Below are 61,158 nucleotides of genomic sequence, written 5' to 3'. Positions count from 1 at the left end.
CTAAAAGTCCGTAATTCTACATTTACTTGAGTGAAAGTATACAAAAGTATTGGGATCAGATTCAGAATGTAGTTAAAGTAAAGTAATACAGAATGGGCCACAAGTTTTTCAAATGTATATTTATTTATTTATTTATTCATGTATTGCGACCGTCAGGAGGCAATTTAGGCTACTATAAAAACGTGCAGCAGTTGTCCGTCACACTAGTAATAGGGCAATAAGTGTAATAGCACTTATTACTTACCTATAGCATCCTTTAAAATTGCCCTGAAAAACCACATACTACTGTAGGCTATACGGCAGGGGTCTTCAACAGGGGGTCCGCGAGCCCTCCGCGGAGGTACTGCAGGTGGTCCGCGAAATTATTGCTTAAAAAAAAAAGGGGGAAAAAAAGATTTCAAAAAATGTTTTTTTTTTGTGTTTTTTTTGTGCCATTTTTCACATTTATGTTAACAAATAAATCATGATTCTATCCATTTTGAATAGCTTGAATACATGATTACTGCAATTGACAGATTGTTGATATTATTGACATTGGTTCTCAGTTAATAAGTAGTATGTTTAGAAATGGTAGTGGTACGGCCCACCCTGCTCGCTCGCTGTAACTTGTACATGTTTAAAATTTTAAAAGAAATGTCGTAGCCCCGACCCCCCCCCCCCCCCCCCACACACACACACACACACACCATACAAGGTGGTAGGGGGTCCCTGCTCCATCTCCCCATCAGTTTGGGGGTCCCCGGCCTGAAAACGTTGAAGACCCCTGCTATACGGTATGTGCGTTGGCTCTCGCCAACGTGCCTGGCACTTTGGATGACTGGTCAGCGCGCATACCTGGCAAATCGGGGTCCCGGGTTCGCCACCCGGCCGTGACGCTACATTGGTGGCAGCGGTGGGATAGGAAGAATTAATCCTCGGCGTTGTACAGTAGACCTGGCCGGCTAGTAGTCGACGACTGTCCCCCCCTGAGTTGCGTTTGAACCCCCTGGTTTCAAAGTCGATCTTAGATCCTGGCCGGCGCGCGTGGTCGCGCTTCCAGGTAGAGGGGACGACTGTAGGCTATAAGGTATATGTGCGTCGGCTCTCGCCAACGTGCCTGGCACTTTGGCTGACTGGTCAGGCTGGTCAGCGCTGCGCACATACCTGGCAAATCGGGTCCCGGGTTCGCCTCCCGGCAGTGACGCTACACTTACAGGCGGCAGCCACTCGAAACTGATAATAATAAACCTAGCCTAAACTCCCCCTGAACCTTCTATTGTAAATACTTGTTTCCTTTTTTTACTGAAGATATCTACTGCATTGTACTGTGTTCAATCCGTCTGTCATTCAATGTTATATGAGTTAAAGAGATCTCAACGGAAAGCTTTGGCTTACCTGAGTTTCTTTCCTTTTAGTTGACCTTGTATCAGTGAACTGAATTGTCATGGAAGTTGGAACTGTACCTTTTCCTAAGCAAAACTAACTAATACATACCTCAATCAATCAATCAATCAATCAATCAATCAATCAATCAATCAATAGTGTAATGTAATAAGTGTCATAGTGTAATTGGGCTATAAGTGTAATAGTATAATAAGTGTAAACTTGTAATAGGGCAATAAGTGTAATAGTGTAATAAGTGTAATAGTATAATAAGTGTAAACTTGTAATAGGCCAATAAGTGTAATAGTGTAATAAGTGTAATAGTGAACTTGTAATAGGGCAATAAGTATAATAGTGTAATAAGTGTAATAGTGTAATAAGTGTAAACTTGTAATAGGCCAATAAGTGTAACAGTGTAATAAGTGTAATAGTGTAATAAGTGTAAACTTATAATAGTGTAATAAGTGTAATAAGTGTAATAGTGTAATAAGTGTAATAGTGTAATAAGTGTAAATTTGTAATAGTGTAATAAGTGTAATAAGTGTAATAGGGCAATTAGAGTAATAGTGTAATAAGTGTAAACTTGTAATAGTGTAATAAGTGTAATAGGGCATTAAGTGTAATAGTGTAATAAGTGTAAACTACTAATAGTGTAATAAGTGTAATAAGTGTAATAGGGCAATTAGAGTAATAGTGTAATAAGTGTAAACTTGTAATAGTGTAATAAGTGTAATAAGTGTAATAGGGCAATTAGAGTAATAGTGTAATAAGTGTAAACTTGTAATAGTGTAATAAGTGTAATAAGTGTAATAGTGTAATAAGTGTAATAGTGTAATAGTGTAATAAGTGTAAACTTGTAATAGTGTAATAAGTGTAATAAGTGTAATAGGGCAATTAGAGTAATAGTGTAATAAGTGTAATAAGTGTAATAGTGTAATAAGTGTAATAGTGTAATAAGTGTAAACTTGTAATAGGGCAATTAGAGTAATGGTGTAATAAGTGTAAACTTGTAATAGTGTAATAAGTGTAATAAGTGTAATAGGGCAATAAGTGTTATAGTGTAATAAGTGTAAACTTGTAATAGGGCAATAAGTGTAATATTGTATTAGTGAAGGCCTAATAAGTGTGTGTGTGTGTGTGTGTGTGTGTGTGTGTGTGTGTGTGTGTGTGTGTGTGTGTGTGTGTGTGCGTGCGTGCGCGTGCGCGCGGCGCGCATGCGTGTCTACGTGTTCGTGACGCCACCAACAGGCGACGACCCTCCAGCACTCTGGCCTGCTGTGTTTGACGCAACATCTTCTGCACTCGCAACGTTTTTATTTCTCTCCTCCCAACAGCACGAAATGTTTTCATAACTAAACTATCATTCACACTGGGTCCGTTTCAACGCTCCTCCCAACAAACACAGCAAGTCGTTGTTGTTCTTTTACAGTTTTCTTTTTAAGGATAACGCGTCGGACATTTTGTTTATTTGTGTTGTTTTGTGTGTGTGGGGGGGGAGTGTTAGTAGTTGTTATTATTTGGAAGTGTGTGCGTGTGGCTAACGTTAGCATCGTTAGCAAGTGTCGTTGTTACCAAAGGAGGATGGAGCTGAGCAGTAACAACGTCAACAGCGTGAATGTGGGCTCTGGTGGTGGCAGCAGCAACGTGCCAGCCTTCCTCACCAAGCTGTGGACCCTGGTGGAGGACCCCCACACGGACCAGCTCATCTGCTGGAGCCCCGTGAGTCACACTACTTACTACTACACCCACATGCTAACCAAACTGTCTACTACAACAACTATAGGAATGCTAGCATGCTAACGATTAACTGTACGACAACACACTGATACTACAACAACTAAAATAACACACTGATGCTTGCGTGCTTGTTGTCAAATGACTGGAGTCCTGTGAGTGTAATAACAGACATGCTACTATGCTAGGACTTATTATAACTGGAGTTCTGTAAGACAATTGTTCTTTCTACGTGGCAAGGACCCCCAAATTGATGTTTATTGGCCCGCGGACCCCCATAAGAGAAGTGATTCTATCCCATTTTGATTTCAAGGACCCCCCAGTTTGACATGCATTAGGCTAAGGGAACCCCCATTTAATGGCATTTCTATCTTAGGTTAATTTAATTGTGAGAGTCAGTGGCTTGTTTGTACACTCTCTGAGTTATATATACATAATAAGGGTCCATTTGGTTCCTATCATTTAGCTGGGGGCCCCCTGGAACTCCCTCAAGGACCCCTGGGGGTCCCCAGACCCCACTTTGAGAACCAATGCTGTAAGTAAAACCTTACACATGCTAATCATGCTAACCCATATTATACCGTGAGTATTAATAACACACACATGCTAATATTTATAACTGGGGTCCTGTAAGTTAAACAACACACATGCTAGCATGCTCTTGTTTATAACTGGAGTCCTGTGACTGCCTGTGACTCTGCCCTAACATAAATTAAAATCATCTAAGTGTATGGCCTGATGCTTTGCAGAAATAGAAATGCCAGCTTCCATTACTGGGATTTCGGGAGGTGTAGTTCCAGGCTCTATATAGCATTTGGAGATAGTGGAATAGTTGTCTGGCTGGGGCTACAGTTTACAGTTTAGGCATTTAGCAGACACTTTTAATCCATGCTTACACTAAGCAGGTAATACACTATAATAAGCAAGATAATATGTCAGTACATTAACAACAATATAACAAATGCATAGGAATATCAATCTAGAAAAAACAATAATATAGGTTGACCACGCACCTAATCAGTAAAATACGTCTAAAACCTAAAAATGCAATCTAGCTTCATGTATGATCATCATTGAGGGAAGGGGAGTGTTACAGTACTGCTATGGGTTTAGGTGGAGTCTGAAGAGGTGGGGGAGTAGGGTCTGTAGTTCTAAGTGCGACAGGGAGTTTATTCCACAGTTTGGGGGCCAGAAGGGCAACAAACAAACAAACAAAAAATAAGCTAACACTCATACTGTACTACACCATACTGTACTGGTGCTAACATTTCTACTGAGAGAGTCTTGTGTGTCAAACACACTGATGCTAAAGTCCTAACTGCACTACGCACGCACACACACACACACACACACACACACACACACACACACACACACACACACACACACACTGATCCATGCTAGCGAGGAAAACGAGACAGTACTAACATGTTAGCATTTATACTCTACTCTGTAGTCCAAGACACTGATGCTGCCGTGTATACGACATGCTAACATTCATTATACTCGAGCACAGCACATGTTGCTAACATCTATGCTGTGAAATACTGCTGCTGCTGGCCAGAAAACAACGGATCTACAAGACATCGACGTGTCACCACGCGAAGCCCTGACGTCTTGTAGATCCGTCGCTTTAATTGGGCTTGACATTGTTTAGACGGGGACAGAGACAGACAGCTGCTGCTGCTAATGGAGCTGACAACAGAATGAATAGACCAGGTGTCGGCCTGCATTTAGTGTTCAGCTGGCCAAATGGTTCATTTTTATTTAGACCTAGAAATTATTGAATGCTTTAACCAGTGAAAAATAGCAGATATACAAGCTCACAGCGCGGCACCGAGTGCCGCGCTGCGAGCTTGTAGATCTGCTATTTTTGAAAAAGTCATGAAAATGTGTGCAAATCTTTGAATATATGTACTTTCAAAGCGAACGTTTGTAACTCAAATTTTGCTTCTGGGGGGTCCCTGGAACTAAATATTTTGAGATGGGGGTCCGTGGTCAAATACATATCATTTTGGGGGTCCTTCACAAGAAAAGGTTTGAGAACCACTGACATAGTAGTCTCTCAAGAACAGACTAACTGAGCTCCAGTTAAGTGAAAAGGACCTTTTCTTTGACGATGGCTGGCTAGATTGCTGACATAGAAACATAGTTTTTTTTTCAAAAATCTTAGAAGGATTCAAAAGACACTTATAGAATCGGGTCAAAATTCTAATTTTCACGATTTTTCAAAAATAGCAGATCTACAAGCTCGCAGCGCGGCACTCGGTGCCGCGCTGTGAGCTTGTATATCTGCTATTTTTTTTATATTTAAAGCATAAAATATTGCGTCATAATGTGTTCAGGCCTAAATGGGTTAAACATCCATGCTGTTCATCTGGTCACATGGTTGTGTTATCTGCTATGAATTATCATCTGCTATGACATTTTACATGACGATTAATTGTCACTCAAATAATTGCGATTATTGATTTACATTTCTGATTGGCTTGTAGGCTTTGAAGTTGCACGTGGCATATATGACACATAACCTAAATATACAAAGAAATGACTGACATGTTTGACAACTTTATACTTAAAAAAGAACATTGATAGTGGAAATAGCCGATCGACAAGCTCACAACGTGTCGCGTTGCGACGCGTTGTGATCTATGCGACACGTTGTGAGCTTGTAGATCGGCTATTTACTCTATTTTTGAAAATGTATGAAAATGTATGAACAATGAACATTATTCAACACGGAAAAGATTATGAAAAATAATTGTTGTCATCATGTGATAATTGTGACAGACCTACAAAGTAGGTCGGGAGTGGCTTATTGTCAGTATCAGCCGGTAACACGCGGGAGTCTGTCCCCGTTACAATGCGCTAGACCCCTGGGAGATGGTTTTTGCTGAGGTGGAGGGTCACACCTACCATCAGCTCCCAGTGCTTGCCGCACGACTTGCCAAGCCGTGCTACTCATACGCTGAGTTGGCGGTGCCCAGAATCAAACCCATGACCTTGTGGTCCAAAGGCGAGAGCTCTACCGACTGAGCTACCCGGGCACACACTGCTGTTGGATACTTTTGAGTAACCTGCTGTAGTATGATGAAGTAGGACTTTCATTTTAATACGCAAAACATAAACAATGAAAATAGGGAGATTAGAGACAATATATTGGCTAGATCCAGGAACAGTGGGCAGACTGGGCAGGAGAGTAGGAAAGAAACAACACAGTACTAGAAACTCTTAAACTTGTGCACATAAATTAGATCATAGACAATCAATACACATTCATGTTATGGGTTAACACAGACAGACAGACCTGTTTTGAAAAGTGTTTTTTCTTATCATATAAGGGTTTGAGGTGGTGGTGGTGGGGGTTTACAATGAGTTCTATATAAGGTGTATAACATGTACGTATGATATGTTGTGTGTATTTTCAGAATGGAACCAGTTTCCACGTCTTTGACCAGGGTCAGTTCTCCAAAGAAGTTCTGCCAAAGTTCTTCAAACACAACAACATGGCCAGCTTCGTACGACAACTCAACATGTGTAAGATGCACTGTGTGTGTGTGTGTGTGTGTGTGTGTGTGTGTGTGTGTGTGTGTGTGTGTGTGTGTGTGTGTGTGTGTGTGTGTGTGTGTGTGTGTGTGTGTGTGTGTGTGTGTGTGTGTGTGTGTGTGTGTGTGTGTGTGTGTGTGTGTGTGTGTGTGTGCGCGCGTTTGCGTGTGCGCACAGCGTTAGGGCATTAACGACTCAAGTTTTATTTCAAGTCAACTCGACTTACAGTAAAGCTGAAGTTGAATCGATCCATCATCATATTGACTGGGGGGGGGGGGGACCCCACTGACACACTGCTGTTCAAATTGAGCAACTTTTATTAAAGATCTGTGTCTTACTCTTGACAACCGACATTCAATATAAATTATTATATTATAAAACATGGTAGGCCTGCAGCCAGGCTATTTGAAAATAGACGATCTACAAGCTCGCAGCGTGTCGCGCTGCAACGCATCTATGATCACAGCAGCTGCAGCCCATGATCGAGCCTAATTAATTTATTCTCCGTCCCGCGGCGGTGTTGAGTGCAGAGAATAGCAGACCTCCAAGCTCTCATAACGGGCACATCTGCGACGCAATGTGACTGACTTGTACTGTATGACTCATGAGTGAAGCAGTGAAGCTTGTAGCCTTCAGTCAGCTGTTCTCAGCACAATGCCGTCCGTCGCAGCGGCCGGGTGAAGTCAAATGTCTCACTAGGAGCGTACCACACTTCCCACCAGTAACCAGGCAACAGGCAACAGAGAAGATGTACGAATGAACTGAAACATGCGCTGAGACTGAGCAGTCCCCAAAATAACACATTTGGGGAATTGATTACATGAAACAGGCACGTGGGCATACAGTCTAAAATGTCTTTTTCCTCTTTTTTTCCCTTCAACTTTCGACTTTCCCTGATGAGAGTCGATTTGACAATGTTTTGGTTAATGCCTGTGTGTTCGTGTGAGTGATGGCTGGACAATTCATTCAAATATGATAAAAATGCAACATGAACTACTGCAGTTTCCAAATCACAGAGGCTGACCCATGGCCAGGCCGTCCTGACTTATGGGCACACCTATTGGTTCCCAACTTCCCAAGACTACTTAGTCCTAGAAGTAATATACTTTGAGATTTAGTTATTTTACATATGGTTAGAGGAGCACTCCTGTGTGTAATGTTTTAAGCTTTATAAATCACTTTAAAGACTCTCCAGTAGCTTCGAATGGCTTCGATTCATTTGCACAGCAATTGAATGGTTTGTGCTGGCAGTCGCAGTCACTGCTTTCTTCTAGGAATTATTGCTGTTGTGAAATTGTTATTAAAAAAGGGGAACAATGGGATGTGATTTTGTTGCCATATGTGTAACTGTTTTAGAAAGGCAAGAAGGTTTGTGGTTTACCTTGATTTTACAACAGTGAAGTGGATTGGTGTCCATGGGGGGTCCCCAGTCTCTCAACAGTAAACAAATCATCATAGAGCTAGAGCTCTTTCCCAGCTCAACGTCTGCCCTGAGACTGGGAGGTCAGGGTTCGATTTGGTCATCCCAAAGACTCTGAAAAATGGGACTCAGTGCCTCCATGCTTGGCATTTAGCATCAAGGTTTGGATTGAGGGCAAGACCCGCGTTGTGAGCTTGTAGATCTGTTCTTTTCTCTAGTTTGGGTCCCAGGCAGTGGCTCAGGGGTAGAGTTGCCCTCTTAGAACACGGAAAGTTCCCGAAGGGTTCCCAGTTTGATCCTGGGCTCCCCCCAGAGTTGCGGTCGAAGAGTCCTTGAGCAAGACTCTGAACCCCTAGTTGCTCCCACTTCTCTATTGGCTTTTTGCTTTAACTCATTTACCCCCATTTTAAGACCCCTTCTGAGGGTCCACACCGCCAGGATTTTGCCTACCTTTAACGTGGGCGCGTGCGCGAATCCATTGCGCGATGGTTCACCGATTCCATTCACAATACGATCCAGTCACGGTAAGCTACAAAACCCAACAGCCTGCCATTTCCCAAAGCGAAACCGATTGAGCCCAGCGTGGGTGTTGCATAACATTATACCGGATGGGATTTCGGCAGACAGGATACAGGCGTCGTTGTCCCGCCCCCCCATTTCCGTTTTGGAAGATCTGGATCCGGTTTTTGTGAATAGGGCCCTTCCATAGAGCGCTATGGACGGCGAATCGGCGATCATACTTTTTTGTTTTATAGTTATTAAAGCTAATTGATAACTCGTCATACTAGTCATAGGCAGAGTGGACCCATTTATATAACTCGTCAAACTAGTCATAGGCAGTAAATGAGTTTTTAATATGCACTGTGTGTGTGTGTGTGTGTGTGCGTGTGCGTGTGCGTGTGCAGATGGGTTCCGTAAGGTGGTTCACATTGAACAGGGAGGCTTGGTGAAACCAGAAAAAGACGACACAGAATTCCAACATCCTTATTTCATCCGAGGACAAGAACACCTGCTGGAGAATATCAAACGCAAAGTCACCAACGTAAGTTATTATAAAGTTACTAATCTGCACAATATTAAAAGTCAACTCACTAATTTGTTGTGTAGACAGACAGACAGACAAACCTTTATTGATCGTGAGGGAAAGTATGTATGATAACTGGTGGCAGGCAGACAGACAGACTCTCACAGTGATAACCCGTGGCAGACAGACAGTCTCTCACAGTGATAACCGGAGACGTTCTTGAACATCATCTGAAGATGAGAGACTGCCGTCTCGCTGTGTGCTCCTTGAGCAAGGCATTGAGGGTTGTCATGGCCCTGGCAGGTGTCCAGTGTGAAGCAGGAGGAGCTGAGGATGACCACAGACGACGTGAGCAAGATCCTGTCCGACGTCCAGCAGATGAAAGGGAAGCAGGAGAACATCGACGCCAAGATCATGACCATGAAACAGTAAGACCAAATATATATGTTACAGTCAGTTTGGGTAACTCAGCGTGTCAGCTGTGTTTAGCCATTAGCTTACTATGCCTAACCCTAACCCTAAGCTTAACCTCAGTAAAACTATGCCTAACCCTAACCTCCGTGGGGTGAGGCGCTATCATTCCTGCCGACGTTGTGTTATCGTTGTCGTTGTTGTGGATCAAAGCGACCGCTTGTTCTGCCCCGCCCGCACTGCACAACGTTCTCAATTTCACTGAAACTCAAAAAAACTGTGACGTATATATATATATATATATATATATATATATATATATATATATATATATATATATGAATACATTTTCTTAAAAAAATAGTGAAAATAGCTGATCTGCAAGCTCACAATGCGGCACGAACCATGAAGCCATGTGTTGTGATTGTGAACTTGTAGATATGCTATTTTCACTAGTTTGGGTCCCGGGGAAACGTCTAATTTCTCTTTTGGGTCTTGAGCTAAAAGGTTTGGGAGCCACTGGTCTGAATGTCTTCAAGGAGTTGTTCACCCCGAAAATGACTTCTTTTCTACCTATTACACACCCCTTGAATTAATGTTTTTGATAACCGTGTGGCTGCTCAGTAGAAGATTCAAACTGAAACTCTTAGTCGTGTTGAGTCTCCTACCTCAAACTCTTTGAGTCTCCTACCGGAGACTTCGTCTTATTTGCCAAATTATTCTATTATTATTCGAAAAAAATCTTCTCTTCTGGGGGTACCTGGAATATCTTTTCAAATGGGGACGGGCTAATAAGTCTCAATTTGGGGGTCCTTGACATGGAGAAGTTTGAGAACCACTGATCTATCTGACTGTCAGCAGACTGTTTTGCGTGTGTGCTTGCGTGCGTCTGTGTGCGTTTTATTTATTTTATTTTGTCTCCCCCAGTGAGAACGAGGCCTTGTGGAGAGAAGTGGCCAGTCTCCGACAGAAACACGCTCAGCAACAGAAAGTCGTCAGCAAGGTACTACCGTCCGTCCCATAATGTAATAACACTAGACCGTACCCGTCTGGGGATATTGAGCACCCAAAGTACATGCAGAGTTTGAGTTATGCTCTGTGCTCTATGCTCCTGTATAGGATGGATTAAATAGTAACTGTACTTGGTAACTGCAACAGTTCCCATCGCCACAGGGAACACATGTATTCGATGTCCACCAAGATTCAACAGTTCGAAGATGAATGTTTAGGCCAATGGGTGCACAAAAGGAAGATCGCTATCTACCAGTAGATCGCAAAGGCTGTGCAGACATGCCCTTAAAACATATATAATTTAAATTAAAAGAAATGTATATATGTATTTTTTGACATCTGCCCCTTGAATTAAGGTGACATCAAAAAGGGCCGGTTAACCCACAATGGTGTTGAGCCCAAACAACATTAGTAGCATTACAAAGTTATGTACCAAAAGAAAAATCGAACCTCTGTTCGAAGTGGAGCTGTGTGTGTGTGTGTGTGTGTGTGTGTGTGTGTGTGTGTGTGTGTAGCACCTCTCTGGTCACCCAGGATCATGTGTACAGATTTTTGTGACATCTATACTATAATTTTGCGAATGTCTGTCTGAGTGAGTGTCTGTCTGTATGAAACAGCGTTTCTCCTCGGTGGCTGGAGCAAAAATCTGAAATCGCATCACCATCAGCATATGAACACACCTGACATAACTGTGAAGCCCGTTTGTCACTTTCACAAATCGTATGCTGTATAATAGCATTTTTATGGTGTATCTATATCTATTTAGCCTACAGTACCTTTTGTGACCACACATGTTAAGGGAGGGGCGCTGTTGTTCAGGCCATGCACAATCACACACAAACCCACACACACACACACACACACACACACACACGGGGGGGGGGGGGGGGAGTGTGTGTGTGTGTGTGCAGGCGGGCGGGCGGGGGGGGGGGGTTAGCCATTAAACGAAACGGCCATTTCTTACATTGATGCTCCTACATATTATCATGCAAGCACCAGTTAAAGTTACTTTCCATCCCTCATATACTGTATGCACAGTGCACATCCCATAACCCACACACTGCACATCATTTTGGAGCTCATATCTTTGAACGGGTAAGGGCTAGTTTGAAGAAAATATGCAGGAAAAGGAGCAAAAAGTGTGTTTTGGAGAAAATTCAAGATGGCGGAAAATCTATCCTGGCGCAAATGGGCGTGGCCTATATCGGGAGATGCGTCTTGACCCAAGGAATCCAGGGAAAAAATAATTTTAATTTTCCGACCTACGGTTCAACAGTTACAGGCCAAAACGTAAACTGGGCTGTTATAGCGCCACCATGAGGCCAAATGACACTATTATTTTTTATTTAATCCTTGAAATCATTATGAACCTCCTCTCCAAGTCTTGAAACTGTAGCCCCTATGGTTTGCGAGAGAAAAATAATTGAATGTGAGTTTTTGCGATTCCCATTATAAGTCAATGGGGAAAATTAATTCACTAATAAATTAATATCAATTAAACTATAGAACCTTTCTCTTAGCAAGTTACTAGCACACGATTCCCGAGTAAGCCGGTCGATTTGACATATGGCGCGAGTGTGTGGTGCAAAAACTGTGGGAGGAGTAGCGTGCCAAACTTTGAGGCTACATACAGACAGACACGGACGGACGGACGGCCACACACACGGCCACGTATAGGGAGCTTGTGTTCCACACAGCTCCAAAAAGAAATCCCCTAGCCTGGAGCCAGCCTGTTCGCTCCGTTCCACATTTTGTATTTGTCTCTGTGATGCGTAGAGACAATACAAAATGTGTAACGGAGCGAACAGGCTGGCTCCAGGCTAGAAATCCCCTAGCAATTCCCCCCCCCCCCCCCCCCCCCTTTCAGAGACAAAAAAATAAACAAGCAAACAAAAACATCAACGCTGATTACAGTCCTGTCAAACAAGTATATGAAGCTATCTATGAAAGGTTTGATCTGCAACTCGATTTTATACAAAGTGTTGTGTTGGTCCCTGCTTCATGTCTCTCTCTCTCAGACAAGTGGTCCTTGGCCTGAAACACCTTGAAGACCCCTGATCTATGATAGATATAGTATTGTGTCATTAAATCCAGTGTTCTGTCTGTGTGTCCTCCAGTTGATCCAGTTCCTGGTGTCGCTGGTTCAGTCCAACAGAGTTATTGGAATGAAGAGGAAGATGTATGTCTACGCTCAGTCTATTACTACTACTATAGCTAATGCTACTAGCACTGTTACCAGTCATACTGCGACTACTAATGCTATAGCACTACTACTAGCATTGTTATTACGACTACTGCTACAACAACCACTTCTACTTCTGCTACTACTAGGGTTGTCATATTAATATTACGTTGAATGAATTGTCATGCAAATAATTTAATTGAATTATGTTACACTTGGCAGAGATGACAATAACTTCGATATAAAAATACACGACTAATATATTGAATAATTTCATAGTACTGATTCATGTTTTAATGTTTACAAAAGGATACATATGTATTATTATTATTAGTTTAATGTGGAAACAATTATGACGATTCAGCAAAATATTTGATGTTTTCTCAAATAATTGCCATTATGTTGATTACGTAATAATTGTGTGAGGCCTTACTACTGCCACTAGTACGATTACGACTACTTGAGTTACGACTACAACAAACTGCTACACAAAAGTCTGATGTCATTTGCTCATCCTAATTTGTTTACAGGCCTCTGATGCTGAGTGATTCCAGCTCCACCCATTCCTTGCCCAAATATAGTCGTCAGTTCTCCTTGGAGCACGTGCAGTCGTCTCCGGCCTTCAACGTAAGTTCCTTCATCATTCAACCTTTATTTAACCCATTTAGAACGGGTACACATTATTGTGTATCGTTATTTTATGCTTTAACTATTGAAAAATAGCGGATATACAAGCTGGCACCGAGTGCCGCGCTGCGAGCTTGTAGATCTGCTATTTTTGAAAAATCCATGTTACTATGTCAGCAATCTGGCCAGCCATCGTCAAAGAAAAGGTCCTTTTCACTCAACTGGAGCTCAGTTAGTCTGTTCTTGAGAGACTACTATGTCAGTCTTTCTCAAACCTTTTCAAGGACCCCCAAAATGATATGTATTTGGCCACGGACCCCCATCTCAAAATATCTAGTTCCAGGGACCCCCCAGAAGCAACATTTGAGTTACAAACGTTCGCTTTGAAAATACATATATTCAAAGATTTGCACACATTTTCACAACTTTTTCAAAAATAGCAGATCTACAAGCTCGCAGCGCGGCACTCGAGCTTGTAGATCTGCTATTTTTCACTGGTTAAAGCATTCAATAATGCTAGGCCTAAAATGAGGGAGACCCTCGTTTACGATGGTGCAGAATTACAGGCATATAAAAAGACATAAAATATTACATAAGAACAGCAAAGTAAAATAATGTTGACAGCAATCAGATACAACCGTTGCATGTCCACAGCAATCAGTTAAAACAGTTGCACACAGGTAATTCTTTGCCATTCGTTCAATATGTATAAAACCCACGCTCACTTAACCACTTTCACTCCCAAAATGTTTCAGAAACGTTGGAAATAGCAGATCTACAAGCTTGTAGGTTTTCAGTACGTTTGTGCACAAAGCAAGGCATTCATTTAAGAAAAAGAAAAGCTTAAAATGCTGAAATATTGAAATACAAGGTTTTCAGGATAATATAACATTTAAAACAAATGATATTGTATAGGGATGTAACGATACATGTTAACTGTGATATAATATGATAACGCATCACAAAAAACGGTTGACGATAAGATACATGGACGATATTGTTAATTTATAGCGATACAATACAATCCAAAATGTTCTAGCGCTGGCTATGTGCAGTGCACCACCACTTCATCTGTAATCTGATTATGTGTGTGTGCGTGTGCGTGTGTGTGTGTGTGTGTGTGCGTGTGTGTGTGTAGACTTCCAGTTTACTTCCTGCCGACAGTCCTCTGAAGTCCGGCCCCATCATCTCTGACATCACAGACCTGGCCCCGCCCTCTCCCTCGCCCATACCCTCCGATTGGACAGAAGCAGGGTGGGTAATCGGCCAATCAGATTTGTCACGGTGATGTCGTTAGGTTTACCATTGGCTCGTTCTAACTGTACCACTTCCTGCTTTCCGTTTCAGAGGCAGCCCATTGGTCCATGTGAAGGAGGAAGTAGAAGAGGATGCAGCTGCCACTCCTGCAGACTCCTCCCTCTCTCCCACCACCTTCATTAACTCCATCCTACAGGATGACTCCGCCCCCAACCTCCTTACAGCCAATCCTGTGCCAGGTAGGAGTCACACCGCACACACAATCTCCATAGCGAAGCGAGAAGAGTCTGCGGTTGAACAGTTTAGTGTTTTTGTTTTGAATGTTTCTTCTTGCTGTTTTTATTTCTGTTGCATGTAAAGCGCATGTGAGTTCTCTCTGTGAAAAGTGCAATACACAAAGACTGTCCTTACTTACTAGGATGTGAGTGTTGTCCAGGATGTTTTAGGGAAGGGATAAGAGTCTAGGACGCGTGGAGCGTTATCCAGGGTGTTTTAGGGAAGGGAGAAGAGTCTAGGACGTCCAGGGTGTTTTAGGGAAGGGAGAAGAGTCTGGGATGTGTGGAGCATTGTCCGGGGTGTTTTAGAGAAGGGAGAAGAGTCTGGGATGTGTGGAGCATTGTCCGGGGTGTTTTAGCGAAGGGAGAGAAGTCTAGAATGTGTGGAGCGATGTCCAGGGTGTTTTATGGAAGAGAGAAGAGTCTAGGATGTGTGGAGCGTTGTCCAGGGTGTTTTATGGAAGAGAGAAGAGTCTAGGATGTGTGGAGCGTTGTCCAGGGTGTTTTATGGAAGGGAGAAGAGTCTAGGACGTGTGGAGCGTTGTCCAGGGTGTTTCAGGGAAGGGAGAAGAGTCTAGGACGTGTGGAGCGTTGTCCAGGGTGTTTTAGGGAAGGGAGAAGAGTCTAGGACGTGTGGAGCGTTGTCCAGGGTGTTTTAGGGAAGGGAGAAGAGTCTAGGACGTGTGGAGCATTGTCCAGGGTGTTTTAGGGAAGGGAGAAGAGGCTAGGACGTGTGGAGCATTGTCCAGGGTGTTTTAGGGAAGGGAGAAGAGGCTAGTGTGGAGTTTTATCAGTGTTTTGCAGTTGGTACAGGCAGCAAGTGGGAGACAAAGGAGGGAGCGGAAAAGTGGGCAGACGAGAACATTTTGACTGGTTGGCCAGGCGCACTGAGGCTCATTTACATTTACATAACGACTGTCTCATTTAAATAACGACTGTCTCATTTACATAACCACTGTCTCATCTTGCAGATCCCGGCACAGCTACCAGCTCCCTCGTCACATCTGACTGCGCCCCCAGCCCCGCCCCTAGCCCCGCCCCCAGCCCTGCCAAGCGAAATCAGAAATGCCTTAGTGTTTCCTGCATTGATAAGTATGTATTACTTTTACTATTTACTATATTACTACCACTAACTACACTACTACTAACCTAATGTTCTGGCGTAAACTGAGAACTCACCTCTTCAGACTCATAGCACTTAGCACTTGACCTAATTATGACGACCACGCAGACTTAAAGTGGTCATTTTGTTCTTGTTCTTTTGTTACTTGGGCTTGCTTTTTTCTTGCTGGGATACTAGTTTACTGAGGCACTGCACTGTCTTTCTGCATGTGATGTGCTGTATGTGTTTTACCTTGCTTATGGTAAGTCTCTATGTTAAGAGCATCTGCTAAATGCCTAGATTGTACTAGTAATAATATAACATAATTATCTGACTGTATTGATTACCATGACTGGCCTCAAGCCCGGTAAGTATTTCTATAACTAGTAGTTGCTCTATGCACAGCAGCCATATTGGAAAGAATCGGGCCTCTTCCTTACTTCCTTCAAAGGTTACCAATGATACTGATGAAGCTCTGATTTAATTAGTGAAGCACAGACGTTCTCAGACATTCTTGAAGCGGTGAAAGCCGCTTCCAAGGAGTGGCTTTGTGTGTCCCGTACATGTCCATATATGGTCATTCCAGTCCAGAATGAACAGGTTTTATCTGTCCCGTACATCCAGAATATGTGTGTCCCGTGCATCCAGGATTGAGGATTGGTCAAGCTTCACATGACAATTTGGCCTTCCAGATAAAATCCTTAATTCATTCAGAATTCATACAAATATAGAACTGAAGCACATAGAAAGTATAGATCTAGGACACAGGATGTATAGATCTAGTACACAGATTTCATAGCTCTAGAACACATAGAATAAAAATTCACCGCTTCACTTCGAACCAAGGTTTGATTTTTAATTTCAAGGACCTCCATGACTCTGAAAGGTCCAAATGGACCCAAAGGGGTCTATTTGGGTGGTTCCACTTGTACACTCTCAGAGTTACACACTCATGAGGGGCCTTTGGGAACCATGAGGGTCCCTGGACCCCGCTTTGAGACCCTCTGGTATAGCAGAATGTTTCCAGTGAGCAGACACGCACAATGTTAACACTGTGGACTCTCTCTCTCACTCTTTTGCCTGTGTTTTGCCCCTGTGGGCATGGTTATGAGGCTAAGTTTAGGCATAGTTCCCAGGAGGTTAGGTAGGTTTAGGCAAAGTTTTTGTGAGGTTATTATCTGTGCTAAACGGGGCGAAATCCAGAAGTTTAACCGATGAGAAATTAAATTGCACATAAGCACTAACGGTTAATGGTGACTGAAAAAAGAAAAGCAACCCATGGCCATGTGTCACACCAAAAGCCCCGTACACCAATGTCTATGCAACATCAAGTCATCAACCATGCAACTATACGTGCTGCGGACACACATTTCTGGAAACCAATGTCTGTGTATCATCCATGCATGCATGCAACTGCGAGTCTACAACGCTTGATTTGGAATCGTACACGCACGCTGACTTGTTCATCAGGAAACAAATGCTCCGATTGGATTTTCCAAAACAGACTGTCACATTGAAAAACGGGTGTATTTTATATAGCGCATTTTTGAACACATTTCCTTAACGGTTAACGGTTAATTACCGGTAACCGATAAGGCCTTATGGTTATCGGTTGAGAAAAAATCTCCATTTTGCCATTCCTATCAGCACCTTGACTCTGTTTGACCAGAATGGAACAGAGCCTTCATTAGTATTATTGGTAAGACCTGTGAAGCAAGAAAGGAAGGGGCCCGATTTCTTTTGGATGTGGCTGTGGTCAGTGCTGTGCATAGAGACTTACCATCTCCACCATGGGTAACACTATAACTACAGTAAATGTGTTTCCTGTATGGATAAGTATTACTAATACTAACTATACTAACAACACTACTTAGAATAATAATAGTACTAGTAACAACGACACTGCTAGTGATACTATTGTTATGAATGCTACTAATGTTGTTACTGCTGAATGTACTCAATTTGATTTTAGTGTTTTAGCTCATCGGAAGTCCAGCCCAGCTGGACATATCCAGTCTAAACCAATGTGAGTGGAATGCCACTCATGCACACACACACACACACACACTGATGGTACACACTTTACATCGTCAAATTAACACTTAAGTTGCAATGATTTTTTTCTCTTCAATGTCCCGCGATGCCATGGTCTCCATAGACTTCCATGTAATTTATAGTGCACGGATCGTGCACGCCCATGCCTAGATGATGCACACTGTTCACAGCTTTCAAACAAAAAAATCCGCTTGGAAATCCGTTCAGGCATTCATGATTTAGGAGCCATTATGTTTTTTATGTTTTCTTCAAAAACGGCCCAAACTCTGGAAACTCGGGGTTGGCACCAGATGTGTTAACATGCACAGTACGCCACAGAGTGTGCGCACACACACACACACACACACACACACACAAACACACACACACACACACACACACACACACACACACACACACACACACACACACACACAGAGTAGTTGTCAAATATTGTCAAAAAATGTAGGTGTGAATTATATATACAGTATGTATATATTACTCAACGATATTATTAAAAACCATGGCATTATATTGTTTTTAATGTTTTTCTGCTTTAGGTCCACTGCCTGCCTAACTCAGTTAATGAATAGCATATCCATGCATGTATTGTACACTGCACAGTACACATAAAGACATTAAAATGCTTTATTTCCATTTTCCAACAATGGTTTTATTGAAATAACCACATCTGGTTACAGATGGACTGCTTTTTTGCATGTGCCACGTGCATGCATAGTGTGTCTGTTAAGACACATACGTACACCAATACCTAATTTCAAGCCGCCTTCGTCGATATGTAGGTCTATACCTTGCATGTTTGTTGATACCTCAATATCGATGAATTTGCGATGTATTGTCCAGCCTTAATACTGTCACGCTCATAACATTTAAGTTGATAATGTACTGTGCGGTTAATGATTTCATAGACACACAGAAGGTGCCATGAACATTTCCAGTTCCAGGTCAGTTAGGCCCCGTACACACAAAGACTATCACTGAGTCGTTTACAAAACGTTGTTCACTGTACAGACGGAATCGTCTCAAGAAATGCAAATGTCTACAACATGAAACCACTGAGAACGCAACAAAACCACTGAAAAGAGGTTGTGCTGCAAAGTCATAGCTTCAGGAATTATGCGTATTCGGCTGTCCACACGTCGGAGACGCGCCGGCGCCGTCTTCAGATCGATTGATGGCCAGGCTACACCAAGGCTGTCTGTGCGTGTGCGAAAAGCCCCTGGCTACACTAAAGAGATCTGTGAGGTGTAGCCGATATTATTGATATATATTGGATCTTTCCAAAACACGTGCATGCCCTGCGTACGCACTGACGCCTGTGAAAAGGCTTGGTGTAGCCCGGCCGTCACTCTGGGAGCCGGTTTCAAAGATGTGGGTCTTCGGGCACCCAAGACGCAAAGTCTCCGTGTGGCAGAAAGGTCTTAGCCTGGATCCAGCCTGTTTGCTCCGTTCCACATTTTGTATTGTCTCTACGCAGAGACAATACAATACGCAGAGACAATACAAAATGTGGAACGGAGCAAACAGGCTGGATCCAGGCTAGAAAGGTCTAAACGTTCCTTATGGACGGGTACACATTTGTTTGGATTACCCCCTCAGGCCGGGAACACATTTCTGTATGTACAGTATCTAGTACAGTCATTTTTCTAAAAATATTTTAACATTTTCAGATTTTCTTCTATGAAACCAAAGGTGTAAGCTATCAAGTAGTTTGGGAATTGTGTTTCTAGCTGCTACAGAGGCAGAGTAATACGTTTTCCAGAAGAACAGTGGGTAATTTTCAAATCGGACTTAAATTATTTTTTCAAATCAGACTTAAGTCTTTAAGGCTTTTGTCAAATCGGACTTAAGGCTGCGGAAATCACCCAAATTCATTCTGGTCTGGACACCGCCTTAGTCATGAGTGGCAAACACGACGTTTGAATGTCGTGTGTTTCCAGGTTTCAGAGCTGCTGTCGAGCAATAAGAAACTGACCCTGAACAGGAAATGTCATGTATCTGCCAAACATATTCTCCTAATGTTGTGTAAATCTCATTTTTTTTCTGTCTGTGTGTCTGTGTGCGTGCATGTGTGTGTGTGTGCGTGTGCCTGCGTGTGCCTGCGTGCACAGATCAGAGTTAAACGAGCATCTGGAGAACATCGATGGCAGTCTGGACAACCTGCAGACCATTCTGAACTCTCAAAACATCAGCTTCGACTCCACACCTCTGTTTGATGTACGTACCTTCAGTGAGTGAGTGTGTGTGTGTGTGTGTGTGTGTGTGTGTGTGTGTGTGTGTGTGTGTGTGTGTGTGTGTGTGTGTGTGTGTGTGTGTGTGTGTGTGTGTGTGTGTGTGTGTGTGTGTGTGTGTGTGTGTGTGTGTGTGTGTGTGTGTGTGTGTGCGTGTGTGATCGGGTCCCTTTAGCTTTGTAATGTTTTTTCTTTAATTTGTATTTCTGTTTTTACAACAGTTTTTCAGTTCATCAGACTTTGACTTGGACAGCCTGGAGAGTGTAAGACACACACACACACACACACACACACACACACACACACACACACACACACACACACACACACACACACACACTCTCTCTCTTCATAATATTGTAAAGATGTGATCCATCGTATTCCAAACGTCAGATTTTTATATATATTTATATAATGTATTGAATGTAAAAGTGTTCATGAACAGATTATTAAATGTGATGATGTGACTTTCTCCTCCTAGCTGCTGTCCCCGTTAACTCCAAGAGCAGAGGATAGAACAGGTAACACACACACACACACACACGCACACACACACACACACACACACACTAGGGCATTCACGAATAGTGATTTTTAGTATTTGAATTATTCGAATATTCGACTGGACTGGCCAAACTGTCAAATATTAAGTAAGCAAGAGGCGAACATGCTCACAACAATAGCCGATCTACATGCTCACAACGCCTCGCGTTGCGAGGCGTTGTGAGCATGTAGATCAGCTATTTTCCCAATATTTATCTGCGGAACCAAGTCACATTAAATGTAATACCTACAATTCCAAGTGCTTGTCAGAGTGGGGGTCCCCAGTTCAAATATGTTTATTTTGGGGGTCACGGCCTAAAAAGGTACCATTGACAACTCATTCTTATGACTTCCTTTCTAGCCAATCTTTATAAACTATATATTTTTTTTTTAAAAAGCGAATATTCGACTTAGGTGAACAACGTCGAATAGTGACTTTGATATTCGAATATTTGGTGAATGCCCTAACACGCACCTCCGCTCACTTCAAACTTGGGTTGATTTTTTTTCTCCTGTTGGTGTGTTGTGATTGGCCAGGCAAACAGCTGGTGCAGTACATGCAGCCCCTGGTAACGACGGAGCCAATGGGCAGCGAGGAGGCGGACCTGCCCTCGCTGCTGGAGCTGGAGGGGGAGGAGGAGTCCTACTTCAGCCCTGACCCCACCCTCTCCCTGCTGGCCACGCCCATATTCAGCCAGGAGGCCAATGAACAGGAAGAAGCACAAGCAGACTGACCACGCCCCTAGGAAGAGAGAGAGTTCTGACACTTAACGTCGACTCCCATTGTAAGCGTGGAAAAAGCGGACGTGACGTCACTATTTAGCGTTATGGAGGTGATATTCCTGTGATATAACAGTATGCTGCTCTTCAGCCCTGTCCACCTCCATTGTAACCGAGGCATTTTCACTCGCTGGTAAGTAGACTAAATCGCGTATTTTTTCCCACTTTTAACACATTCACGGGCCTCTCCAAGTTAATTTAAGTCAATATTCTTACGAGAAACATTAACGAGAGACGATTACGTGGAATAATAATGTCGCCTAACTTGGAGAGTCCCGTGAAATGCGTTAAAAGGGGGAAAAAAGACGTGATTTAGTCTACTTACCTGTGAGTGAAAACGCCTCGGTTCCAATGGAGGTGGACGGGGCTGAAGAGCAGCAGACTGTTGTCAAGAATGTCACGGCGAGATCAAAGCGTGACGCTACGCTCCTCTTGTACTACTCTGAGACTGACTCCACGGCGCTTCGGTCACAGCCACTCCCTCTTAACCCATTTAGAACGGGTACACATTTATTATTTTATGCTTTAACTATTGAAAAATAGCAGATATACAAGCTCACAGCGCGGCACCGAGTGCCGCGCTGCGAGCTTGTAGATCTGCTATTTTTGAAAAAAACATGAAAATTTGAATTTTGACCTGATTCTATAAGTGTCTTTTGAATCCTTCTAAGGTTTTTGGAAAAACCCAATGTTTCTGTGTCAGCAATCTGGCCGGCCATCGTCAAAGAAAAGGTCCTTTTCACTTAAATGGAGCTCAGTCAGTCTGTTCTTGAGAGACTACCATGTCAGTGGTTCTCACACTTTTTCATGTGAAGGACCCCCAAAATGATACGTACGGTATTTGGCCACGGAACCCGCAACTCAAAATATTCAGTTCCAGGGACCACCCAGGAGCTAAATTTGAGTTACAAACATTCGCTTTGAAAATACATATAGTCAAAGATTTGCACACATTTTCACGACTTTTTTTCAAAAATAGCAGATCTACAAGCTCGCAGCGCGGCACTCGGTGCCGCGCTGCGAGCTTGTATATCTGCTATTTTTCACTGGTTAAAGCATTCAGCAAGCGTTAAAGCACTTCACCCTGAAACCTGACCCGCATATAACTGGTCCTCACTAAGGCTCGCTATACCATGGCACCGTTTCTGTCCGCTCACTCTGTGTCTCGTTGGTGGGGCTGTGGACGGTTCAGAAACCTGCCTACCAGTGACGTCATCGATGGGTGTTCCCAAGCCAATAGAAACTGCAGCCTTTCTCTTCCCGGAAAGTTGGCATGCTGAAATACCGTAGAAGCTCTTCTCGCTTTAATAAAAACAGATAACAAAATCTTGAAATGACCAAAGCCACCCTATCTACGGAGTGTCATTTCTGAACTGTCCACAGCCCTCCTCTGAGACACTAGCCTGCTCTAATGCTGCGTTCAGATGGGCTCAGGCAAGCGGTAGACGGCAAACCGGAAGTAATTTTAGTGGACGGGAGTAGAACGGCAAACGGTACGGTAGTCCGGCAGTCGAAACCGGTGACGGTAAACGGCAGATGGCATGCCGTTCAAAGTTAAATTATGTTATCTTTTTACCGTGGTACAGGACGGAATCTGGAACCGGATGTTACGTAGCTCCATCTCGCGGGACAAATTCGAGCAGAGCGCCAACACACTACACACACAGAACACACATCAGCCAGCAGTAGCAGAGAGAGCAGCATGGAGCCACCTCAACCACCGCAGCGCGCGTTTTCATTTTGCACGAGCGCTTTAAATCATTAATTTATGTTGCCGTACCGTTCCGTTGGGCATATTTTGTTCTACCTTGCCGTACCGTCCAGCAGGTGGTGCCGTTTGCCGTCTACCGCTTGCCTGAGCCCATGTGAACCCCACATAACACAGGCTGAATTTGGTCTAGAGCAGTGGTTCTCAACCATTACAGGCCAAAATAATCATATTTCAACTTAATTATAATTAAAGTAAAAATAGTCAAATAACAAGGACAAATTGTTCTGCCCACAGCCTTATCAAAACAAAATGCCTAAACTACTGTAAATATAGGTCTATTATAAATATGATAATGGTCCCAATTATTAAGTAGAATACTTGACCTTATAAATATAGAATGTTTATAATGTGTTATTTCTTGTGTTATGTTATGAAACATCGCACGTAGGCCTATTATAATATTACCTATAACCTATACACGAGTGAGCTCTCGGCACCTCCGCGCAGTCCAGGCGAACACAACGGAGCGCTCCCTACCTCCGGTTCGGCCAATCACAAGCTTCCACTGCTGGAAGCGGGATGTTGTTTTGATACACGCCTTCCACTCTGGTTGGTTGGGGAACTGGATGGTTGACTCCCACCTCCTATGACAGATATGTCAGCAGGTTAGACCAGGCTTTTTTTCTTTTGGGGCCATTTAGGCCTGAACACATTATGACGCAATATTTTATGCTTTAAATATAAAAAAATAGCAGATATACAAGCTCACAGCGCGGCACCGAGTGCCGCGCTGCGAGCTTGTAGATCTGCTATTTTTGAAAAATCGTGAAAATTAGAATTTTGACCCGATTCTATAAGCGTCTTTTGAATCTTTCTAAGATGTTTGGAAAAAACCTGTGTTTCTATGTCAGCAATCTGGCCAGCCATCGTCAAAGAAAAGGTCCTTTTCACTTAACTGGAGCTCAGTTAGTCTGTTCTTGAGAGACTACTATGTCAGTGGTTCTCAAACCTTTTCATGTGAAGGACCCCCAAACTGATATGTATTTGGCCACGGAACCCCATCTCAAAATATCTAGTTCCAGGGACCACCCAGAAGCAACATTTTAGTTACAAACGTTCGCTTTGAAAATACATATATTCAAAGATTTTGCACACATTTTCACAACTTTTTCAAAAATAGCAGATCTACAAGCTCGCAGCGCGCTGTGAGCTTGTATATCTGCTATTTTTCACTGGTTAAAGCATTCAACAATTCTAGGCCTGAATGGGTTAAAATAAAAGCCTGGGTATACCGAGGCTACCGAGACACAAGACTGAACGGACAGAAAAGGTGTCATCATCTTCTAATGAGCATTGGTGAGGACCGGTTATGCGAAAGACAAGGTTTTGAAAATGGGCGAAGTGTTCCTTTAACCTCCACTCACTCCACCAACGACAAGCGAACTTCCATCTGTAGCAACAACCGGCTAGCATCAACCGCACCAACACAAAACTGGCTTCATTTGGCGTTAACACAATTAGAGGATGTTTCTCGTTAGACGAGTAGGAATCGATCCAGTGAGTTTCGTTTTGTATTTAACGACTTTTTCAACCGGCTTTACGAACTGAAGATGAATGATTGTTAGCGTGGACGCAACCGTGTGGAGTCTAATCGTGGCTGTCAGGGAGGAACCTTGTATCTCCATTATGCAACTTTTTTTTCCCTTCTCTTTTTTAAAATGTATTTTCCGTAAATGAATGCCCTACTTCAGGGTTCCCCAATAGGCGGCCCGCTGGGGGCTACTGTCCGGCCCCCAACCCCAGTAATAATGGTGGTATAAAGCAGCAACAACACTAGTATATCGCTGTTGTCGGGTGGAAACCTCGTATCTCCAAATGTGTACGTTCTTTCGCAAAGTAAAGCCCTGCTTCGTCATACAAGGCCGTCGCACAAAGGTAGTGAAAACGGCAGATCTACAAGCACACAGATCGGCTGTAGATCGGCTGTTTTCACTAGTTTAAATCATTTATGCAAAACGAACGGTTTTGGACATGCAAGATTTTCACCCGACAACGACGATATCTGAACTGTCGCTGGAGTAGCGGGAACGCCACCGTCGCCCCCTGCACTGTTGTGGCCCTCGGCTTGGTACCCTAGATATAAATTCGGCCCTTGGGGAAAACTAATTGGGGAACCCTGCCCTACTTCATCGTTTGACAGTGTCACGAAAAAGTAGTAAAAGATTGCCGAACATAAGAGCTTAAAGATCGGCTATTTCTACTACTTTTAACACGTTAAGGCCTGAGGCTGCTTTTATAAAAAAACGAAAAGTATCAAGAGCTTGTGATTAATTAATCTTTTTTTACCTGAAAAGTAACAGTTTTGGACAAGGTTTCCACCCAACAGTGACAATGGGACTCTGCGCCTGCATGCATCTGACACATGCACGATGCTAATCCTAATGATTCTAGAGCACACTCCGGTGCATGTGCCGACACCTCAGGATGACTGGATATGTGTAGTTCAATATGATACAATGTAAGGTATTACGTATATTCTCGTCATCCAGGAGTTTAGTGGAAATAGCAGATCTACAAGCTCACAACGCGTCGCATCGCGACAGGTTGTGAGCTTGTAGATCGGCTATTTCCACTAAACTCCAAGGTCGGTGCTACGTCCCGTGAAGTTCAGGAACGCATCCACCAATCAGTGTTTTGATTTGAGTTCTGTTTAGGCATGGGTTTAATTATTTAAATGTAGTTGAGGCAAGGCATTGTTTTAATTAATTACATTCAAGGCACTGGGTTAATGTCTAGACACTATGCCTGCGTGCGTTTGGGGTAGTTGAGGTGTGGCGTTGTGTTCCTACACTTTCAGGGATTTTGCACTGAATTTGATATAATGAATAAAATGTGGCTGACGTCATGAGAAGAAAAGTCATCTTCGCTGACTCTAATTGTACTGAAGCTGGTGGCACAGTACTTTGTTCTACAAACACTAGAATACATGGAGCTAAATGCTGGAAAAAACATTGTTATTCTAAAGTTATTTAGAGTATGCAATTATTTGTTTTTTGGTGCCCCTTTTATCCGCTCAATTTAGTCGTTCGTTATGCCAATCATTTCCTGCGTAGCCTACTGGCTCAGCTGCCAGTGAGGAGCCCCCACCGGGAGGATGTACTGTTGTAGCCTACAACAGTAGTCTCTACACACAGCAGCCATTTTGGAGTGGGTTTCTTCTCACTTCCTTCACAGGTGATACCAATGATACTAATGAAGCCTCTGTTCCATTCTGGTCAAACAGAGTCAGGGTGCTGATATTGTGCAATGATGGCTCACTGGAAACACTCTGCTACACCAGTGGGTCTCAAAGTGTGGTCCAGGGAGGGACCCTCGTGGATCCTTGAGGGGGTTCCAAATGACTCCTTAAAAGGTGTGTAACTCTGAGAGTGTACAAATGGAACAATTTGTATAAACTCAGAGTTATGGGGGTCCTTGAAGTAAAAGGTTTGAGAACCACTGTGCTATGGAATGGAACAGAGCCTTCATTAGTATCATTGGTAACACCCTTGAAGGAAGCGAGAAGAAAACCAACTTCTCTCCAATATGGCTGCTTTGTTAAAGCTTATGTGTGTTTATTTGCCAGATGCACCGCAGAGGAATCAAACCCTTGTACTCTGTGGTGGTGGGCAGGTATTTTATCCCTGCGCCACACCGCCACCTGCTGAGCGCAAAGAACTGAAAAAAAAGAACAAAAGTAAATTGTTCAGGATTTCAAATATTCATGGCCAACTGCACTATTAAAACACTATTGTAACACGATCAAAAACTATAATTATACAATGCAATACTGTCTGTTTTGTGATAATATCATCACTTTAGAATCCTGCCGGGACTAAACGGGCAAGACCACTTTGGTAGAGCTTAGGGTTGTTTACCTTGCCTGCCATGATGCAACAACAAAGGTGGGCAAGAAAACACAATTAATTTCTCCATTGACTAGAAAGTGATAATATAAAATATGCTCCTTACATTGGAGGCTCCTGGAGAATGTCACCAAACCTCCAAAGTGGTCTTGCCCTTTAAAGTACCAGCAGATCCCACTGGATGATTGCATCTGCAGTATAGCTCTGGAGAAAAGTCATGTTTGTTGGTCTGACGTTGCTTCACTTGAAGCCAGCATTTTAAAAAGGGACTGACTTCAATGTCACAGATGAGGTCAAACACGTTGGGTTACTGACATACGGTATGGAGTAGCTACGTAGATGCCATGAATAAACACTGGACACTGGGGCTGGAAACGACAACTTAACGTGTCGAGTCAGGAAAGTGCACAGAAACAGCAGCAAATACAAGTGGAACGTTCAATTAAATTAAAACTATATTTTTATTACAGAGGTTCTTGTAAACAGGCTGTTTGTAAAAGAGAGATTATATATAGATATATATATAGCTGTGGTTCCATATCTATTCCAAGTGTTCACGAGCAAGACATGGATAACACACCATCTCAAAGCAACCAATGATTTAGTGGAATCTTATAGTTTGTCTTCTCGTTGGTTTGAAACTTTGGTTATTATTATCATTTTGGATCTGTCTGCTGGTAATGTGGTTTATTTCTTACAGTAATACATAGGCTATTGTATGTTTGGGCTAGGCGATATGATGTCAAATCAATATCACCATTAATTAAAACTTGCCTTGAGCACGATTATTTTAGCAGTTTTTTGTACACCGCCATTGTGCAATGAAGTATAATGCAGGGTTAATCAGACATATGGCAAGTGCGACATACTCTTTCCGACATCGGAAAATCATCCAGTTCGGAAGGCTTCCCGAACACACATAGTTTGACGAGTCATGAAATCTGGAGGTTCACAGGTTCTGAGCTCGGGATTATGTTGAAGAAAGGTTCGGAGGCTCGGAAGGAGTATAGACCGCACTTTAATCGATGTAGTCGATTATTAAAAAAATACATTTGTTACAATTTAGGTTGTGTCGAATCTCATAATGGTTCAAAATCTAGATTGAATTCACAGAAAAACAAATGTCGCTTGTGCCCTGCAAAGAAATCCGAGCGAGTGATTTTATTTTATGTATGTACACAATTCACTATCAACGGAGCCGAGGATTCTCCCGTCCATCTGATGGAGTACATGACACTTTAACTTGACAGTGTTACACAAAAAGAAAAAAGTGAATTCTCACAAGTCAAGTAAATAATCAAATCACTTGCTCAACCCATGAAGCCTTGAATTCCTGGAGGTGTAACTTTCCTCTTCTGCCTCGGATTTGAACCCGGTTAGCTGACATGTTTGCCATTTAGCAAAATCCTGACCATCAGGTCAACATTTGTGTCAGATCCTGTGCCTACGAGAGACATGACACGATCTAAATGTCTCCATAGGAGAGAATGGGGACAAAATACAAACACTACGATTGTATAAGTTATATTGTAAAACTCTTATCATACGGATTGTAAGATATATAGTCAAATATTGGGTTTTGGGCTCAGCAATGTGACAAGAAAAAAAAAAACAATCCATGAATTCAAGGCTTTATGGAGTAGAATTCAACTAGACATTTTGTTTGGGTGAATTATTCCTTTAAAGTTAGCTAATGTTCCAGTGTTCACTTCAGATAGAGTGGACAGGCTGGTACAACTGTCTCCTTTTATTTCACTTTGTGTTCTTTTTGTTATTTTCACTGATGCTGGTCTGCAGCTGTTGCCCCACAAAGCATCCATGTATTTATTTTAGTCTCTGTAGGCTTTATGTTATGTTGGAGAATCTACAGGACAAGTTTTAGTCGAAGCAAAAAAATAAATAAAGTTCACCATTAACCTTGAAGTGTCTGTGTGAATTCTCCTGGATCACCCTGATCCTTCCAGGGACCTGGTTCACTACTTCACCCTTGCTACTGGCATACAGACACATCAGAGTTGGACGATGCAGTTAAAAGATGAGGAAATCAATGCAATGCCCTATACTTAATTATACAACAGTGTCACAAAAAAAGGTGAAAATAGGAAAATAGCAGATAGTCAAGTTTGTATATCAGGCATTTTCACTCTTCTTTTGCTTTCATGATGAGCGAATTATTTTAAAAGTAAGACTGTTCATATTCATATTTGTTCTCAATGTGTTACGCCCTACCAACAGTCTTAAAGCAGTGGTTCTCAACCTTTTTAGGCCGCAACCCCCAAAATAATCATATTTTAACTGGGGACCCCCACCCTGACGAGCAAAAAGAGTTACATCTTGTACTGTAAAACAAGGTTCTGTTGTGAAAATAGCAGATCTACATGCTCACAACGCCAGCATGTAGATTGGCTATTTTCACAATTTCTGCCTCTAATATTTGACCAATATTTTGCCAATGCTTTGTCATTTTAGAGGTATTATATAGTTCCTTAAATATCCACTTAAACTTTATGTTGGTTTGTTTACTGTTGAGTGAGGAAACAATGTTGCACATTAAGTTAATCATCTGGGGACCCCACTGGGGGTCCCGACCCACAGGTTGAGAACCACTGTCTTAAAGGAGTGTAATTCCATACTCCTTCAAAACCGCTCTAAAACAGCACTTGCAGGTGGCTGCGATTCAAAACTGGCCCGCAAAAAAGTCAAAGGTGAAAATAAACTAACCATATATTTTACTTACATTTCACATTTATTAAAATATTAGGTAGGCAAAAAAAATCATCCCAAAAACACATTCTTGTATTTCAAATTGGTTAAATGAAACAAAACTATATCAACTTAGGCTTCCTTCCTTAATTAGGACAGGCAAACATGACATTGTGGTTCTTATTGTTAGCTGTGGCTTTCTTCTTCTAAACTTAATTTTTTTCAATGATCACCACATCGAGTTAACATAACTTTCTCATCATGTTTTATCAACGTAAACAACAGTCAATAGGTCGAGGGGAAGGCCCTCTCTGGGGGTTGACTGGCCTGGGAGGATTGATTGGTGGTATACCTTGGCAGGGAGGGGCTGGGTGTAGAATAGAGTTAGGCCTACTGTCTCCCAATGCAAGTTCTCTCTTTGTTTTTTTACAACATATTTTACATAGTCATTTAATAGAGAATATTGATTGATTGATTGATTGAAGACTTTATTAGAAGTTTGCATAGGAAAAGGTACAGTTTCATGACGGTACAGTTCACTGGTACAAGGTCTACTAAAAGGAGATCCATGAAAAGACTAAGCGTATTTCCACTGGAAACCATTGAAGTATCTCATATAACATTGAATGACAGACAAATAGAACACAGTACTATGCCGTAGATATGTAAAGAAAAAGAAAAAAGAAAACAGTAAGTCTAAACAAACAGTATATACAAAGAAGGGGCAGGGGAGGGTAGGGTTGGGCTAGGTTAGTTTTTTACCAGTTGCGAACGGCTGCTGCCTGTAAGTGATTTTTCAGGGCAATTTTAAAGGATGCTAGTGATCCACACTCCTTTATGACCTTCGGTAAGGCTTTCCACATACTCTGTCATCTACTCTGAGCCACCCCACTCTTAACTGGTGAGTAACGGTGAGGTGAGTCTGATAGAGAAGAGAAAATATGAGTGTTAAACTGTTACTTCTTTTTATTGTTTTAGTGATTTTAACGATTTTGATTTGCATGCATGCATGCATGCAAGTGGCTAAATATGTCTTTTTAGACACAATAAGCCCAATCCCAAGATGCACCGTGTCACACTCTGGCTTTGAGTGAGGATAGTGTTTGCCGAAAGGCACTTGTTTTGAGACCCAAAAAATACTCAAATGGTTCAAAAATCGTAGGCCTAACAAAGAGTAATTTGTCAAAATGAAGTGGAAAAACATTGTCCAGGAAATGGTGTTCAAAACTAAAAAATACAGCACAAAACTCTATTTACAACACAACTGGCCAGATTGGCACCAGGACTGCTCTGCTCTACAGCCCTACATGGACTGTCTGAGCACAGGTGGCAGGTCCCCATTAATAATAAGCTAAGCCCCGCCCCCCGGACTGTACCATCTTAAATTGCATCCACAATTCACCTATGAACCAGTAGGCCTATATCACTTCTCCATGTCAATTCCATGACAATACAATTCATACAATACATAAACACCATTAAAGTCACATTACTCAAATGATACCTCCATAATAATATATTATTTACACAAACTCACAGGTAATGACTCCGCATTCACATTTTGATTGGGCACAGGAGTGTGCTCAAACACTGAGCTTATGTAACAGGCTCCCTTCAAATGGAGTTGTCATTATCAATGAAACAATTAAACCAATTACAATTATCAAACAAATATCTTTCCCTGCAACACATATACAGTGTAACTCAACTTTGTAACCCAGTGTTGATATATAATGTCAGTTTTGGGGAAGGTGACTTATTGGGGCTGGTGTAAATAGTAACAAAGAAATTGCTGGCTTATTGTGTTTAAAAATACATATTTAGCCACTTGTAGGCCCACGCATGCACCCACCCACTGAAATCAAAACACAAAAATCGCTAAAACAATAGAAAGCAGTATGAAAACATTTTAAAACTCATCTTTTCTTTTCTCTACCTAAAATATGAATCAACAAAGTTGTCCTTTAAAGTAAAATATTTCCAAAACTATGCTTTAACAATGAAAAGTACAAGCATACATATCCACAATAAGCTAACCCTAACCCTCTTTTGAACTATGAATGAAGTTTCTAAGTGAAACTATTTCAGACTATAGTTCTTGCGTGCCAAAGTTTTGGAAAGACACAATTGGTGATAACATCTATAGTGTGTTTGCTGCTCACAATTATCATCAGTAGGGTAGATCACAGGTTTTCAAAGTGCCAACCAGGCGCCACTTGGAAAGGAGAGAACTTTTCAAAGGGAGGAAAATTTAATCTACAAGCTCACAATTTGTCATGATGCGATGAATTATGAGCTAGTAGATCATCTATTGTCTCAGAAGCTCTCCTAGCTTGGCACGTCCAGGTTTGGGATTAACCCCCAGGGTTAAAGGGGACACTTTGAATATGAGTGTATTTTGATGGGTACCTGTGAGTCTTGTGGCACTGTAGCACAGCATGTGTGACTTCTTCTTTGTGTCAAATATCGATATTGTCACTGTCGGGCAGAAACCTTGTATCTCCAAGTTACAAAATAGTATGTTCTTAAGTAAATTTAAAGCCCCAATTCATCATAAAAGAATGTTGCACAAAAGTGAGTGAAAATAGACGATCTACAAGCAGATCTACAACGCCTCACATTGTAGATCGGCTTGTAGATCGGCTATTTTCACTATAACTGGTTTTAAAAAAGGAACGGTTTTGGACATACAAGGTTTCCACCCACAGCGACGATGTGTGTGTGTGTGTGTGTGTGTGTGTGTGTGTGTGTGTGTGTGTGTGTGTGTGTGCGCGCGTGCGTGCGCGCGCGTGCGTGCGTGTTTGCATGGCAGTAGCAGTGCATGTTTGTGTGTGACAGCATGTTTTCTACTGTATATGTGTGTGTCTGTGCATATGCATCAGTGTTTGCTTGTGTGGACAGGATCCTGTTTGTGCTGGTGAATGATATTTTACATGCAGGGACATACTTGTGACAAGTGGACAATCAATGGTTTGGACAGCATGGCAGGTCTCTGGTTGAGAGAAGCTTTGTGGACACACCCATGGAATGATGGAATGATGGCCAACAGGCAGATCAGGAACAACTACGCCATCTAGTGGGATCACAGACAAACAGCATATTAGAGAGAGGTTCAGATTTTAGATATCTGCCATAATTATGCTAACAGCAGCCTCCCGCAGTGCAAATTTCTCTCAGCACCCAAGTCGTGAGGGAACCAACCAGGGCCCATTATGCAAAAATGTGGGGTGAGCGTATCACCGTTGCGCTACTCTGATTGGTTGTAGGGGAGGGTGTATCACCTTTAATATCACGTTCCACTGTGTTTATATCCCTCCACTTTGTTTTGTGCACACTATATACTTTACTGTATAACTAACTAGCTTTTACTGTCTTTCTTCAATGACTTATTCATCCTACTATAAACGTGAGAAAACCGCCTATCTGCCCGTCCGTGTGTGTTTGTGTGTGTGTCTGTCTGTAATTCCCATATCTCGAGAACTGTAAAGACAGTGGTGGTCTAACATACCTTGTTACTCCTCCTCTGCTGAGGCCTTCTTGGAAGCAGGACAGTTCAGACGCACGTTGACGTTGGTTTTGTATTTCAGCACGTTCCACACTTCCTGAAAAACACCTGTATCTCTGGACCAACAACATACATATAGGTGTAAGAAATAGATTATAATATCCATCCATCCATCCATGAATTTTGAAAGAATGAATGAATTTTATTTGTATAGCGCTTTTCTAAACATAGTTACAACGTGCTTTACAGACATTTAAAAACATTAGTAAAATGAAACAAATAAAATAAAACAATTAAAACACCATACGCTTAAGAAAAAACACTTTACATACAGATGTGTTTTTAAAAGCGATTTAAAAGAGGGCACTGACTCTGCTAGCCTAAGATCCAAGGGCAGGGCGTTCCAGAGCAGAGCTAGGTGCCCTGGCCTCAAAAGCCCGGTCTCCCCGGGTGACACAGGAGGTGTTGGGGGGATCCAGGAGGGCCTTATCCGAGGATCTGAGGGTGCGTGCGGGTTTATAAGGGTTCAGCAGGTCAGCGATGTAGCTGGGAGCCAGACCACGTAGGTAGGGCCTTAAAAGTAATCAATAAAATCTTAAAGGAGTAGTTCACCCCCAAAATGACTTTTTTTCTATTGATTACTCATGCCATGGAGAGTAGAGTTCAATAATATTTTTAGGTTTTTGTCACATTCCTAAGACATAAATGTGATAACAATAAATTTACCCCCATTCATTTCGGAAGCTGACCCGTTTCGAAACGGGTCACCATCCGGAATCAATGGGGGTAAATTTACTCAAATCACATTTTTGTCTTAGGAATGTGACAAAAACCAAAAAATATTATTTGGCATGAGTAATCAATAGAAAAAAGTCATTTTGGGGTGAACTACTCCTTTAAAATCTATTCTGTAGCTCACAGGCAGCCAGTGTAGTGCAGCCAGGATGGGAGTAATATGTTCACGTTTCTTTAGTAATCGAGCTGCCGGGTTCTGTACCATCTGGAGACGGGATAGTGTTTTTTGTTGATGCCGGAGTAGAGAGAGTTACAGTAATCTAATCGTGATGAGATGAAAGCATGTATAACTGTTTCGAGGTCTGCAGTGGAGAGAAATGATTTTATGTCAGCGATGTTTCTGATCTGATAATAGCAGGACTGAACAGTTTTTGTAACTTGGGTGTTGAATGAGATGTTTGGGTCAACGATTACACCCAGGTCACGGGCTGTGTGTGTGACGTTGGAAGCTAAAGTGCCGAGTTCTGAATGGAAGAAGTGGGTGGAGTTTGGGGGTCCGAATATGATTATTTCTGATTTTGTTTCGTTGAGTTGTAGGACGTTTTGTGACATTCATCTCTTGATGTCTGAGAGACAGGCAAGGAGTGGTGGTATGTTACCATCTATCTATCTATCTATCTATCTATCTATCTATCTATCTATCTATCTATCAAAATACTAATATATAAACATTAAGGATGTCCATAATTACAACACCAGAGGCAGCGCCACAGATCACTTCCAACCCAGAGTCAAAACCAACAAAGGGTCAAACTCGTTTTTCTGCTATACCACCAAAATGTGGAAAGCCTTAGCGAAGGCCATAAAGGAGTGTGGATCACTAGCATCCTTTAGAATTGCCCTGAAAAACCACTTACAGGCAGCAGGCGTTCGCAACTGGTAAAAAAATGAACCTAGCCCAACCCTACCCTCCCCTGCCCCTTCTTTGTATATACTGTTTGTTTAGACTTACTGTTTTCTTTTTTGTTTTTCTTTACATATCTACTGCATAGTACTGTGTTCTATTTGTCTGTCATTCAATGTTATATGAGATACTTCAATGGTTTCCAGTAGAAACCATTGAAGTATCTTTAGTCTTTTCATGGATCTCCTTTTAGTAGACCTTGTACCAGTGAACTGTACCGTCATGAAACTGTACCTTTTCCTATGCAAATTTCTAATAAAGTCTTCAATGAAAATATCTATCTAGTATCTATCTATCTATCTATCTATCTATCTATCTATCTATCTATCTATCTATCTATCTATCTATCTATCTATCCCTCTCTCCCCGCCCCTCCCTTCTCTCCAGCATTACTGTACCTCTTGATGAATAGGTTGCTGATGCAGCCCGTGAAGTTGCTGGCGACACCGTCTGGAGTTCCACCCAGGAAGACCCCTCCCACCGGCAGCAGGGAGGGCCCAGCGCGCGCTGTCCTGCCTCTGGCCTTGGCCTTCTCCAGTGAGTCATCCACATACAGGCGTATGCTGCAGGGACAGGCAGCATACAACACACCATGAGGAATGCATTGGACACATTAACAATGTCAACATTATAACTTAATGTACAACTAACGTTTTGGAGAATCATAAATTAATAGTATTATTGTGTAATCATATACTAGTATAGTGTATTATACAACAGGTAGTTCCGACAAGCATTCTGATTGGTTGAAATAGCTTCCTACCCCGTGCGAATAATGAGCATTACCACACGCAGGGGCGTCACAAGGGGGGGGAAAGTGGGGATGGGTTACTAGGGTCCAAGGTGGGGCGGCCTTGAAACCCCCTCCCCCTATGAAGAACATTTATTGGGGGGAGGCCCCCAGTGAATCCTTGTACCCAGGGCCCAGAATCTGGTCAAGACATCAGCTGCACTGGTCACGAAAGAGCTGAAGGGCGACCTCTCCCAACACTATGCTAGCGGCTACGCTAGCAGTTTTCAAGTGAAGTCGAATATCTTAATTACAATGAAATGAAGTTGACGTGTTTTTTTAAGGGTAACTGTTCGCAATATTACACTTGAGGGTGTGTGTTATCATGATTATTCGCACTTCTGCGCTTCTGCAGGAACGAGCCGAAGGTGATATTCTCATTTCTCTCGTGCAATATTGCTTAAATAGTACAGTTTGATGCTGCAGTGTTGTGTAATAAATAATACAATACAATACTGTAGTGTTGTGGTGCACAGTCATCTCACCCATTGCTGTTGCTGTAGAGAGCTACATAGTGACTGTTGCCATCGTTGTAAGTCTTTAGTGTTTTGACTTCACTGTTCCCTGCTCGCACGACAACATGGCCCTCCTCCAGGAACACCTGACACACTCCATCCTGAGGGAGAGAATGCACAAGTATGAACACTGAACAAACCTTTACGTTTTAACAGTGAACAACAGAATGCACAAGTCTGAACACTGAACAAACCTTTAAGTTTTAACAGTGAACAACAGAACACACAAGTATGAACACTGAACAAACCTTTAAGTTTTAACTGTGAACAACAGAACACACAAGTATGAACACTGGACAAACCCTTAAGTTTTAACAGTGAACAACAGAACGCACAAGTATGAACACTGAACAAACCCTTAAGTTTTAACTGTGAACAACAGAACACACAAGTATGAACACTGAACAAACCTTTAAAGGTGATACACCATGCATTTAAAAAGTATTTATGTCATATTGTTTATGTCCCAAAAACGTTTTTCAAAAGGTTTGAGGCTAAATTACCACTCCTGAATAGAGAGCCTCTCTCATTTTTGAATGGCTCTCAGAGCATTTTCAGCTGCAGTACCACCTTTGGCCTGAACTGTGCGTCGATGACGTCAGCGACGGCAGCAAATCTGGACAGCCTGTTTTGAGAACCCGTGGGATGCTTTTAACCTCCGCCTTCCCAAAACCAGAGAAAGACACAATGGTCAGAAATGGGACTTTGTGAGGATAGAAGGTGCTAGTGGGATCCCAAAAAAAGGTTTTAAAATAGGAAAAGTGAAATTTCATGGTGTATCACCTTTAAGTTTTAACAGTGAACAACAGAACGCACAACTATGAACATTGAACAAACCTTTACGTTTTAACAGTGAACAAACAGAACGCACAAGTATGAACATTGAACAAACCTTTACGTTTTAACAGTGAACAACAGAACGCACAAGTATGAACACGACGGATAGAACACAGTACTATGCATAGGATAACATCAATTATAAAAGCAGAAAAAAGTAAAAATAAAAGGTAAATAAAAGGTAAATAGTGGCTATCTATCTATCTGTGGCGCTATAATAGGTTAATTTGAAAACAGTTGGCATGTCGTCTTCTGCCTGTGATGGCAATCGGATGCTGCATGCATGATTTGAGGTATTTTGTTCCAGAAATGTGTTGGAAACCTGCCTAGTGGCGACAGGCCAATGTGAAAGCATTTGTTCCTTGACCTAGTGGGAATGTGTGTGCAGGGAAACACCAAATGTGTCTTTTGGGTCTGGACCAATAGAAAGTTGGGAAAACCCCTGCTCTGTCTCACCTGTGCCTGGTGGTAGAACATCAGTCCAGCGTTTTGGTCGGTTCTGAAACCAAATCCGCTGTGGAAGCTGTAGAAGCTGTCCCTGAGACGGGGGGTCGGGTTGGACGAGGCTGCAGCCAGTTCCAGATAGCCCTGACCTGAGAAATGAGCCTCACGAGCCACCTGATGTGCACACACACACACACACACACACACACACACACACACACACACACACACACACACACACACACACACACACACACACACACACTTTCAGAAGTTAAATGATCATTCCATATTTTACAGGACTTGGGCAGTGTCTCTGTGTGTGTGTGTGTGTCTGTCTGTCTGTCTGTCTGTCTGTCTGTCTGTCTGTCTGTCTGTCTGTCTGTCTGTCTGTCTGTCTGTCTGTCTGTCTGTCTGTCTGTCTGTCTGTGTGTGTGTGTGTGTGTGTGTGTGTGTGTGTGTGTGTGTGTGTGTGTGTGTGTGTGTGTGTGTGTGTGTGTGTGTGTGTGTGTGCGCGCGTACCAGTAGGTCACTGGGACATCCAAGGTGGACTCCGGAGGTCTTCTTCATCTCCTTGAGGTCAATGAGGCTAATGTGATTCTTTAAAGCCATGACATTCCTGAAGCAGCCCCTCACAGAACCCTGCTTGGTGAACATGGACTTCAAACTGCATGGAGACAGGGAGAGAGTTATTATTGGTAGGTGTGTGTGTGTGTGTGTGTGTGTGTGTGTGTGTGTGTGTGTGTGTGTGTGTGTGTGTGTGTGTGTGTGTGTGTGTGTGTGTGTGTGCGCGCGTGTGGGCGTGTGTGTGTGTGTGCGTGCACCACCCACTTGCTGGGCATCTTGTCCTCAGGTACTCCACCCAGGTAGTACGTTCCAGTGAACTGAGGGATGTCCACAGGCATATCTGTCATAAACAGATTGTTCTTGTTGGCCCGGACCACAACCTTTCTGGGTCGCACGATGATTACCTCCAACTGAAACACACAAACACAACGTCATGAGAAATCTGGACGAGGACTAACAGATAAAGAGATCTCCATATATGGGCATATTGATCGGATTCATTTAAGTGTCAAATCACAACAACTTGTCTCAAGACATTTTACATGACCGAGCAGAGACCCCACTGTCCCATCCTGAGCAAGATATTTTTGCGACAGTGGCAACAAAGAAACTCCCCCTTAACTGGAAGAAATATCTGGGATTTGCAGTGCAACGTACTACGTAGGCGTGAGGGCCCGACACTCTAGTTCAGTGGTTCTCAACCTTTTCAGGCCACGACCCCCCAAATAATCATATTTGAAGAGGTGACCCCCACCCTGCACGGCACAAGCACTTGGAATTGTGGGAGTTGGCATTACATTTAGTTTGATTCGATCTGTTCCATTGTGAAAATAGTTGCGAGGTATTGTGAGCATGTATGTAGATCTGCTATTTTCACAATTTCTGCCAATAATATTTGACAATTTGACCAATGTTTGACCACAGGTACTTCATACTAACGGTAAATGCAACTAGTAAGACACCTGAGGGTGGAATGCGACCTCAGGGTGACATGCGACCTCGCCCTAAAGGGCGAGGTCGCGCCAATTCTTGACTATCTGGCCAACCACAGCGTTTCTCTGACGATTCTAGTTGTTGTCATTCTGGGGGGGAGTTTGTTCATGTTTTTGTGAGGGTATCAACCCTAGGAGACACGGGGAGAACATGCAAACTCCACACAGAAAGGCCCTATCGCCAACCCACCTAGGGTGTGAGCGATAGGGCCTAAACATGGAGATGTGGAGAACACTATATATGGAGATAGTCCAGTCCATCATGTCATATGGGACTACCGTCATAGACAGTAGCCATTGTTAGGCCGGAGTTAATGGCTGTCTGTCTGTCTGACTGTCTGTACAGGAAGTGATGTCACATGACATACTTTTTATGCCCATATATGAGTCATTCTGTACCACATCTCCATGTTTAGGCCAAACAGGTTCGCTCCATTTCTCCATGTATAGGTCCAAATGCCCAACGTCGAGCTTGACAAGGAGGATACCGCACATTGTACCTCATCCACCCTTTCTTCTCTCTCCTTTTGGTATCTTTATCCTCCTCCTCCTTTTTTTCTTTTTTATTATTCTCTTTTTTTCACAGCCGCCCCCATATTTACTTTAGAAAATATATATTAAATTCTAAGAACGTTTCGAGTACCAGTTTGATACAAGAGCGAATAAGCGCTACACTTCTGGAATCCTGTGCGTCGACTTAAAGTCAGATCCAGGCCTAATAACTTTATCTAGCCGCCCCGTTGCCACCTCCTTGTTGTACCTCATCCACCCTTTCTTCTCTCTCCTTTTGGTATCTTTATCCTCCTCCTCCTTTTTTTTCCTTTTTTATTCTTCTCTTTTTTTTGTCTTTCTTAGTCTTGTGTATCCTTCTCTTTTTTTAGTCTTTCATGTAGCCGCCCTGTACAGGAAGTGATGTCACAACTCGCTGACATCACACTTACATCACTCCCTGTACAGAAGGAAGGTTACAGAAGGAAGGTTACAGAAGGAAGGAAGGAAGGAAGGAAGGAAGGAAGGAAGGAAGGAAGGAAGGAAGGAAGGAAGGAAGGAAGGAAGGAAGGAAGGAAGGAAGGAAGGAAGGAAGGAAGGTAGGTAGGTCACTCAAGTGACAAGGTTTTTCAGGGTAAATGCGACCTTCGGTCGCAATCAACCGATTGACTCACAGTCTTGGACTCTCCATCACTGATCCGGAGGTGAGGTGATGTAGGGTCTCTAGGTGTTAAGTCCACCAGACTGCCTGTCATGTCATAGAAGACCTTCATTCTGCCCTGGATAACAGCCACACACAGGAACTGGTTCTGAAGGGGAGAGAGATAAGAAACAATCCATGAATAGACATTTAACCAGAATAAATACATGAAGTATGTTGGTGTATAAAATACACCAAACTTTATGCACATGTACAGCTGACATGCTTTTCTCATTCTCTTTGCCTCTTTTGCTTTTGCACTCTCTTTCTTAGATGTGTTGTTTTCTGTTGTTCTGCTTTATTGTATATATTTCACTGCATTGTCTGTAAGGATGCCGAACAAAAATAAGTTTTACTCTTATGTACCTGTACAAAAGACGTAACAATAAAGTACAACCTCGAACCTTGAACCTTGAAGTACATTGAATAACCTCACGAATGAAAGAGAGATTAAATTAGGAAATGGGCCAATCATGAATTAATGAGAAAATGTGTGAATCAATGAATAAGAGAATTGCACGTAAGGATCACTATATGAGTAAATCAATGGTTAACTACTAGGGGTGTAACAATACATTTAATAACGATACGATACATGGACGATATTAGTTCATTCATGGTGATACTATACGATTCGATTCAATGATTTAAAATCGTTATATGGTAGTAACTATTTAGCAAAAAAAATTATCTGTGTGAAGCGTGTCAATAGTGCAGGTTTTTAAGGGAAAGATATATTATGGATATAAATAAGTAAACACTGTGATTCTCCAGCAAATACATGGACATTATATTTCAACACATATGGACGAACCTGCACCTTGACATAGATAGATACCTTTATTATCCCAAGGGGGAAATTCAGTAACATGAACACAGAGATTACACACATTTGTTGATTTGTTGACCAAGAGTAGCTATATAAAATGGAAACATAATTAGACTCCTCTTTTTCATTTTCCCTCTTAAATTGCTAAATACAAGGCACAAAATACTTAGTTTCCAAACAATTAAATGTTTGCATTGCAAAATGATTCGATACTGATTATCTGCATTGTAAAACGATACAAAGCCAAACAGTACGATATTTTGCTTTTTCATATCGATATAGTAGAACTTTAATTAAAATCGATTTTTCGATTCAGTTACTATATTGTTACACCCCTATCAACTACATAACTGAAAGAGCAGCCTAAATGAAACAACAACGAATGAGTTGGGGTCTAGAGAATGAAAACGTGACCCTCGCATGTCGTTTACTACCTGATTCATCAGTAGGATCAGAACTCCGTCTTGAGAAAGTAGTCTGACGTCCTGGTCAAAGCGAGAGACCCTGCCTTCGTCTCTGACGACCACTTCAGCATAACCACTGCCATCGAAATATGCCCCGTCATCCACCCAAGACTGTGGCGAAAGAGTAAGACCTCTGTTGATGACACACACACACACACACACACACACACACACACACACACACACACACACACACACACACACACACACACACACACACACACACACACACAACAATCTAATTTTATACAGAAGAAAAAAAATACTGGCACAAAAAAATACAATATTTTAGAGCGCCTCCTAAATTTCACGAATGAGGCTTTCCACACTTCCTGCATTGTGAACAATGCTCTGCCCTCCCACCCACCCAGATTGCGATTCCTTAACGGTCCGATTCCTTAATGGTTCCCTTTAAGGATTCCTATTATGTTCCTATGTATACCTCACTGGTTGTTAAAGTGAGTTACATGGGTCACTTGAGGGGGTTACACATGGACCCTTAAAGGTTTGTAACTCTGACAGTGTACACATGGAACTACGGTTCCATGTGTACACTCTCAGAGTTATGGTGGTCCTTGAAATTAAAATGTTTGAGAACCCCTGGTATTGTAATTGCATGGACGTGAAAGTCCACATACCAGCTCTGAAACTGTGATAGCTGTTCCAAATGTGATGGAACCGATCCCAGTTCCTCAATGTTGGATCTGATTAACCCATTTAGGCCTAGAATTATTGAATGCTTTAACCAGTGAAAAATAGCAGATATACAAGTTCACAGCACTGCAAGCTTGTAGATCTGCTATTTTTTGAAAAGGTCGTGAAAATGTGTGCAAATCTTTTAATATATGCATTTTAAAGCGAACGTTTGTAACTCATATTTTGCTTCTGGGTGGTCCCTGGAACTAAATATTTTGAGATGCGGGTCCGTGGAAAAATACATATCATTTTGGGGGTCCTTCACATGAAAAAGTTTGAGAACCACTGACATAGTAGTCTCTGACATAGTAGTCAAGAACAGACTAACTGAGCTCCAGTTGAAGTGAAAAGGACCTTTTCTTTGACGATGGCTGGCCAGATTGCTGACATAGAAACATAGGTTTAAAAAAAGAAAAAAAAAAAACCTTAGAAGGATTCAAAAGACACTTAAAGAATCGGGTCAAAATTCAAATTTTCACGATTAAAAAAAAATAGCAGATCTACAAGCTCGCAGCGCTGCACTCGGTGCCGCACTGTGAGCTTGTATACCTGCTATTTTTCAATAGTTAAAGCATAAAATAATGATACTCTATAGAGCATCGCAGCGGAAGTGGATTCCTGGGGTCACTTAATATTCCCCATTCATTTTCGCCATAGACTTTTACAAAAATATTTATAACAATTATGTTAAGCCTCGAACCAAGCCATCCAGGATGGAGGTGAATCGTGACCATATAACCTTTTTTTCTATGAAAAGAACATTTTGAAAATCGCTAAACAAAGGGTAGTTATTAAATGTAGTATATGAAATAATGTCATATTAAAATACGTTTTCACATAGGATCAAAGGTTATATGATCATGATTCACCTCCATCCTGGATGGCTTGGTTCGAGGCTTAACATAATTGTTATAAATATATTTGTAAAAGTCTATGGCGAAAATGAATGGGGAATATTAAGTGACCGCAGGAATCCACTTCCACTGCGACGCTCTATAATGTTTACTCCGCTAGTTCCAGTTCCTAACCCGCCCACCCACCCATCACCAGCACTTTGACCCGAAGACGTCCTCCACTGACCTGATACATGGCTTGTCCTGGCTGTCCTCCCGTGTCAGGCTTGGGGTGCGCGACCAATCCTCAAAGTTGTCTTTAGCACTCAGCACGTCCTCATTCAGAGACTCCAGCTCAATGCAACCCTCAAAGTTGTCCAGAGTTAGCTCTGGAGGAGGCTGTACAGGAGGAACGCAGGTTATTACCCAGGCCATGTGGCCCATAGGTCAGAAGCCTATCTCCTGTTTCTGTAGCTTGAGGAAGCTTGATGTACTTGTACACCCCATGGATATGAGGCGAGTGGCAGACACTTGATGCTGAGGGCCAAGCAGGGAGGCATAGGGTACCATTGTATAGTCTTTGATATGTATTCGAGTCTATTAGACTAGGATGTAAACAAAGTGTCGGCCCGACAATGGCCAAAATGATTATTTCATCATTATTTTACGCTTTTTGTGGTCATTTTTGAATAGAAACACATGTATGAAGCTTATTTTTTAATAAAATATTTTCGAAACATTATTTTTATTTTAGCATCCGTTTTTCAAGAAAAAGTTGACTATAGCTCCTTTAAGTCAATATCTATAAACATACTGTGGAAAAGCGTCTCCCTACACTGGAAATTGGAGCATAACGTTTTGGAGTTGTTCCATTGATATTGGAATTAGTGGAAAGGGTTGTATGTGGGCTCTAGATCTCACACACAGAGCTCTCTCTCCTTACCGTGAAGGTGTCAGGGTGTCCTCCTACATAGAACACAGTGTCATCAGCTGACAGGTTGAGCAGACCCATGTCTCCTCCAGCCTCCACTGAGGCCATGGTAACTCTCTGTCCATCATTTATTGGATTACGATTAGAGACATAAATCATCAAAATCCAATAGTAACAGTACAACAGTACAGTGCAAAAGATCATGTTCACAAATAATGTCCTTGATTCCCTAAGCTATTATAGGGCAGAGCATGAAACACACAAAATTTAGCGCAGGAAGTTATGACGTAGCCAGTTCAGGGGGGAGGAGCTAGGGGTTGTCAGCGCGCCCCAGGGGGGCGGGGGCAAGCACCCCCGGCCCCCCTTACCCAGAATACTTTAGAAGAGTAACCTTTGCATAGATCAGTTGCTAAACTCGCTGCTGCCCCACTTCCGTCCCCAACTCCACCTCTTGGATTAGGCTTATCCCCGCTGGGGGTCTCGGATCATGTGACCGCGGAGAGCTTAAATCACGATATAGCGTGACATTTATCGTGGCCGCGGTACATGTATCCGAGGGCAGAATCCATAGCCACTCTAAGGTTCCGCTTGTAGTATAGAGATGCCGCATCATTTCATGCTTTCCTGCTCATGTCATTTCATATGCTGCTGTAGTATGCTGCTTATTCATATTGTGCTGTCATTGCTGTATGAGTGCTGCCATTCTTGTCAATAAAGCTTATTCAACCTTATGGTCGTCCCCCCTGAACTATGGGTATAGATGGCACCGTCTTTTCCAGATAAAGTGACTGCCAATGATGGCAGACACAGAGCAGAACTTAGCCAATTGTTTTGCTGCTTTTTTTTGCCAGTCCAGCAAGTTGGAGTCCTCTCACACACATTGTATGAACATGTCCTACAGACAGGCACATACGAAAATGGGTAGCTTTGGCATCTTTGCGTGTGTGTGTGTGTGTGTGTGTGTGTGTGTGTGTGTGTGCGTGCGTGCGTGCGTGCGTGCGTGTGTGTGTGACTGTGTGTGTGTGTGTGTGTGCGTGTGTGTGCAACTGTGCATGCATGTGCGCGCGCATGGCTGACCTCTTGAGTGTCACCCTGTAGAACTCATTGGATGAGACATCTTCCGGCATCTCGACATCAGCCGTTTCTCCTCCAGTGTTATAAAACAAACGCAACCTCTTCCCCTCCAATGACATGCCCAGGAACTCCTTGCTGGACTACAAATACCAGAAAAACAAATCTGAGAAACCCACCAACGTGAGGTATATGTAAACCAAACTTCAAATACTCTTAAATCACGTTTTCTTTGTATTAAATCACAATCGTCATCACGATTTAATAAACAAACGTAAAAATATTAGAGGTGAAATATATCTCTGCTGTTGGGCCGAAACCTCCTAACTCCAAAATGTTCATTTTTGGGGAAAATGAGCTCAAGTGGAGTTAGGAGGTTTTGACCAAAGCACTTTTTACTACTTTGCATTGGTTCAATATTATTTTAACCAACAAAGACGTAAAGGGTGTTCAATAGCCCTCATTTATGAAAAAAAAAAAAAATCAAAAACCTCAAAAATGTAGGTTTTGGCCAGCAGTGACGATGCTGTTGCTGCTTACGTTTTTGTCTCCCAGGTAGAAGACAAACTGTCTGGTGTTGTCCTGTCGTCTGGATCCTAGATTGATGTTGAACTTGAGGGAGCTGTAGGCAGCCAGGTCAGCCAGGTTACCGGGCGTACGCAGCTGGATGCCCGCCGTTCCGTTAAATTTCATCACTGTGCGTTAGAAAGACAATCAGAGGGCTTTATTGTCGTCCTAAATGGTTGTAGGCACTATAATAGGCAATCTACATACACAAACAAATAAGTAATTTCATATGGTTTTGATTTAAGATCCCCACATGTGTGCAGCAACTCTCATGTTTATAATATAAGACAACATCAGACAAGTTATGAATTCTTCATTTAAAATACACTTTACAGCACAAAGGGTTTGTGTACAGGACAACTTATTAGTTTTTACTATCAGACATTAAAGCTCCAATCCATCCCCTAAATTATAAGTATGCAATATAACTGCTGTGTAGCAACATAATTGCGACCATAGGTGGCAGTTATTTTCAACATTGAATGTTATATATATATACGTTTGAGTTGTTATGTGAAAATAAGAAAAATGTCTATGGCAGGCAGATCCTATATGGCCTATGGCACAGACATTATATACGCACTGTAAGAATTTGTAACCAAATATTAGCCTTCTCTCCTCCTTATTATGGCATCTGTATGTGTGCACGTGGGTGTTTATTATTGTACAACTATAATTAATTTCACATAATTATATATTATGTAAAATATGTGAATATCTTCGAAGATTTAAAATAATAAAGCGTTGAAATTTGAATGGGATTGTAGAGGGAAACTGACAGCCCTTATCAAGTCCAATCAGAATACCGATTGGACTAAACATTTACTGAGTGAATAAATTGAATGAATTAAAATAATCGTCACCTCCACCGTGTCCACAGGAGATGAAGATACTCAGCACTGAAAGATATTTCATGAGACAACATCAACATAACATAATACTGGCATTTTAATCATTCCTAATTAACACAACACCAACATAAACAGCTACAGTTGACTGCAGTTCAGTTTTTGCAGCAACCCACGACTGACACAGCTCTGGGTAGTCCGACTGACTGTGGTTTTATGAAAACATAAAACGTTTCATAAAATGAATGGTAGTTTCAGACTTGATGTTGTTGAACAATGCTTGTTAAAAATAACATTTTTACATCCAAATGTTTTGAAGCTAGTAGGCCTGTTAATGTGCACAAATAAATAAATGCATAAATGAATAGAAGATTGAATACTATAGCGGCTGATGTTGGGAGTAGTCTCAAACAACTAACATTGACTTCATTAACATGGTTTGACTGTATTGACTGTACAAACTCAGCAGCTTTCAAAAAAGAACGCACATCCTCTGCTGTTTGGAGCTGAAACTGCCAAAGAACAAAAAAGCTAGCTCGCAACTCACTCTTGGTAATAGGCCTATTTATTTGTGACAAGCAGCAGTGATAAACGTTTTGACCGTTTAGGTCTTCTTCAGTAACAACAAACGCAGCAGCTTAACATTAATGAAATATTGTTGTCTAGGTAGAGCCACATGTATTGAAATAAAAGAGTATACTTCAATACTAGTAATAATAGTCATACAACAGAGCTAGTAATAATAGTGAGGTAACAGAGCTAGAAGTAATAATAATATTCACTCAAAGAGGACAATGCAGGGCAGAGTGCGTTCCATTCTGTCCTGAGATGAGCACCTCTGAACAACTTCTACTTCCTTGATATGATATACTGCTGAGAGAGAGAGAGAGAGAGAGAGAGAGAAAGAGAGGATTTATATTGATGGCGTATAATTATATCTTCTTCATTGTGAGAGGGGGGGACTCTCTGGTGTACATTGACCTGCCGCTTGTTCTTGTGCAATTGTTTGTTTTGTTTTGCAATTTTATCTTGGGGTTTGTAATCTACTTTGTACCGGCCATCATCAGACTGCTGTGGTGCAAGGCAGCTTGTGGCAGTTTGTGCAACAAACATGGGGTTACATTTTGTTCTACTCAGTAGTCATCAATATGTCTGTACACTGACAAATGTGTCTGTGGAAAAACTTGTAATGTTCTTATGTTTATCATAAGACCCCATTAATGAATGTCAGTCTCCAGGTTTTCTTCAGAATATCTTGTGAAATATGAAAAGTATTGACTCATCACTAAATCATTTGCCCAAAGAATGTTTTTCGTGCAAAACAAATGCTTGCATTGGATTCGAAATCATGAAACACCCCTATAGTTTGACCCCTCACATCCTACTTAAAGCAGATTTGTATTATTTTCCTGTATAGTAAAGTCAAGTAAATTGAGACCCCAACTTTGATTGGCTCCCACAAAGTTTCCCAAGGGAGTTGGGTTTTAAAAAGTTCAGAGGTGATACTAGACACCTTTATGAACACATTTGTGAAGAAAGCTATTGGTAAGCATTTAGTTCCCAGATTGTTTAAGACTTGGCTAACTTTTCCTAACTATTTCTCTAGAACAGTCGGAAATCACAGAAGAAAGAGGTATCAAAAGAGGTTCTGCAAAACCAAAAAACGTAGAGCCCTAAATCCATCCAAGGCTAACATCCCCTCCGGAGACTGTAGCTGAAATCATCTCTCCCTCAAGGTGACTGCTCTCCATTCCAACATGCTGCCATTCCGACATTGACTTCTTATTGTCAGAGTGGCAGTACTTCCAAAGAGGTTAGGGTTAGGTTAGGTACCGGTATTGGGTTAGTGTCGGAGGGGGACGGTTCTCCATTCCGAAACCCCCCCATTTCGAAACACCCCGTTTTCGAAACCCCCCGTTTTCGAAACCCCCCCTTTTCGAATTTCGGAAAGGTGGGGTTTCGGAATTGCAGTCGGGACCTCGCCATCCCGAAATTTTGAATTTGAGCAGATTATTCCACCAGCAGGGCTTAAGGTGAGCCAGAACGGCCGGACCCCCGTCAACACTAGGGCTTTGCACATAAAGAGTGCTGCTGCATTATATCCTATATTAATTATATTGACCTATAATTGCAACATGTCGATAATAAAGTGAATAATATGAATGCCATATAGGCCTATTAATTATATGGACGTATAATATGCATGACGCACTGTGCGTCCTGTGCGTCTGGGAACACATTGCCAAAGGGCACCAAAAAATAAAAAAAGAAGAAGAAAAGGCCAAGCCGATCATCATCATAGATTCAGAGCCTAATAACTAATATGTAGGCCTACCGGTATTTGCTCCGCCTAAAAATAAACACGGAATGCATGCCAAAATATTGCGTGATGCCTGATCAATGGTTGTTGTGATAATCGATTTGGGTGCACGGTGGTCGCCCGCAGTAAGTGCACCTGCAGGCTGGCTGTGCTGCTCCTGCATTCATTATCATTATTCATTATTGTCTGAAAAGTCATCCAATAAACTGACACCTGAATAAAGACTGTGAATTGTGAATAACCCTTTACCTATACTGTCGCTGCCGGCTTGCCGCTGTGATGTGATGTGATGTGATGTGAATGATGCATTTTGAAGGTCCATGAAGAAGTAATCCGTTATTTGGGGTGACGACAACCAGAATGCAGAATAGACTATCATTAGTTGTCTGAGAATGTGCCACAATGGTTTAAATTATCTAATGTAACTTTGAGAAGCGCAGAGCTGGTCAGAGTCCATTCAGACCAGCTGTGGGACTGCTGCGCTAATTGGGTTGACTTGACTCGTTGACCCTATAGGCCTACTTGCGCTATTCGGTTTATTATTGAAAAATGGAAAAGCAATGACAGTAGACCTATTAATTCATTTATCTGTCTGTCTGTCTGTCTGTCTGTCTGTCTGTCTGTCTGTCTGTCTGTCTGTCTGTCTGTCTGTCTGTCTGTCTGTCTGTCTGTCAGTCAGTCAGTCAGTCAGTCAGTCAGTCAGTCAGTCAGTCAGTCAGTCAGTCAGTCAGTCAGTCAGTCAGTCAGACAGACAGACAGACAGACAGACAGACAGACAGACAGACAGACAGACAGACAGACAGACAGACAGATTGATAATTTTCCCATTGCACACGAGAACGTGAAGTCAGTCAGTTCAGCACCGCAGGCAGCCCCTCATCACAGACAGCGTGTTAAAAGTGGTTGCACTTACGTATATGAGACAGAAATGGGCCTCTAATATTTGACAATTTGGCCAATGTTTAATTTGTCATGTTAGAAATGTGCAGATACTGCTCTATAGACGTAGACTTTGTTGGTTTGTTTACTGTTAAAATGGTGCATATTATAAGTTAATCATCTGGGGACAAAATAATTTGGGTCCCAACCCACAGGTTGAGAACCACTGAGCTCCCAGTTACCAATGGATCAATTAGCGCGGTCATTATTTGCTTTCAAGGAAAAACAAACAATAGATGTGTGAATTGCGCCGGTCATTAGCTCCTGCGGTGACATCAAACGAATATGGTCCACCAATTAAGGATCAAAGTGGTGATGTCTGGAGGTTTGTAGGTATGAGTGGAGTTTTTGGTGTGGGGATTCGACAAGAGATGACATCTGCTAATTAGACTACAGTCTCACAGCTGAAAAAGGGAACTGCCTGAACTTCATGACAACTAGGCCTATAACTACTTCCTAAACGTCAAGGATGTCCACAATTACAAGAGGGCGCTCCACTAATCACGTACAACCAATTTGACAGACACTAAAACGTCTCCAATTCGTTCTCCTGCACGCTACCACGAAAATGTGGAACTCCCCAGGCCTAGTTCAAAATTGGTCTGAAAAGCCACCTTAGTTGGCTGCAACTCGAAACTTTAAAAAGACCAAACACATTTTACCTCCCCCTGTCCTTTGTAAATATCTTCTATTTATTGTATTTATTTTCATTTTTGTTATTGATACATCATACGTACATTGTGTTTTATCCGCCTCTCATATGTTGTTATATGAGATACACAGTGGTAGCCTACCTGTGTAAATTAGCGACAAGCTTACTAGGATCTCCTTTTAGTTGACCCTGTATCAGTGATTTACGCTGTCATGAAACTGTACTTTTTCATATGCAACCTTCTAATAAATTCTTCAATCAATCGATCAATCAAGGCTTACTCTGTTGCGCATATATAATTTGACAGAAAGATGTGATAAACTGACTGATCACAGCCACAATGAACAATCATCTGGTCTGTAGCCTATGTTTAATGTTTTTTTCGTCTGTGTATCCTGGAGTGAAAAGCCTTGATAAGATTAAAATGTTTAATATGGTATAGATATCATTCTCAGTGTTAAAAGTCAATGCCATGATGTTTTGATCTGATAACTAATGCACGAGACGAGAATCTGCCCCACTCCAGGGACAGAAAGATTGACCAGCGAAATGTCAAAGTGTCCAGGACACGGGATAATGGAAAGCCAAAACATTCTACATCCTTGGCTTCTGAGTCCATGAGACTCAGTCACAACAACATCCCATCCATGTTATGTTTAATTGTCCAATCAGAATGTGACTAATGTATTCTGTAAACTCAATATATCTGTGAATCATTATGCTTTGTACTCAGAGATACTATGGGTGGCAATGCTCTCTACTGTAGGCTACTTATACAGTACCTACAATTTGAACTCTGACTAAACTTCAACACAAAAACGCATATTCACTGGTGTGGACTCATTTCTTGTGTGGAGTACGTTATTATGGTTGGGAAAAACTGTTCATCAATATGGAATATGATCCAAAATTCCATCAAGCCTATCTGCAGATTCAGCTCATAGCGCAGCAGCGCACGGCGGGGCACAGACTTTGCAGATGCTGTGTGTGTGTGTGTGTGTGTGTGTGTGTGTGTGTGTGTGTGTGTGTGTGTGTGTGTGTGTGTGTGTGTGTGTGTGTGTGTGTGTGTGTGCGTGCGTGCGTGCGTGCGTGCGTGTGTAAAGCATCTGCTGTTTGTATATTGTGAGTTGTTTGTCATCATTTAAATAAACTTGTTGACACAGGACAGTATAGGCTACAGACAGTACAGTTCAGATGCAAGTCTAGCCTAGCCTACTAAAATAATTGACCAAAGCATTGCTGTGTTTACGTCAGACAATTTTCATAGTGTCACCTGTAGCCTAACTACTCTGTACATGGGGGGGGTTCAAAGTACTCAATCATGAACTTCACCTCTAGGCCTATAGGTCGGGAACAACGTATTCAATCATTAAGTACACGGAACAAAGTACTCAATCATTAACTAGCTATACACCTCTATAGGTCGGGAACAAACTCAATCAATTAACTGAGAGGCCAATTAAAAAAATAGTAGCCTATAAAAGGAGTCAATCAATCAATCAATCAAATTTGTTTGACGCAAGCACAAGGACAGTTTCAGGAGAGTATTTCAAAAATGGCTTATCTGCAAGTTGCTAATAGCAGAGGAGGGAGAGCCCTCATAATAGACAACTATAGGTACCTCCGCAATAAGGAGATTGTGGGGGAAAAAACCTATTGGAGATGCACCCGGTGCAACATCTATGTCCACACCCGGTGGCTGGACGTGGACGCGGACCCACCCGCAGCCATCGTGGTGCTGAGGCCTCCGGGGGACCATCCTCACGCTCCGGAGGATGAACTGGTGCGTTGCACCGCTCACATTGAGCGGATACTGGAGAGAGTGGTGGCCGACCCTACCATCCCAATAAAACGCATCTATGATGATGTAGTGGCCCAAGCTGCAGCTGGGGAGGTGCGCTACATGCCGCCTTTTGACTCAATCAAGTCGCGGCTGGAGAGGCGTCGGGCTAGCCTCATGCCCCCCATCCCGGCAACCGTCAATGAGGTGGACGTGGAGGGCGAATGGGCCCTCACTTGGACTGGCCTGGAGTTCCTGGCCAAACACCACCGCCAACACGGCTTCGTGGTGTTTGGTACAGATGAGAATTATAGGAAACTGAGCCAGTGTACCCAGGTTAGAACCAACCCCTCTCTCATAACACTGCCTATTAATTCATTTAAAATTAATGACAAATTCTTGATAAAGCAAATAGCGAGTATTTCAGCAATTATATAATATGCCTATATGTATCATTTATGTCATTAAAATTGTTATTTTATTATTATTAATAATAATTATTTTTATTATTTTATTGTTTTAGATCTATATGGACGGTACATTTAAGACCTGCCCACGCCCTTTTTACCAATATGTCACGGTACATGGGTACTACTTGGACAGGGTGGTACCATGTGTTATGGTATTGATGAGTGGGAAGACGAAGACCACTGATATGTACGCGGCTGTCCTCCGCCACATAAAGAGGAGGGTCGCGCGCCTCACAGGGCAACCGTAAGTCTGTCTGTTTGCTCATTGTATCTAACTGCACCTGTAATATAAATATTGTGTGGAAACTAGAATAATCTTTTCTTTCTCTCATCATTCATCTGTCTGTCTGTCTGTCTGTCTGTCTGTCTGTCTGTCTGTCTGTCTGTCCCGTCCGTCCGTCCGTCCGTCCGTCCGTCCGTCCGTCCGTCCATCCTGTCCTGTCCTGTCCTGTCCTGTCCTGTCCTGTCCTGTCCTGTAGATGGGCCCCTACCAGAGTCCTCACGGACTTTGAAATGGGGCTCATGAATGCCTTCCGGGCAGAGCTGCCAGCAGTCCGCGTCACAGGCTGCTATTTCCACCTATGCCAGAGCCTGTGGCGCAAAGTCCAGGAGGTTGGCCTTGCAGGTTAGTGATGGTGTATTAATGTAACGGTCCCAGGAAACCAATATAATTTCCTCACATTTGTATTTTGAGTTTAGATTTTTTATCTTTATTAATTGCTGTGATAGTGATTTTGTATTTGATTGCTGTCTGTGACGTTTTTGTTTGCTGTGTCGTTGAGTGGCTGGAATTGATAGTTTCCCAGTCTGATTACACTCTCCGTTGCCTGAGCGCACGCTGGCAGGCGCTGATGGGGACCCCACACAGCGTGCGCGCGCGCACCTGCAACGGAGAGTGTAATCACTCAGACTGGGAAACTATCAATTCCAGCCACTCAACAACACAGCAAACAAAAACGTCAAGAGGACAAATGATTAAATGGATGTGTTGTCATGTGGTATGTCTAGCATGGTTATATGTGAGATAGGCTAAATGAGTACAGTATAATATTATTAATCCTCAAGCCCAATTGGCAGGAAGGATTCATAACAATATAGGCCTACAGTTTGCAAATTATTGATTTTTAGACAGTAATCATTATTATAAATAAACTAAAAATTGATGATGATAATTATATTATTATTATTATTATTATTATTATTGATAAAGAAGTTATTGATATTGATATTGTTGTTGTTGTTATTCTTATTCTTACTATATTAATCTGTCTGTTCTGTTTGCTTCAATAACACTGAGCAACAGGAATGAAATTCCAATGCATGGGCCATGTGCTATGTGTGTGCTTATGAATCTATGATTATTTCAGCTTGGCATCACAGGTGGAACGTGCGGGTGGAGGGGCGCCGGCCCTCCCTCTGGGTCTTCATCCGCAAATTGAAAGACGAGCAGACAAGAGTGGAGGCGGTGATCGGCCATGCAGACCGCGGGGATGCAGCACCGCCACAGCGGAGAAAATGGCGGGTTTTGGAGGACAGGTTTGAGAGTTTGATTGATTGAATTGATTGAAGACTTTATTAGAAGTTTGCATAGGAAAAGGTACAGTTTCATGACGGTACAGTTCACTGGTACAAGGTCTACTAAAAGGAGATCCATGAAAAGACTAAGCTTATTTCCACAGGAAACCATTAAAGTATCTCATATAACATTGAGTTTCTTTACACTAAGGATAATTAAATAATAAAAGGCTGTATAGGTCCAGGGACAGGAGGCTTTGGCCTATTAGATGTATTAGTCATTTAAGGAGCATCCACAGCTAGAAGAACAGCGAGGATCTGAAGTTGGCTTTTGAACTTATTGTGGTCAACAAAAATGTTTTCACCTACTAACATTATTATTGTATATTAATTAATCACCAATATTAATTACATAATGATTTTCTCAAACAGGCTTCAGAGGATCCGGCAGCAGTATGAAAGAGGAGCCAGGACCCTGGACCAATATTGGGATGCGGTCCAATATTGCGTCCATAATTTTCTTTAGACACAGAGCTTTTTTTTTTTATATGATTTAATTTCAAATAGAATTTAAGTTCATGTTTGCATTTTTAGAACTGGAACAGCTCATTTAATTATTTGTGGACAAGTACACTAGACCAGCTCTCTTAAAATCTCGTAAAAATAGTACGAATTGACGTTTTTACTTTCGTACATAGAATACTAAAAAGGCCAATTATTCGTACAATTCATACGAAAACGTCCCCCATTCAAATCTACGTTCCGAGGCGAGTCGAAGACGCACGGAAAAACCCGAGCAGCGCCATCTTGGTTTGTATAAAAATAACAATAATAATAATAATGGAATTGCATTTTTATAACGCTTTTCCAAGTGCCTTATAGGGCTTTTCCAAGTGCTCAAAGCACTTTATTATTGTGCTGTAATAGATGTTGACAGAATGTCTTTACACAACCTGATTCACGCTGATATCGCTTTTGTTGTTGTTGTTTTTTTATTATATATATTTAACAAGGAAGTCCCGCCTACTGCAGTGCATCCGGTTTACTCGCGTTGCACTTCCTTTCACTTTCACCCATAGAGTATGCTTACACCACCGTCCCACTTGCAAAAGGCGTGCTGTTTCCGTGATCCGCTCTAGACCGGATGGTCAGTTTACACACACACACACACACACACACACACACAGGCTGCAGGCTCGCGACGGATTATGTTTTCTTTCTTCAATTGAAAAGTCCATTCAGGTAAGATAATAAATACGTTACATCATAATGCACCACCACCACCACCAGGGCCGGATGTAAGCTCTAGTAGTAGGTGGGGCGAGAGGAAATGCCAGGGGGGCAACCTTTTTAGGGGGTCATAACGCCAGAAATGCATAAAAACCTATGCATTTTGGCACACTTATACCAATGACACACCACACCATGCTGTGTACAGTACAAGTCACAGAACTTAAGAAATAAAATACACAAAAAAGTAAAAAAAAAAAGAAAACAATCACACCTGTGTGAACTGAGCGGTGGTTTACCCACCTCATAGATCATGTGTACCGATTTTTGTGACATTTGAAGAAAATATGTAGGAAAAGGAGCAAAAAGTGTGTTTTGGAGAAAATTCAAGATGGCGGAAAATCTATCCTGGCGCAAATGGGCGTGGCCTATATGGGGAGATGCGTCTTGACCCAAGGAATCCAGGGAAAAAAGAATTTTAATTTTCCGATCTACGGTTCAAGAGTTACGGGGCAAAGCGTAAAGTGGGCCGTTATAGCGCCACCATGAGGCCGAGTGATGTAATTATTTTTCGATTAATTCTTAAAATCATTATGAATCTCCTCTCCGAGGTTTGAAACTGTAGCTCCAATGGTTTACGAGAGAAAAATACTTGAAAGTGATTTCTTGCATTGTCCCATTATAAGTCAATGGGGACAATTAAGCGTCGTTTTTGCCGATTACGTCGGCATGGTAAGGCGGATCGGAACGAAAGGTAATAGCACACCATTCCCGGCCGAGCCGCACATTTTGATGTATATATTGCGCGAGTGGCGTAAATGGTGCGGCACTAGTTACGCGCCGAAGTTTAGGCTACATACAGACACGGACGGAGACAGACAGACCCACACACACAGCCACGTATAGGAGCGTTGTGACACCGCTCAAAAAAAACACAAAAAAAACAACAAAAGGTTAAAGAAATGATAAATAATGTGATGACAAAAGACAGACATGTTACTGGTGTGATAGCTATATAAACTGATGTGATTGACAAAGATGAATGCAAATGATACTATAACTGATAGATATAGATTGATACACTATGAGACTAGATGGATGATAGATATGATACTGGATAGATTGAGACACTGAGATGACACTAGATGGATGATAGATATGATACTGGATGGATAGATTGATACACTGATATGACACTAGATAGACAGACAGACAGACAGACAGACAGACAGACAGACAGACAGACATGACACTAGACAGACAATGACATTATATTTCCTCCAAATTTGCGACAAGGAAAACAAAAGCACGCATCTAGCTTCACTGAATATTCCAGCCATGGTCTTCCTCCACGGTACCAGCCCGGGCTGAATGCGCGTGCTGTCTTGCCAAAATGACGTTTTGGAAAAACAAGATTAGCGGGCTGTGATGGTGCTGTTGTGCTTAAGCCAGTGCTGTTAGCAGCGGCCACTGCTGCATCGTGTACGGCGAAGCTTTCAGCTTGTGTTGCCGTGCTTGTGGAACTCAATTGGGGGTTAGGGTTTGGGTCGGGTCGAGGAGCAGCAGCTCTACCTCCAGTCCTGCTCCCTGTGTGCTGTTGTCGGCGGCCGCTGCTGCGTTGCGAACGGCGACGCTTTCAGCTTGTTGCCGTGCTTGTGGAACTCAATTGGGGGTTAGGGTTTGGGTCGGGTCGAGGAGCAGCTGTACCCCGAGTCGACGACGGCTCGGAGCCTGCCTCTGGACTGACTGGAGCCGTAGCAGCAGTGCTACTCGCGTCGCGAGGTTTAGAAACCAGAAATCGACGCATATTGACCGAAAGAGCCAGAGAAAGAGAACAGAAGTTAAAGTGAAACAAGCTGCAAGCACAACTAAAAAACAAACTGTTCCTTCTCTCGATTAGTTCCTTAATGCGCTGGACAAAACTGAAGTTAGTTGGCAACCAGAAGTGGTGCGTGTACTTGTCTGTCGAGACGAGACTGACTGCTGTTCCCTCCTACGCATTCAACGCATATCGGGGGCGGAGCTGCTGGCCTGGCTGGAACATTATTATTTGTTTTACTTCTTTTGAGGTGCAGAGAGGGAGAGAGATGGCATTGGCGATCGGAGTTTTTAAAATGTATATATAATGAAATGGTGTTGGTTTTGGTGGTGCGACAGCTGTAGCATAATATAAAAAAAAAAAAACGAAATATATATATTTTTATTTTTTCATGCCATCTTGTTTGGTGGGGCAGACAGGGCATTTAGGGGGGCAATGCCCCCCCTTGCCTATGGGGAGATCCGGCCCTGACCACCACTAATGTTGGGATGTGTAGGTATTGTAGCAAAGGGTGTATGACTGTCTGCTTTGTTGAGAGGGACATATATTTATAACTCTAAAGTGAGCTAAACAAGCTAAGCTAAGCTAGGCTAATTTAGACAAGATAAATAAAACCTACACGCTACACCTGGGGTCTTATACGTTTTCAGGCCAGGGACCCCCTAGCTTATAGAGAGAGATGAAGCAGGGACCCCTTAGCTGAGAGAGATGAATCAGGGACCCCTTAGCTGAGAGAGAGGGACCCTTAGCTGAGAGATTTAGCAGGCTGCTTTGTCTCTCTCTCTCTCTCAGCTAAGGGGTCCCCCTGCTTAAAGCTAAGGGGTCACTGCTGAAGCAGGGACCCCTTAGCTGAGAGAGGGATGAAGCAAGCAGGGACCCCCTTAGCATGCTTTGAATGCTTTGTTGTCAGTATTAAAGTGATAGGTAAAGCCACTGTTCTTTACTTCAACAGGGGGTCCGGGGGTCCCTAGAGTTACTACAGGGGGGTCTTCCAAATCTTTGAGTGATAGAAACTTTTGTTTATTAACCACTTGAACCCTAGCGTCCATATTCTGAGAACTCTAGCCAAAAATAGCAGATCTCCTATTTTTGGCAAAGAGCTTTGGTGAATAGGGGAAAAAAGCAGACCAAGTACAGAGTGAAAGGTCAAGTTTATTAATATTGACAGTTCAAGTGGTTAAATATCTGAAAACACAAATTGACATGAAAATACACTAATGATTGTGCTGTCAAACAATGAAACTATATGGAATCTATGAACAGGTTGTGGGGGTCCCTGCTTCAATCTCTCTCAACTAAGGGGTCCTTGGCCTGAAAACATGATTAATCGGTCAATTATTTAAGCAATTAATCAGATTGTGGCATTTGTTTAGCTATTACCTTATACATTCTGATTAAAGAATAGCTACACATTTGTCAGGCTAAAGGCTAACAGTATTCTTTTCAATTAGGTAATTTAAAAATAAATTTTCAAGTCATATTTTTTGCAGGGTTCCCACGGTCATGAAATTACTGGAAATATTTTGAAAGAGTCCTGGAGAAATAGCTATGCGTTCTTTGGTTATTGATTTTGTACCTCTGAAATGACAAATTAAACATGGGCCAAAAAAACTTCAAATATTAGAGGCAGAAATTGTGAAAATAGCCGATCTACATGCTCACAACGTTGCGAGGCGTTGTGAGCATGTAGATCTGCTATTTTCACAATAGAACAGTGTTATACAAAATTCCTCAACTCTTAGTGCTCGTCACGGTGCCGGGTAGTCGGGTACCCAGTAAAAATATGATTATTTCGGGGGTCACGGCCTGAAAAGGTTGAGAACCACTGGCATACACTACCTGTCTTTGGGCATTGCGCATAGGAGTAAGCAACATGTTATTGAGCTGAATTATTGTTATATAGTCCTGGATATTGGGTTAAATTTTCTGGAAAAGTTTTGGAAATTGATTGGAAAAGATTTGTGAGAACCCTGAGTAAAACGTGTGTGTGTGTGTGTGTGTGTGTGTGTGTGTGTGTGTGTGTGTGTGTGTGTGTGTGTGTGTGTGTGTGTGTGTGTGTGTGTGTGTGTGTGTGTGTGTGTGTACTTGTTTGTCTTATTGTTGTTTTTGTCTGTTTTTTGGATTCAAAAGCTCTGGTTGCGGAACTCGAAAGGAGTTTAGCATGATTCCTCCATCAACACCAGCGAAGAAGGCAAAGGCACCTGGTGAGGTGGAAAAGGAGGGACAGCGCTGGAAATGTCATCCCTGCAAGGCCAGGATCAACCAGAAATCAGGGTCAGTATTGTTATACCATTAACTTGTTTAGACCTGAGGCCGATTCTAAAATCCACTTGAAAATTTAAAAAGCCATCTGACCACTTGACCTGGCAGCCTATGAGCTGCCATGCTCTGTGGTCATGTGGGTGGATCGCGTGCATTTTCAGAGCATGTGTTCAATCAATTGATCCAGATTGACTCAATATGTTTTTCAAGCTTTTACGGTTTACATTAATCCTTTTAATTTAATTAATTATCATCATTAAATCGTAGTGAGAACCACTGCAAGTAATATAAATGAGAGATATGTGTAATATATATAAGGGTAATATTACATACATACTGTAAAGCAGTATACAATTCAATCTCATAAAAGGTGTCATTGTGAGCTGGCTGGTAGGTAGAGCGGATGTTTGAGAATTAGAATTCTATAGGTTCGCCAGATCCCCATGGGTTAGTGTCCACTTGACTTTGGGCAAGACACTGAACCCTAATGGCTCGAACACACTGCCCGAATTTCTGAGCCGATTGTCTGAGCCATTTTTGGCGCTCGCCGACAAAAACGGCGTTCTGATTCTTGATCGGACGTTGCTCGCAGATCGTTTTGCTCGCTGTGTATGAAAGACTGCGAGCAGGTCCGTGCGCGATTCCAGTGCTCGCCGACAGCTTCCCGAGCGTTTCTAGATAGACCTAATAGGCTAATAGGAGCTTTGATTCTCACTGTCACAGCGCAGTGCGCACCCGAGTGCTCTCTCTCTCTCTCTCTCTCTCTCTCTCTCTCTCTCTCTGTGTCAAATGGAGACGCACGGAGCGACGCGCGTTGAGAGAAAGAAAGGGAGAGAGGTGGGGGGAGAGACAGTAGACAGACATATATACGTTTATTGCCGATGTTTTAATTAGTTTGGCCGCCCGTACTGCAGCCATGTATTTAAATAGCCTACCGGCGGGTTGAAGATCAAGAATTTAACATGAGGAGAGCTGGAGACTGCATGGAGAGCGCATTATTACGCAGCGGACCGTCCAGCGTATAGATCACTAGTAATATTGCTGTTTCATGACTTTCATCTTAATAATATAGATGCTGTTTCATAGCATCATAAAACCAATGCATCTCACAATATGTTGATAAAACCACAGCAGCAGCATGGCTGGTGTTATTATGAAAACATTGAACAGGTGCGGAGTGCGCTGTGTGTGTGTGTGTGTGTGTGTGTGTGTGTGTGTGTGTGTGTGTGTGTGTGTGTGTGTGTGTGTGTGTGTGTGTGTGTGTGTGTGTGTGTGTGTGTGTGTGTGTGTGTGTGAGGAAAATCATTTACGCCCGCAATTAGAATAAAAACAAATGTAATATTGGCTATATCATCGGGGATGCATCCTGCCTGGTGAAATATCTGGCAGTGTGTGACCCCTTGTCGGTGATCAATCTTGTCGGCGAAAACCACAACGAGCCGATTTCAAGAAAGCCACTCGTGCAGTGTGAAATACTCTAATGATCTGATGCCTCGCCGACCACGCAAAATCGTA

General features: G+C 42.3%; 2 protein-coding genes across 5 annotated transcripts; one reads left to right on the top strand and one right to left on the bottom strand.

The window, feature by feature from the left end:
* The first annotated feature begins 2,658 nt into the window (after window positions 1-2,658).
* LOC308293313 (heat shock factor protein 1-like) lies at window positions 2,659-22,082 on the top strand. The gene is made up of 15 exons (XM_080735772.1): window positions 2,659-3,081; window positions 6,525-6,633; window positions 8,968-9,104; window positions 9,390-9,514; window positions 10,425-10,500; window positions 12,626-12,687; window positions 13,221-13,317; window positions 14,456-14,571; window positions 14,665-14,813; window positions 15,821-15,941; window positions 17,924-17,977; window positions 20,118-20,223; window positions 20,459-20,500; window positions 20,719-20,758; window positions 21,318-22,082. Exons 1-15 carry the CDS (start codon window positions 2,944-2,946, stop codon window positions 21,512-21,514), a joined length of 1,569 nt encoding a protein of 522 aa, XP_080591898.1. The 5' UTR covers window positions 2,659-2,943; the 3' UTR covers window positions 21,515-22,082.
* A 121-nt stretch (window positions 22,083-22,203) lies between these two features.
* On the bottom strand, window positions 22,204-46,707 carry LOC308293314 (laminin subunit alpha-5-like). Of its 4 annotated transcripts, XM_080735774.1 has the most exons (16): window positions 46,672-46,707; window positions 45,782-45,936; window positions 45,248-45,384; window positions 44,183-44,287; window positions 43,487-43,638; window positions 41,681-41,843; window positions 40,392-40,526; window positions 38,501-38,646; window positions 38,192-38,336; window positions 37,682-37,843; window positions 36,359-36,489; window positions 35,477-35,646; window positions 33,388-33,498; window positions 32,827-32,952; window positions 23,437-23,915; window positions 22,204-22,968 (listed from the first exon to the last, which is right to left on the bottom strand). In XM_080735774.1, the coding sequence occupies exons 4-13, from the start codon at window positions 44,276-44,278 to the stop codon at window positions 33,392-33,394; spliced, it is 1,407 nt and encodes a 468-aa protein (XP_080591900.1). In that variant the 5' UTR covers window positions 44,279-44,287; window positions 45,248-45,384; window positions 45,782-45,936; window positions 46,672-46,707; the 3' UTR covers window positions 22,204-22,968; window positions 23,437-23,915; window positions 32,827-32,952; window positions 33,388-33,391. The 4 variants fall into 4 exon arrangements, with proteins under 4 accessions (XP_080591900.1, XP_080591899.1, XP_080591902.1 ...); XM_080735773.1 differs by having other exon boundaries at window positions 22,204-23,915; XM_080735776.1 differs by having other exon boundaries at window positions 22,204-23,915; window positions 33,388-33,500; window positions 35,482-35,646.
* Between the last annotated feature and the right edge of the window lie 14,451 nt (window positions 46,708-61,158).

The sequence above is a fragment of the Nannobrachium achirus genome (genome assembly GCF_963921795.1).
Source record: "Nannobrachium achirus genome assembly, chromosome: 10".
NCBI lineage: Eukaryota > Metazoa > Chordata > Actinopteri > Myctophiformes > Myctophidae > Nannobrachium > Nannobrachium achirus.
Note: the sequence above shows the minus strand (reverse complement) of the source record. Positions and strands in the feature narration are given on the sequence as shown.

Bases quoted from the DNA above. Each gene is read 5' to 3' on its own strand.
- LOC308293313 (XM_080735772.1), top strand. From the start codon at position 2,944: ATGGAGCTGAGCAGTAACAACGTCAACAGCGTGAATGTGGGCTCTGGT. The intron at 6,634-8,967 runs GTAAGATGCACT...GTGCGTGTGCAG, and splicing joins CGTACGACAACTCAACATGT to ATGGGTTCCGTAAGGTGGTT. The intron at 13,318-14,455 runs GTAAGTTCCTTC...GTGTGTGTGTAG, and splicing joins AGTCGTCTCCGGCCTTCAAC to ACTTCCAGTTTACTTCCTGC.
- LOC308293314 (XM_080735773.1), bottom strand. From the start codon at position 44,278: ATGGCCTCAGTGGAGGCTGGAGGAGACATGGGTCTGCTCAACCTGTCA. The intron at 41,844-43,486 runs GTCAGTGGAGGA...TGTCATCAACAG, and splicing joins CAGGACAAGCCATGTATCAG to AGGTCTTACTCTTTCGCCAC. The intron at 35,647-36,358 runs GTGAGATGACTG...CTGTCCCTGCAG, and splicing joins CTCTACAGCAACAGCAATGG to CATACGCCTGTATGTGGATG.